General features: G+C 34.3%; 1 protein-coding gene across 1 annotated transcript; it reads right to left on the bottom strand.

Annotated features, from left to right (window-relative positions):
* Positions 1-31,076: 31,076 nt before the first annotated feature.
* Positions 31,077-57,385, bottom strand: LOC134853554 (alkaline ceramidase 1-like). Its single transcript, XM_063869557.1, has 6 exons — positions 56,567-57,385; positions 53,747-53,924; positions 38,434-38,545; positions 37,929-37,965; positions 34,217-34,324; positions 31,077-32,118 (listed from the first exon to the last, which is right to left on the bottom strand). The coding sequence occupies exons 2-6, from the start codon at positions 53,870-53,872 to the stop codon at positions 31,677-31,679; spliced, it is 825 nt and encodes a 274-aa protein (XP_063725627.1). The 5' UTR covers positions 53,873-53,924; positions 56,567-57,385; the 3' UTR covers positions 31,077-31,676.
* Between the last annotated feature and the right edge of the window lie 13,509 nt (positions 57,386-70,894).

Here is a 70,894-nt window from a genome sequence, read left to right on the forward strand (position 1 = left end):
ATTTTCAGTTAATTGTGGGTTTGCAAACTGATCGTCATCAAGAAATTGATCTTGATTAGATCTAATGATGTTATGATCATAATATTGAGTTGAATAGTCGTAAGCTTGGGGTGCAGTGAAAGTTTTTAGTAACTTTTTATATCCTACGTATGTAACTTGTCGGGATGTGAATGATGTGGTTAATCTGAAAAATTCGTTCTTGTTTTTAGTTTAGAGCAGTGGCCGAAGCAATTGGAGTGTTTTTATGGTTTTTAGTTCTTCGGTGTCTACTGCTTTGGCCACTGCTCCAAACTAAAAACAAGAACGAGTTAACAAGAACTAAAAACAAAAAACAAGAAATTGATCTTGATTAGATCCAATGATGTTATGATCATAATATTCAATTGAATAGTCGTAAGCTCCGGTTGCAGTGAAAGTTTTTAGTAATTTTTTATTTCCTACGTATGTAAATTGTCGGGGTGTGAGTGATGTGTTTAATCTGAATAATTCGTTCTTGTTTCTCTCAGTATCTTTTGTGGTGTTATAGAGTGGTAGCGTAAGGGGGTTAATAAAATTATAACAAGCAAAATGACGTGGTTCAGGGTTAGGGTCGGATTGTTTTAGTGTATATTAGGGGAATAAAAGTAGGGTTATTTGACGTGGTTCAGGATGACGTGGTTCAGGGTTAGGGTCGGATTGTTTTAGTGTATATTAGGGGAATAAAAGTAGGGTTATTTGAAGATAATTTGTAGTATTGGTGTGGTCTGGATGGCTTACGTATTCTCGGGCGGTTCCGGGTTTGGATGGGAACGGGTGATTTGGGAATTTACGTTTAAAGGTTCTATAAGCTCGGTTAGTACTGTTGGATGTTTCTGTTGATGTGGATGATTGAGCGAGTGATGGAAGTGGTAGATGTTGGAGGTGATCAGGGGTGGCATGGCAGACCCTACGTATTAAGATACGTTATAGACTTCGGGTCTGCCATTCTATGTATTAAGATTGGGTATAGAGTCTACAATAAATTAAGATAGGGAATATCGATGGTAAAGTTTCATTGTTTGTGTGATGGTAAAATAATGGTAAGAAAAATGTAATTTTTTTGGTTTTTGTGTAGAAATGTTCATTTTTTTCGCAAAATTTTTGGCGCGTGTTATCTAATTGGGAACAATTAATTGTTAATTACGTGTAGATTGTAGAATTAAGGTTTTTTTATTCAATTTTTTGGTGCATGGTTAGTCAATGGTAAGAGTTTTGTGCAAATTTGTATAAGATTTTGTATAATTTGATCTAATAAAAGTTTATTAGATACTTTTACTTTCTATCTATCTGAATATATTCTGAAAACTACTGAAGTTCAAAAAAACAAGTTTTTGAGAAAAAAAAATTAAATTACAATGAAAATATATAAATCACTGCATCGTATAGTAACCTTAGTGACATAATTTACACTTACAAACAAAAAAGTTACACATTTACTTAAAGTTACTTATAAAATTCAAAACATGCACATCATGATTATTATTCAAGTTTGTCTGATAGAATTTAAAAAGAAGAAATGCTGAATAAATTGCGTAAAATCCACACAAATTATCAGTTTTTTGTAGCTTTTGAAGAACCATTCGCCGATACTTTTTTGTTAGAAAGGAAAAAGCTGTTCTTTTTTGACCCAAAGATTCAGCAAAATAGTAAGTTTTGTCCAATCGAGCTATCATGATTCATTGCTCCTCTCTATCATTGCTCGGAGCTGAGTTAACAATTGCAAACGAGTATTTTGTTAGTCGAGGAACTTTATCAGAGGGGTAAGATCCCATGTACTTAAACCTGAGTTCAGGAATTCTTTCAATAATTTGCAGAAGTAAAAAATTATCCATCTTCGCAAATGTTAGCTGATTTATATCTAAAACAAAGAAAAAGATAGTTTGATATTGTAATTTGGGGTGGCAAAACCTAAAGTTATTGACTTACTCGCATTTAGGTACTGAATCAACAAAAATCCATACACAAAACTTGTGAACTAGACAAAGTTTGTTGAACACTGGTTCACAGTCTAGGTTGAAAAAATTTCTTGAGTTTTCAGTCAAACAGCATTCATTAGCTGCTTTTTCAGGAGATTTAAGTCTGAAGAAGAACGAAATGTATAGTACAGAGACAATGACATTGAAAAGTCCCAAAAAAGCTACAAAATTTTTAAAGGAACCTGAAAACTCAAAAAAACTAATCATTTTTAGCGACTGTTCCGAACTTGTCAATTTAAACGTTTGATAGTCTTTCTCCCAGGAGGACTATCACTTCCGTTACTTGCTCCAAGGGAAACTGGAAAAACATTTCTAATCTCAAGCTTTCTCCACTAAATTCTGGATAATGCAATTAATCAGCTGCATCCTGTAGTGAAGTCAAGTCAAAAACTAGAATATAGTAATTTTTCTAATCTTCCATAGGAAGAGCTGGGAAGTCTTCGTTAAACTGCATTGCTTTCACTGTTGTAACATAACGTCGACAAGGAGAAGTTGTATCTAATGAAACAAATGCTCTTCCACCCCGAATAATTCTAAGTTCTCTTAAATGAAATTGCTGATAGCTGAAAGGGTTTTCATGAAAAGATCCTGCAACAGCTGAATTTGTATTCATTGCAACATCTACTCTTCTTATTGGAGCTTTATTGAATATATTTTCTTGTATGAATTGGTTTTGACGAGATGTAATGATAACGGTTCTTGCTATAGTTTCCATGTAATTGTATTGAGCAGGTTCTCGTTTCAGCTTCCATTGCAAGTATTGATGATTAGGCTCAGCAACTAAAATTCTTCTAGTAAACAAAGAAAAATCAACAATTTTCAGACTGACATTTGGATTATCAGATAGCATGTAAAAATTAGTTCTTGCTCGAATAAGTTTAATTCGAACTTTGGTATTTGGTAACAACAATTTTTCGCAAGTAAACAAATCAATAGCCAGCCTCCCATAGAGTTTGCCTCCCAAGGAATTTGCTCTATCAGTGAATGGATGCATATCAAATGCATCAGGATATTCTTCAAAACTGTATCCATGACAAGCAAATATTCCTTTATTGCTCACTGCTGACGAGTTGAATTTGTTCGATATCTGTGCCTTATGAGGATATAATCCATTGGCATTGTAAACGATTGTTTTGTTAAAATAAACTTCACAGTTGGAGAATAGAGAATGTAGTAGATTGCTTACATAAGTTAAGTGAGTTTGTGGTTCATCATCTGAATCTTCCTCCGATTTTGCTTTATGTTCTGCTTTTTCTTTTTTAAAAGCTTCAAACAATCTTCCTTTGAATAATTGAAGCTTTAAACTGAGGTGGGTATCACGCATATCCAAGTAGAGATTACAATCCGTTTCAAATTCAAACTCAATACTGCTTTCAACCAGAGAAGTACTGGGGAATGATGATGACTGTGTAAGATGACATAATTGTCTCCAAAACTGGGACTTTATCAAAAATCTCCAATGAAGAATTTGTAAAAACCCCGTACCGAAAATGCCTTTGGTTTACACTCATTTTATATTGTCAAAAATGTCTCTGCGAGAGCGACTGTTTTTCGATCTACTTTTTCGAGAAATGGATCTGGTTTTAGCAGTTCTACGCTTAGATTTCTTTTTTCCACCTCCCAATTGTTTCCGAACTGTTTTTGTTACCACATCTTTTGCAAATGTTTTGAGTTTTTTAACTAACAACTTCCACAATCTCTGGAGCAGCGATTTCAAACAAATCTGCCCCAATTCTATATAATTTTTAATAAACGGGATTGCAGTTCTCCCAAGAGTTTGTGCAAGAGCTCCAAAACCTCTTCCACGTTGTCTTGCATGTCCTCAAAAAAAAAAGAAATCTGCTCAGTTTTGAGCAACCATTTCGTATGAAGTTTAAATCAAAAATGATCATTCGAAATCTTGCGAAACAAGAGAACAACTCGGGTAATTTCTACAGATACAAAAATAATTTTTTCGCCTGTACTATCTCTTAGTTCTATCTTGAGACTATGGAGAGAATTTTTCAACAGCTTTTTAAACTGTAAATTTGTAAAGGATTGATAATTCATGTACTGTCCTGTAGAAATTATATCTCCACTCTTCACTTTGGAGATAAAAGGAATACAACGCAATAATAATTCTATAATATCACTATATATCATTAGGGAATGTATTCTTATAATGTCGTAAGAATACTGAGGATAATGTGGGCCTTTTCCTTTCATTAAAACCCCTGTTTGATTTTGTTCTCAATCACAACCAAAAATGTGACTCAAATCAGCACTCTGAATTATAAACACTGATTGATTCTCAGGTAAATGAACGGCAACCTTTTGTGTAATTTTATCTACTGAAACATAGATTCCGTTATATTCAAACACTTGAGCACCTAGACGTTCTCGAATTTTGTTGTTCATGGCTACAACTATATCAACAATACTTGGATACAATCCTGTTTCAATGTTCATCGGTACAATCTTTCTTTTCTCCTCAGGACTTTCTCTACCATCTACGAATGTAAACTTTCTCTCTGTAACATTTTGGTACAGAGAAGGGTATGATATTTCTGAAATAGCAACCTCCTATTCTCCTTTCAAATGTATTTGTTCAGGTAGAAAGTTTGTAAAAGAACTAAGACTATTATTCGGATAACAATTAAAAGAAGCGTTGGAAACCAACTCAATAGTAAAAGAATCCATGACAACTGGTCGATAGCAATTTTGTTTAAAAAATGATTTACTTTTAATCAGAACATTTTCTCAGTTCTTTTTCATAAAATTTTCCAGAATTTCTTCTTTGTCGAGATCATTGATGATGTAGGTAGGAGGTTTTTAGTAGATATTGCCGAAATTTCAAAAATTTCTTCTGTAAATTGTGGTTTATATCCTTTTCGGAACGGAATATCATACTTTGAAATTCTGACTCTGTCTCCAACTTTGAATTTTAGTTTCCTATACTTTGTTAGAGGTTTATTGTACAGAATTGAGAGGAAATCAGTATTCTTGACATCTCTAGGTGATTTCCCAATAGATCTATTAATGCGACAATTCATTGTAGACACAAATTGCGGCAACTTGTTAATGAATTTTTCACCATGATCTTCTATGTAGCGGTAAATAATGTGTTTTAATGATTGAATGGCTCTCTCTGCAAATGCAGCTTTTGTTTCACTCATGGTCGAGTAAACTTCAATGCTTTTTTTCTTGCAAGTTTTTTTGAAAGTTCCTCCATATTCGGTTCTTTTATCGACCCAAAATTTTCAGGAAAGTTCTTTCGAGAAATCATTTTTTGAAAGCGTGCAAAGTGTCTTTGGCATAATTAGTTTTCATTATTTGAACTCTGACAAATCGCAAAAAAAACATCAACAGCAACCAATAAATATTTGACTCCATTGTTTTGACTCGCTAGTTTGTCCACAAATGCCAAATCCATAATCCAAATTTCATTTATACTTTGAAAATGCTTGACGCCTTCAGAAACGTTTGACTGGGGGGCCAAATTTTGTATACGATGTCTTGGTTTGTAAAAATTGTTCTACTTTCTTTTTTGACAATCCGCTTGTTTTACTCAAGTTTTGCACAGAACCGCACGCAGCTGTACCCCTAGAATACAATCTTTTCAGACTTACTTTTTCAGATTTTACTCTGTCTTTTGCTTTGGCATTCTTGTTGACAACAAGTTTAGGTGGAATTTGAGTTGCTTCCAAAATGTTAAAGTAAAAAACGGGAAAGTCGGTATTTTTTCGCTTTAGTGCACACACAAAGTCTACAATTGAATCTTTTGTGTCTCGATTATCTAATATGATAATTTCTGACTGTTTTAGTCTAATTCTAGGAGAATTCAAAATTAAATCAATAAGGTGCTTATTGTTACTCGTTTTCAATTTTGCATTTACGGCACTGTAAATCGAATCAAAATTTTTTGGTACAATCTCCTCTTTTTCTTACTTTTGTTCAAATTTTGGTTTTTTGGAAGTGTACTTTGTGATTGATAAATTGAGTAAGGAATTAGAACAAACTGATCCATACTATGTCAATCGTTTAATGACAAAAAGAGTGATAACAGATAATAATTGTAAGCCTTTTGGCGAGCTTAAAATAATTCGCCTATTATGCAGTGAAGTTCTTCTTCGTGTGAGTTCTGATATTTCTCTTCGATATTTTTATACGACTACTTTTCGAAGATCCTTTAGCTCGCCTCGTAGCAAGTTTACTAGACATTCGCTGAGGAATTGAATGAAAGTTTTTGGACAATGGAGGGTGAACTGTTTTTGAAGTTTTTGGGAAAATGTTTGAAATATTGGGAGTAAAGAGACGTATTGTATGCTCATCGTCAAAAAAGTTTGTTTCTTCTGTTCCTGCTGGTAGATAAAATTTTGTTGGAACTGAAACACTGTTTGTGCAATATCTTAGCGAATCAACTGTTTTTGGAGTTAAATCAACGATTAAATGACCATAAGGAATAGATGTTGCATCTTGATACCACTCTTTCTATTGTGATCCTAGACCTAGTTGTTGACTTAATGTATTGATTTGTAAAACATCTCTCGGTGACTTGAATAAGACTATATGTGTATTTTTTAACTCAACATCTCTTCCCAATTTGCTTTGATGAAACAAGTTTTGCTTAATATATATGGTATTCAGTCCCCTGTGTCTTCCAGCAGTAGCAATTTTTACAAACTGCTATGAGCTCGAAATTTTTTCACGAGAGTCATCAAATATTAACAAGTATTTTGTTCCATTATTGGAAAGGTTTTCAATCAGTTCAAAGTCAACTCCTTGGATAAACTTAAGGTTTTTTCTTTGCATTTGTCCAGAAAGAGGTTGATAATGTTGATAAAAATAAAAATTTTGTCAAACTTTGGTTGAAACGCACCAATTTTTAACCACTCAAAAATAAGATGCAATTTTTCAGATCCACTCGGTCCAACTAGCGAAATAAAAACTCGTTCTTTGGTAGATTTAATTTTATTCATAGCTTTGGAGAAGGTAAAATATAACCGACTGTACCTGATAAAATTGCTGCCCAAACTGTTGTTTCTTCACATGTAGTGGATAACATTATTTGAACGATTGCACATGCTAGTATTAAAACTATGACAAAAAATAGGCACATAAAAACTAAAAGAGATCTATTACACGTACGTCCAAAAAACTTCAATGATATTCGTTCATGATTCTCCTTATCAAAAACAAAATTTCCTAAATTTAATTGCTTGTCACATTCATCACCCATCTCGACCTTGGAATGAAAAAATTGATAATGATTAATATTTAAATTTCAAAAACACGATTATACAATATTATTTAGATTCTTTACAATTTATTAAAAAACATCGAGTCCATGTTCCATATGCAAATGCTTTTCTTTCTGCACAGTGAAGAGTACTTGCATGACGAAATGGGTATTTGCTACACCTCCAATCATATTCTTCATCTTTGAAAATCAGATTCTCAATTTTTGGACATGCGTAGTCATCCGAGTTTGTAACCTTTATTTCCAAAAACTCTGACAGAATTTTACATTTTTCATAACCTTTTGCAAAAAACTCCTTTTCTGGAGCTTTTAATTTGTTCAATATTTTTTCAAGCTCAGCATATTTTTCATGGCCACTGTTCCAATTGATTCCATGAAAATGCTTCGTACACCAAGCAGACTGAGATGTAGCTTTGAATTTTTTGGAAGGAAAAAAGGAATATCCCACAGTTTGTCATTTTGATAAACTCCTAACTCTTTAACTATTTTTTTTTTCAATACACTCAATATCCAAAACAATTAGACTCATGATGGTAACTGTTTTCGCTGAAATTTTTAGATAAATTAACTAACAGTCGAACAATGCATATACTGATGAAGCAAAAATTTTAACAGAAGAACAACCCAGGCACGTGACCAAGAAAACAAGAACTTGGAAATCTAGGTAAAACATAAGACTAACCAAGGTCCCCCTATAAGTAGTAGAATTCACAGATCCAGATGCATCATTTAAAATTGCATGAAGTCTGAAAATTTTTGAATTTGCAAAAAAGTCATCCATACAAGAATTTCCGTATCCAATTAGACCCCCAAAAGGAAATTTTTGGTCCCTTTCTTCCAAATTTATGTTTGGGTCCAAAACAAAACAGGTACAAAGAAAATAATGTTTTCTTTTTGTATTTGATGAAAATTCATACTTAATCAAAACAAAATTTCTGAGAGTTTCATTCAATTTCTGAACGTTTATTTTCTACAGTGCATTCGTCAATAATGATACAAGTTTTTTTGAATGTTTCTACATAAGACAAAACCGAGGGGATAAAATCAACCAGTTTATCATACTCTTCTTTTTCCAACTGAAATTTTTGATTGTTTTTCCAAGTGTTTCCTTTTCTACGAGACTCTATAAGATCTATTTTTTTAATATCTGAACGATAACTTAGAAAAACTTTTTGTCTTCCGTTATGCAAAGTCCACTCAAATTGAGAAATTTGTTATTCTGTATCCAAATTTTGCAATTTTGGTAAATTTTGAGATTCCAAAAGTATTAGTGAATTTTTCTGGGACTTTTTTTGTAAGACGATACGAAAAAGACCAATTTGTTCTGGAGCTTTAAAACAAGATTTCTGGAAAAACCAATGTTGCAACTCATACTGCTCAGCTCAAAGAAATTTTAAAAATTGATTCAAGAAGACGAATATTTGAATTACATTACTATAAAATCATCACTCAACAAAATTATTGAACATTACAGTTCTCAACAAACATAAAATTTCCCAAGACTTGGGCGTCACTGTTAGTATAAATACGCTTACTTTTTTGGGTTAAAACATTCATTTCGTTAGCCAATCAGAAACAGTCAATTAAATTTTACTTCAAGTTTTACGTTTCGTTACTTCACGAAAAGAAAACGTCAGTACCCAATTCTCAACTATCTCTCAAGCCACCTCAGCGGAATCGGTTGTCACTAAAGGAACTGCAATCGCATACATCGTGAATAGATCCGTCATTACCAGCACATGCTTCGCTCCGGTGCTCGTTGCCATTGTCACTGGTTCCCAATAGCCACTGCCACCGTAGTGAATCTGATTCCCGGATCAAATGGGGCTTGACTCGCCGCTCGCTTTTGCTTCTCTTCAGTACTCAAACAAAATTCAAACAACCATTGTATTCTTTCATTGACCGTAGTCCCAGGACCATCTGGTTTCTTAGCTCGGGAACCACTGAAGCTTCAATGTCGTCGTCAACATCTCCCAACCTCAGTTCTGTAGTGATGCGTCCCTAGACCTTCATTCTTCGTCCATCTGCTGTCTGTAACTGGCTCTCGTATGACCTCCTCTCTGGCTTGTCTTGAAGACCCCGAGCCACCTCACTGCGGATAAGGTGAGTTGTTGCTCCAGTATCCAGTAGTGTCTCTACACGCGTCCCGCCCACGAAAGCATCCGTAACTGCCCCGTAGGGTCCGCCATATGCCACATGACTGACACTGGCACACTCATTGTGTGTCTTCGTCTCCAGCTGCACATTCGTCGTCGACTTGCACTTGCGTACTGAGGCTGGTGGTAGCCGATTAAAAAGTTACATCACCTGCTCGTGTCCAATTATCGTCTCACTCTGTATCTCCTCCTCTGGGAGGTTGCGTTGGCCGCTCAGCTGCATAGGTTGATGAGCTGCGGTGGCATCTTGTCTGGCTTTGTGCTGTCTTTTGCAAATGACCGGGACAAATCCTCTTTCGAATTTTTCTACTGTCCTGGCACTCAGTAGCTCAAGTGATTCGACGTACCCGCGTCGCACTTGTCTTTGCGCCATGTCGAGCGCTCGCGTAAGAGTGCCAGTTTCCATCATTTCCAGCCTGATTGTGGTCGAATAACTGCCTAGGTTGCTGGGCTGTTTCTCGTCGGGGTACACTTGGTGGGTGGGGAGCGAGGATAACAGAGTTGACGAACCTACACATCATGGCCGTCATACTTTGCATCTGTGTCACTAGGTCATTCTGCACACTCACAAGCTCATTATGCCGCGAATTCTGCAACTGCATCTGAGTCACCAGCTCATCGTGACGCAAATTCTGCACCTCATTTTGCGACGGCAGTTCGTCCAGTCTCTGATCAGTACTCGCCTGTGTTTTTCTAAGCTCTGCTCCAGCTCGTCTAGCGCTACCCATTTCTCGATCATCGCTGGTTGATCCAGACATGAATTCGAATGCGCCATGCAGCTCTCGAACATAAATTGGCCGTTTCCCGCTTCTCGCTCTGGCAGTCTTTTTCGTCAGTTCAAAAGACTGAGCTCGTGTTATCGCCTGACTGAAACTTTAAACTTCCTCTCGTAGAAGTAGCTCCTGCACTTCTTCATCGTAGATGCCGTCTATGAACTGCTCACAGTTCATGTCGTCTCTCGCTTGCTCATCCATGTTTGTGTTTGCGACGTCACATAGCGACCTGATTCGCCTCGAAAACGCTCTCAAGCCTTCCTTCTTTCCTTGCATCAGGCTCTTGAACTCAGTTTTGACTGCCGCCCGACTCTGGAATGGCATCAGTCGTCGATTCAGTTCAGCAAGCATCCTCCCTAGCGTAGGCTCCGCGAAGCCATCGATTTCCTCTCTGAAATGTGCCAGCATACTCGTGAACTCATCAAGTGCCCAGCTTGTTAAGCTGGTGGGCAGCACCATCCTGGCTTGTTCATCTTCCCACCGGTTGGCATCTACAATCCAAGCAAAATGTTTCCTCCAGTCCACTCAACTCTGGTAGTTACGTGATGGGAACCGATCAGGCCGTATCGTTCCAAATTCGAACATCCATTGCTGCCTGTCAAGAGCGTTTACCGCTGCCACCGCAACCTCGGCCATCAATGCGCGTTCTTGGTTGTTAATTTTCTGTCAAAATTGTATCGTTCAACGCAGAACGTATTAGTAACCTCAATCCAGAATAAGGCCCACCCAGGAGCGCCAATGTATTTTTAGTGGATTTCTTCTCTAGGCTCGTTCTCTCTTTCCTAACGACACCGCAAACTGGTGCCTTGGGTAGTGAAATCAGCGTGGCAACCGAGATTCACTACTATCTACAATCCCGAAAGGGTTATTTTGGTGGCAACTATTCTGTTTTGTATTATGTTGCTTGCCCCCTTTTGTGTATTGCTCTTCAGGCTGTCTATCTCGTCTGCTCGATACAATTGCAAGAATTTCCAATGATAAAACAATTTAGATGATTATAGATCCAAATACAGAAGTCTCTGGGTGGCCAGAATATAATCTAATAATCACACCAAATGGAAGGGGTCCGCAATTTATCAGCACAATTGCCTACTTGCGATTTAACTTCCACTAATGTCACTAACACGAATCTTTTCTTTTTTCTCTCTCTCTAAAGAATCTCTGATGAGAACCAACTATCTATTTTTTCTGCTCTAAATGTTCTCTTACTCCGAGAACCAATTACCTGACTAACTAGCAATAATTGTTCTCACTAACTAACTGAGAACCAACTACTCTTATTAGTAGTTAACAACTGTTCTCTTCTCTGACTGAGAACCAACTACTCTTAATAGTAATCAACTACTCTTAATAGCCGCCAACAATTTTTCTCTTCTCTGACGTGAACCAACTACTCTTAATGGTAACTAACACTGTTCTGACTCCTAAAGGCCCTCCGGTATCCTCCAGTTCTTTATCTTTCTTTATATGTAGTTTTAGTTAAGTCACGCCATTCCCTATCAGTCCTGACATCCACTTAAATCACCCGTTCACAGATGTTTAAGACTCTATCCCTACCCCTGTTAACTCTGCCACGAGCCATTTCGGTTTCTTTTATCAATATTTTCACGCTTATTAGTTACCCGGTATGCGGTAGGTGTCACAAAATGACCGAGCAAACAAATGTCATACGATTCTAATCAGCAATTTCCTGAACTCAGTGACTTCAACCCTCGAGGGGAGACCCTTTTCATTAGTAGCGATTTCATTAAAAGCATCCAAAATTTGATTTTTACTCTATTTGAATCCCGACTTTCTAGCTATCAGGGGAACGCAGTGGCAGTTAGTCTGTTAGGGGTCAAATTAAACCAAAAAGTCACCTCCGGGAAGCCAAGTAAATTCCCCATCCGTTCATACTTTTTGGGAGACTTAATTCCCATGCTTCGGTCCAATTACTATCAGACTGTTCTGGGACTACTTTTCTTTAGTCTTGTTGAAATGCTTTTAATAGATTACTCGCCAAGCTAAACTGAACCCAATGTTTACCAAGTTCAGTTTAGCTTGTTTACCAATTAAATTAGTTTACCAATTAAATCCACTACTCAAAGGTTGCAATGTAAAATTGTTTTTTTTTCGGGGTTCGTATCTTATGCCGATTGTTCATCTTTTCGCGTAAACTGCCTTTTTCCGGTCTGAGGGGGTGTTTTTCCAAATGCTTATAGCTTCCGGCCCAACGGCCGGTTTTGGCTCAAAAGATAATACAAGATGTATCTTGCCACTACCTATCATCCCTCCAAGTTTCAGCTCCCTGCATTCATTGGAGGCGGATAAACGACTTCCTGAATTTAGGGTTGGGTTTGTGTGTTTTCGGGCATAAAACCGGAAGTGGGGGTCTTAGGGTCTGGGGTTCCAATCTTAAGCTTCCCTCAATTAGGCCTACAACATACTAGAATTTTAGCCCATTCCAACCGCTGGTTACCGAGTTCTGATAGGGCGATTTGCACTCCCGGGGACCGTTATCACTTGGGGCCGGGGGTTCGGAAGGCTCTGGAGTTTTGCGGGTCAAATCATCTCTAGTATCCGTCCTATGAGTTTCATAAAGCTAGCCCCGATAATTTCCATTCGGGGGGGTTGCAAAATCGGTACCGTTTTAAAATCCTGCTTAGTCTCTGTTTGTTTTGGTCGATTTTGCAACTTAACCAATTGTTTACTCTGCTACTTAGCTCTGTTGATTCGTCAATACCGATCTACGTACTACTCATTAACTTTCTCTACACTGCATGCATTTCTCAAGGTAAAACTCTCAGCCAAAGTCTGACTTTGGCAAAAATGAGTTGGGATCACCAATCCTACACTAGCTATCGAAAAAAAACCATGAATATTTCATTTGTCCTTGCTTGACTTGCTTGCTGGAAAAAAACTTCATCCTCGAACTGCATCTAAAATTTAAACTTTGCTTCACTTGAAATCAATGCTTTGAAAACTTTGGATGTTGCGTCAGGAAGCTCGGGATCTAAGCTAACACTGATTTTTTTTTCAAACCGTCCCATCAACTTAAAATGCTCCCCAAAGTTGCGTAACAAGACTTGCCTAGCTTACAAAACAATGTCTTATGTAAAATTAGTTAAAAACTTGATCGAATTCAAATTTTTGAAAATTACTTCGCTTTAACTTTTTTAAGTTTTTGCAGAATGAAGTCTGATCAGATCAAATCATTAGATCACATGAGGTCTTAAAACTAAATTGAGATTCTTTAAATTTGAATTACTGGCCTTCCTTCTTGTGAAAACGTATATTTTCTCATGAATCTAAATCACAATTTTACGTCAATTTGAAATTGCTTTGCCTAATTTTCTGGCTGAAAAAACTTGTCGGCTTGTTTAGAATCAAATCAAGGTAGAGCAACCAATTTGAAGTAATCCAAGCCTGTATTGAATGCTTGCTTTCACTTACAGAGGGATCGGATCAAGACTTGTTATTGAATTTAATTATACCCAAAGCAAAGCAGAGAAAAAATAGACCTCAAGGAAATACAGAAGGAGGAGGTGTTTCTTGAAAAAATAAGTGAACCTAGCACCCACAAATCCGAGCGTACAACTTTTTTAGCTTGTAAGAATTCAAACTAAACAAGAGTGGCTGATAAGCCTCAAATTATTCATATCAAAGAAACTCATATTAGAAGCTATTTCTCCCAGAAACAAAAAAAATATTGGCCGCCAGAAGTGCGGACAGCTGAACAGAAAACCAGATTCTAATCATCTGAGTACAATATGCATCTCAGATCACGATTTAAATAAGATTGATTTTGAGCTCGCTTCGGTTCATTTCAACAAAATTGACCTTGAAACTCCACAAATGATCATGAGCCCCTTAACTGACCATGAAACCCCGTATTTGACCATGAAACATCATAGCTTTGGTAGGATGAACTCAAATATTTGATGTAAACATCGAATGGAGAGTTTTAAGGAACATTTTGAAAACGAAAGAAATTATTTGAAAATTTCAATGCATTCATTATAACGCACAAAAGTTTCAGAGTCCTAAGTGCTGAACTCCCACCTTAAGGCTTTTTAGGTTTTGGCATGACCTTAATGAAATTTGAAGACGTAAATGGACGATTTTTCTTATTTCGTCTTGGTGATATGTATATGTGTATAAGTGAAGTTTGAGATGAAATAGTTAAAATAAAAATGTCATGTGCTTTGATTTAGCTTCAAACAATTAAGTTCAAAATTCTGAAATAAAGGCGAAACAGACTCCGTGTAATGACCAAAATTGAGGGTAGTAGTTTACTAATCGCGATGATCCCGCAATGATCCCACAAGGGAGTCCTACCATAAGGGTGGGTACCGTGGGAAAATAAAAACCATAGAGGTGGGTACCTTGGGAAAATTAGAACTAAATGGGTGGCACCGTGGGAAAATAAAAACTCAGGGTTGCTACCGTGGGAAAAATCGAAATCACAGGAGCTCCAAAACTTTGGAAAACCTGTTGGAGGGGGCATCGGTTCAGACTGAATATTACGTGCTTCTTCCTCTGAAAAGAAAAGATTAAAACCTGAAAAACTTTCTACTGATTAAAACAGCAGCACAAGGAGTAACTTTCCATCGCCTTTGTGAAGTTTGGACTATTGAGTTGATATGAGTGGCGGTGTTATGAATAATCTTGAATTTTGTGTAGCGTAGTTTAACTATAGCTACCAGTGGGCTGTTTCCTTAATTTGAGCTATGCTAAAAGCGTTGTAAACGTTTTGGCAAATCAATAGCAACCACGAGCAGTGTCCGCGTTGGGACTGAACGTATGGATGATTCGATTACATGGTAAATTGATTTTAGGTAGTAAAAAAGCTATAAAACTAGAAGATAAAAAATATTTTGAAAAATGAAAAAATGAAAACTTTTCAAAGTCTGTTAAACTTAAACACTGTGAAAAATGGGCTTCCGGGTCTGTAGGGGACCTGAAATTTTGCACCTAGAAGATATTACTAGCAAACAGGTCAAACAAATAAAGAAAGTGTTTTGTCTAAGAACTCGAGCAAAATTGAAACAAAAATCGATAAGTGTTTACAAAATTATTCAGTATTGGAAAACTGTAAGCCAGGAAAACTGGGGACTGAGAGTGGTGATCACGCTTAGACAAAAAAAATGAAGTATTCAAATAAACAATAAAACTATTTATGTTTTGAAATTGTACTTTAAAAAAACTTATTAAAGATACCTGCATGGTTATTTTCATTTCTACCGGCTGAAAGTTCAGCAGGTCGAACAAGTGTTGGAAAAAAATACAAAACGAAAATGGAGAAGCAAAGAGTTACTTCATTCGACTTGGAAATCATTAACAAGATTTATTCGACTGTGAAAAAAATCTAACCGGAAATTTCTGACCGCCGAATTCATTTTCTGGCTGCATGTTCTTTGTTTTTATTTTCCAATGAAAACGATAAAAATTATGACGTTGCTAATGTACTTCGGTCATCTGAAGTCTTATTGAAAGAAGCAATTCATCATTGGACAAATATTGTAACGAATCAAAATATTACGTCTGCATGCAATTTTACACGGTGCAGCGGGATTTTTTCACGAAGTTTGTAATACTGGTCCCACCTACTGTGATACGCTACTCTGGAAGTGTTACAACAGCTGGATTGGTCAATTGGGTGGTACTGTTTTCTGTTTATCTGTTAAACCGGCAAAATTAACTTTCTATCAATTGTTAGAATGTTGAAGGAAAGATCATTCGAGCTAGACTTGGAATGACTTCGCCATAGAAAAAGCACTTTTATAGTTAGCGAAATAGCCATTACAACATCGTATTATAACAATTTTCTTAATTTTCTGCATACACTCCTTTTCAACTCACTTCCAAAATTTTAAGAAGTAGCGCACATTTGATTAACAAACAGCTTGCACGGAGCGGCGATCAACAATGCAGCGATCAATTTTATTTGAACCAAAATCAAATTATTCAGTCGAAATTTCGTTTTGAGAAAACTGAATTTCTTGTAAAGTACCTGGATAGAAAAGCCGAGAATCTTGATAAATTGGGTTGCCCAATATTTGAAACTTACCTTTCAGAGTTTAATAAACATTTGGATCATTACAACTAGAGCAACCACTGCGCCCTGAAGAAAAGCAAAGTCTTTTATGACTGGCTGAAAAGTGAGCAGCAACGAAACACTGACAAAATTGGAGACATACCTACTTAAAATTTTAGTGTTATGTGCTTGAACGACTTCAAAGAAAGACATAAAAATGTCTTTGACCAGAAAAGAACGAATGAATAGCAGAGATCAAGTGGTTCAGTGGAAAAAACTAGTTATACATTCAGGAGAGGAATTGTCTACTTTACGAAGATTTTCCCAGTGAGTGATCAAATCATCTATTTTCAACGACACCAGTGTATCCAAAATGTTGGCCAGTAAACGAGGAGTTTATCTTCCCAGGCTAATCTTTTTACCCAAACGTCAACCGGGAATTCAAACGGACCTCAGCAGCACCGACCTACCTGAAGAAATAAGTTTAAAAAAGTCTAACTCCAAATAAAATTGTATTTCATTCAAAACCCAATAATGTCTCAGCAATTTTTGTAAAGGAATTGTATGACACAATATCAATGACACAAGTAAAGATTGCACAGGTAAAACTTGATACGAATTTTTTTTACTGCTCAGATGAAAAAATAATAAATTCTTAGTACCACACATTTTTTCTTCCTCAAGGAGAAACGATTGATATAGGTAGATCGTATGAGAGGCAGAGAGAGAGAGAGAAAGAGATAATGAGTGAAAGAGAAAATCAAATTGAAATCCTGAAATCCTGAATGTCTGAAATAGCAGATCATGCGCTTGATGCGACTATAGTTACTGTCTTTGTTTGTGATCAAAATAACACCATACAATAATGTTGTTTTGATGCCACAGTTCCCAGGTAAGAAATGGTTTTGTCTCAAAATATTTTTTTAATTTTTTTAAATTATGTTTTAGAATCTATAACTTTTTTTTACCCAACTAAGCAGTGAAGAACATCAGTTTGGTTTGCAAATATCTCTGGTTTAGCTGAGTACATACTATCTAATCCAAGGGCATGAATAATGTTATTGATACATCGACAAGGCTATTTATGCCAGTTGTAGGACCTGGAAAAACTGAATTAATTTTCAAATTATTGAAAAGGAATTTTTTCATCCCAAATTTAGAAAAATTTGATTTTTTTCCAAAGATATTCAACCTATAGCTCGGTAAAAATCAATATTCACAGTATTAAAATCGATCTCCTAAAATTTGGTAGACTTGGATGTTTGAGAAACATTGAAAACATTTTACTGCGTTTGATGATAAGGCGAAGAAAATTACAATGATACAAAAATTGGTAAACTAGCAAAGGCAGGAAGACACAAAGTGTTGCTTGTTATCTATGTCAAACATAACTTATTCCATCAAAAACGGGGTCATGAGCTCCTGTCACATCATTCTGTTTAAATCACTCCATGATTTTTAGCAACTTGATCATCTAGGCAAGCAACTTAATGAAACCAATTTTTTACGAAATTCGTACGAACAGGCTATAAAGGATACCTTCGGACTTCTACCTATAGATTAAGATTACCGAACATCAGAATGTCTTAGACACTCTTCAAACATATTACCTCCTGAGCTCAATTTTCTATTTGGCATTACATTAGACAGAGATGACACCCATCACAAATGAACGCGAAAAAATTATCTAACAATTGAATCCAAGTCAACTACGGAGCTTTATTAGAAAATCATCAAATACTCATTTATATCAGTCGTCTGCAGATGCTTCCTAATTTTAGTCAACGGTAATGTGCCTGTTAGTTTCCCAAATTTTAATAGTTTTGAAGAAACATACAAGATTTTAATCATCCCAAAAACTAGTCTGGAAAAAAAATAGCTGTTATACTGATTAAACAAGGATTTTATCAAATCAGACCTATACTTTTTTTGCTTCAAGAATTTGACACCATAATTATGACAGCCTTAGAGTTTGTTCTTGTTCTGAAGCATATTGCTATCAGAGAACAAACCCATGCATTGCAAATTTTGTTCGGCAACTCTATCAAACAGACAAAACCTTAATTATCATGCTTGAACCGTTCACGACCCAAAAATGCAACATCAGCAACAATTTTTTCCAGCAACACCCCAAATATTAGATATAGCAACCCGGAAGAACACACCAAATCAGGCCCTAAAAACACAGTAAAAACACAATCAAAAAGCAATTGGAAGTAGACGCAGCAAATCTTGATTGACAACAAAAGAAAATTGGATGTTCTTATTCCAAAGAAACGAACTCCAATAAGAAGGTGCTCCAATTTTTTCACCAACGTTCGAAATGATTTCTGATTTAATACTAACTTAAGCAACTCACAACTCATTAGATTTATTTGAAAAATCTCCTTTACTCGTTACATTTGAAAAAATGAATTTAATCAAAAAATTAGTCCATCATATTCACTTGATGGTCCCATACTCAAATTTGAGTTCTTAGAACACAGAAAAGTTTTTTATCGATCACAAGCGAACTCGATTGGTGATTGTAGCACACATCGTTCAAAATAATGATTATGTCAGGTGAACTCATACTACATAGGGAGCGCAACAAGACATGCCATTATTCGATAAAATCCAACTTGATATGTTCAATGTCCTTCGAAGGAAAATAATTTCAATATCTTATGCTAATTTTGCACATAGATTTTTCATTGAGACCGAACTCTATCCCGATAGTGATGCAAAACAAACCTAGCTTGCTTTTCAAGGATATTATTAAGAAGATAATCCGTCAGGTAATGGTGGTGGTTATGGGCGGGCTGACGATGTCGCGGAACCTAAGCTTATCGTAGCTGCATCTAACGAATTCCATGTATTTGGTAAAATTGCATGTGATTTCTTTTATATGACAAGCTTAAAACAAGTGATGTTACATTTTACAACTTTTGGTTAATTAGTGTTGTTACTCTCTGTGAGTAGATCTCCTAATGACTTTGTTATTATGTCAGTGCATCGAGATAAGCCTTATCAACTTCAAATTACCAAAGCTTACCTATATGTGCGCAAAATGGCAGTAACAAGTTTTGTACTATCATCGATAGGAAAAATTCTGTTGAAAACACCAGCAGTATACAATTGTACTGAAGTTTTATTGAAGCACTTTTTTTTAATAGCAACTGGTTTACAGAGCTGGCGACAGTTGACGTTTACGTGAAAGAGCCAGCTCGTAGAATGATTGGGGCAATGAGTTCCAATGAAGCATACTTGGGTACCAATCGGACAAATCCGTTTCGTTATAAAAAGACTCGGGTTGAATATGATCATTGTGTATCGAAATGGTCTACCTTTTGCAAGTGTTCCAATATACAACAGTTAACTAAAAAGTTGTACAACCCTGCTTTCAATTTAGTTTCAAATGCTTTCAAATTTGGCGATCAGTTGGCTATGAATAAGTTTGCCCGAATTAATAGAAACAACAACCTGGAAGAAGGCACCAAAACAAGCCTTAAAGCACAGTAAAAATCAAAAAGCAAGTTGGAGGTGGACGCAGCAAACCTTGATTGATTAGAAAAGTAAGACGACAACAACAACAAAAAGAAAAACAAAAGTTCGCACTGAGAAGTCGCTCCAATTTGTTATTAACCGTATGAAATGATTTCTACTTTAATACCAACTGAAGCAACTCACAGCCCATTAGATTTATTGAAAAAAACTCTTTTAGCCGTGACTTTTGAAAATGCATTAACTCATAAAATTGATCCATTTGAATAACCTGATAGTCTCATGCTCGAATTTGAAGTTATGAAAGATAGTAACCAATTCTTTTTATCTTAAACGAACTCGATTGGAGATTGTAGCACGCATCGTACAAAATAATAGTAAAATCCTGCGAACTCATTTAACAGAGGCAGCAAAACGAGACACGCTATATTTGTCAAAAAATCCTTTTCAAATTTTTTTCCGAATGTACAATGTCATTGAATGGCGAAAAGTTTCAACAACACGTCGAGTTTTTATTCACGTGAGAGCGAGCGTGCATCGACATTCCATGTCCGATCAAACAGAAAATTGCCAAGAACACACTATTGACTTAAATCTTTGCAAGGCAAATGCACAATCACCAGATTAAAGAGGTTATCAATTATTGCGAGCTTTTGAATTATAGATATAGAGGTTGTTTAGCTGCTTCTGCTTCTTCAAGATTTAATTTTGAAAAAAAAACAGCAATTTCATGATAATGAATGCATCTAATTCCGATCAGTTTGGAAAAGACAGGAATTTCACGAAGAAAATTATAAAAATATGAGACACTTTATCAAGGAAGAAAATACTTATGAAGAAAGCCAAATACTTATGAAAAAACCAATCGAACCTGAGAACTAGGTTTTATGTCGACTCTTTTCTGTTTATATTGCCAAGCTGGTAAATTCATCTAGATTTCCTATAGGTTTTAAGGTTCATGATCATGATATGATGCGTTTTTTTAAACAGACGTTGTTTTAACTTTGTGATGTAATTATTTTGTATTCTAATGGATAACTTTTTTTTGAAAAAATTTTTTGTTTAACTTCTAAATTTGAACAGTCTAAAAATTTCTTGCAAAAAGCATAATATTTTTGTCCCCGGATATAGTTTAATATCAAGTCCTTCATAAGACAAAACATGAGCATTCGGTTAAAGTTGCAAAAATTAACACGGCGTTTCTCGTCGCTATACTCTTCGGAAACGCCTTTCGCTGGTGTAGTCAAAAGTTTAATGAAAAACTTTAAAATCAAACTTTGAACTTATTTTACATAAAAAGTAAAAACGAAAGTCTTTGTTCTAACTCTAGAGGACCATACGCACTCATAATTAAACTATGAGGCAGTTTATCAAGGGAGGATTTCAAATGCTTATGAAAAAACCAATCCAATCTGAGAACTCGGTTTTATGTGGAATCTTTTTCATTTAGTTTGATCAAGTGGAAACTTCATCTAATTTCCCATAGTTTTGAAAATTAATTAGCATGATAAGATACGTTTTGTTAAACTTGCGTTTTAAAATTGCAATGTACTGGGTTTGTTCTCTAATTTATATCTTTTTTTCCAAAAAATGTATTTTACATTGATTTTGAACAGTCTGAAAAAAACGCATAAAATTTTTGTACCCGGAAAATTTTTCATATCAAATACTTCAAATTATGTTGCGTTTTGCTAACGATATGTTGTTTTAAATAGGTGATGTAATTAGTTTGTGTTTTAAGTTATATTGTTTTTCCAAACGTGTTTTTTTAACATCCAAGTTTGAACAGTCTAAAACGTTCAGAAAAATAAGCATAAAATTTTTGTCCCGAGAATTATTTTCAAATCAAATCCTTTAAACAATACAGGCATGGCCATTCTACTTAATGCGCAATAGATGCTCGTCGCCGGGAACGCCAAAGCTGGTGTAGTCATTTTTTTAATGAGAGTTTTTTAATATCAAAGCTTGAATTTCTTTTAATTGGTAACTTGAACAAACAAAGTACTTGTTCTATTTTTAGATGACCATACCCTCTCGTAATAATCTCAATAATTTTTGAAAACCCAGAAACCCTACACTATCCAATATATCATTAAAACGCTCAATGGTTACAGTAGTAATTAGGTCAGTTTGAGTTTGAATGGATCGAGTCTGTAAGGAAAAGCAAACTTGCGGCAATCTGTTTTGCATAGAAGCTCCATCATGGTCAAGGTTGTTAGCCGAGTTGTAGTTTCGTTCTTTCCATCAGTGATAGATGATAATTGCTGCAGCCCACGATAAAATTCTTAAACGAAGAAAGAAGGCAAGGCACAAATAAAGTTCTTAGGTACATGTTCATATCTGCTTTACCATAGTCTTTTGTCACTTCAGTGAGAAATTGCTTATGTAGCGAACCATTTTCAGAACATTGAGTACAAAAGTTGTTCTTAATAGAATGAACTGCAAATGTTTGTATTTGAATTGAGGATAGAAACATCGGGTTCATTGTTCAATTTTAAAAAAACTTGAATTTTCAATCAGAAATATTTTAACCTTTCTGAAAAATCTTCATACATTGCTTCAATCAGGTACATTAAAAATCAAATTGATATAATTAGATCAAATTACAAAGTTTTTTTACTTAACACAAACGACAATTTTTTATCAGTAATCTGACAATTCTTTTATCAGTAATCTTCTTCATCGTCACTGTTTTTACTGTTGCTGTCTTTTTTGAGCCAGACTGGTTGTTTTGAAATATATCGTCATTTCTGAAGCCTATCGTTTACTGTTGTGGACTTCTTGAACAGCCCATCAACAAGACTTCTCCCATTTGAACAGCCCATCATCAATACAATCAAACTCTCTCGTCAATAAAACAACTGATTAATGACATTTGAACAGCCCATCATCATTCTTTTTGAATAATTTAGTTGTTATGTATGTACCTGTTTTTTCAAAAATTTTGGTTCCTACCCCGACTATCCGTTTTTCTCCGGAAGAAAAATCACAAAATCTTCATAAAATCAGAATCACCTTCAAGCGTGTACATTGTTAAGTTGCGTTCAAATATTTAACTGTTTTATGTATATCACTGCTCAAATTTGGTTTAATTATCGCTAGTCTGGGTTTAATTATTTTTATGGGACGCCTTAAACTTGAGTGGGACATTTTATTTATTTTTTTTGGGTAGAATTTTATAATTTTTAGTTACAGATGTCATTAGTACCTGATATGCATATACTAGGTCATAAGTTTTAATTAATTTGCCTGTTGGCGTACATGTATTTCCTTTGAAGTGAAACATTTAATAACACTTAGTCCTGGGGACATCATAAAAAGGCGTCGTGTGGTTCCTTTGAAGTACGGATCTTTGAAGCTTTCTCTGTTAAGCTTTCACATAACAGAAGAAAAAACAGTTTAAATCTGAGACGCACTTTGCTATTTTAAACCTACCAGCCACACCCAAGCAATTGCTTGCTGATTTTTTTCTCTTGCTCATTTCCTCTTACGAAACTAGTTAAAACTCCTACATGAAGAAAAAAACATAACATATCTAAAACAAAATGACAAATACTATTCAATTTATTTCCTCGTCCGACAAAAAGAGAACACATAAGAAAATCATTTGCCATAGTACAACGACATAGAGAGAGGAAGCCATCACCAGTCAATGACCTAACTTGGCGACTATCTAACAAAGAGTAGCAGGTGTGAACGAGGAAAAATCATACAACGCTACCGAACTAAGTCTTGGACCAGATTGACTTTCTTTGTCAGGTAACGAAAACGAATGTACAAGCGCTCAACAGTCTCCGTTTGGTACCCTGCTCTTGACAAAACGGACGTCAATGATGCGGCTTCTCTCGAGCAATCACCACGAAAGATCCTGTTTCGGTAAGACTGTGATTCGATTCCTCTTTACGAGAACCAAGAGGGATGCAGTCGTGACTATGCGGAACGGAAGGCCTGTTGGGAGACTGAAGCAGCGATCTCTTCTCCAGCTGACTCAACTGTTCGGGTAGATGAAATGACTTCAGCGTTCGCCACAACTCCAGTTACCATGAGCAGAGGAAGCAGTTGGACAGAGAACTCGAATTCTGTTATCGACCTGTCAGTGACTCCAGACATCAATCAACGACACTCCAATTGCTGCATGCTATGCAAAAGAAAAGAAAATTCAGTTTCAGGAATCATAAAAAATTGAACTGTACTGTTTTTTTTTGCTTAGTTTGTGTTGAAAAGATTTTGAAAAAAATCAGTTCAAATGAATTTAAAGTTAAATAAAAAAGTTTTTTTTTTAGAAATTCAGCAGTCAGCAAAATGTAAATCAACTATATAGCTTACAAGTAGTCCTAGTGCGTCAATTGAATATAGTATCAAATCCTTATAAAAATTGACCAATTTTTTTTTTTGAAAAAAAAAACATCTTTTTTTTGAAACTAGAATAGTCACTATCAAATTTTTGCTAAAATTTACAAGTAGTAATTGTTCGAAACGAAAATTTATTGCTTCTGTAGGTTGCACGACTATAGGATAGCCATATTTTACACTTTATTGTTATGCTAAGATATTTTGTTTGAAAGTGAAGCCACTTAGAAAGCGTTATTACTCGGACATCAAAAATTCAAAATAAAAAAAAAAACATTTTTTTTGAAAACGAATTAGAAGATCATTTACAGTTGGTCAGTGCTTAGATGTACTTAGATCATTCAAGATTCTATGAAATACCTAGAACCAATTAAAATAAAATTATGATAATTGTGCTTTTTTGATTGATAAAAAAATTTCAAAAAATTTTTTGACCTCACTTGAGAAAAATGCAAAGAATATACGTTTTTTTGACAGTTCGGTATGAACATAAGTTTTACAAATAGTTATATGAGTATATACATATTTCTGTGTGTTAATTGACTAGCTAGCTTACTAGGCTGAAATGAGGAAATGAGGAAATCATGCAGTTATACATGTTCCAGAGCCTCTGTGTACCTCTTTAAATTTTATTGAAATGATATCAATCATTAAACATCAAATTTTTTATATTTTGTTTTTGCTTTTTTGCTTCAAAATTGGATTTATATAAATTATGAACTTTTTTCGTGATGTTTTGATGTCGCTATGAAAAAACCAGATGATTAGTTGAACGCTCAAAATGACTGCCTTACGACAGGGTAACAAAACTGTGCTCCAGGATCGGTGATTAAAAACTTTTTATCAATGAGTTAGAGACTATACGCTCGTTATAACTCCAACGAAAAACGTTTTTTAAGACTTTTCGCATCGTTTAAATAATTTTCATAACCATTTAGCCTCTGGTGCCTGATTCATTGTCGGGTTGGAATTCGCTTCTTGTTCAGGTTTTGGAAGTGATTTAAAGAAGACTGGGGGAAGAAAAAAAAAGAGAGTCGCTATAATAGGAAGTTGAAAAAGCTAATTCTCTAACTATAAAATTGTTTATTTTTCTGCAGCGAAATCATTCCAAGTCTAGCACGACTGATCTTTTCTTGAACGTTCTGACAATTAATGGAAACTTGTTCTTGCCAGTTTATTATATGAACAGAAAAAAGTACCACTCAAGTGACCAATCAGGTTGTTGTTACAGTTACGGGGTGTTATATAACAGTAGGTAGGATCAGTATTGCAAAGTTCGTGAACGAACCCCGCCGCTGCATCGTTTAAAATTGCATGCTTCTTAATATTTTTAAATTAATCAAATAATGAAGAACTCTCTTTGCCAATTAAACCTCCAATTATCTAGGTTTAAAAGCATCCTTATAGTTTATATCGCTTTTACTAGAAAAGTAAAACAGAGAACATGCAGCTATAAAAATTATTTTCGGCGGCTATAACTTTCGTGATAGAATTTTTCACAGTCAACTAAACCTCTTGAATGATTTCTAAAACCATTGAGGTAACACTATACTTTTCCAATTTCATTTTGTATATTTTTCCAACACTTCTTCGACGTGCTGAAACTCAAGCCAGTTGAAATAAAAGTAACCATGCAGAATTCAACTTCTGAGTTTTAATATAGAAAAATTCAAAACATCAATTTGATTTATCTTTTATGCAAATACATCAAACAGTTTCTCTAAGCGTGGTCAGCACACTCAGTCGTTAGTATTTTTTTATTTTGGCTTAATGTTTTTCAATACTGAACAATTTTGTAAACAATTTTCGAGTTTTGTTTAATTTTTTGCACGAATTGATAGTCAAAGCAGTTCCATTTTTTATCTGACCTGTTTGACAGAAGTATCTTCCGAGTGAGGTTATTGTGCAAGTTTTCAGGTCCCCTGCTTACCTAGGAGCTCAATTTTTCCATAATGTTTAGCTTTAACAGATTTTGAAAAATCGGTTCACTCTGTATTCGGATCATTCATACGTTCATCCAACAAAGGAAAAAGCCCACTGCTAGCTACACTTTAAGTACGCGTCATAAAACTCACCACTACTCGTAACACCACCACTCATACCCGTTAAACATCATTAAACTATTTACAAGGGCGATAGTCAGGTTTTTCTATTAATTTCTCGCTGTTTCAATCAGTAGAAAGCTTCTCCGCTTATAAATTAATCAATTCAGTATACAAAACAAGTAATTTTTGAATCAGTCACATAATTGTCCAATGAAGAATTGTTTATGCCAAAAGACCTCCAAAAGTTAAAAAGCATCATCAAATTTTATACTGTTTATACTGGAAAAGTAGAAGAGAGAACTGGTAGCTAGAAAATGATTTCGGCGGGCAGAATTTTCCGGATAGTTTTTTTACAGTCATCTAAATCTCTGGAGTGATTTCCAAGTCCGTTGAAGTAATTCTACTATTTTCAAAATTCATTTTGTACTTTTTTTCTTAATTTGAACAAACGTATGAATGATTCGATTAGAGAACAAATCGAATTTAGCCTTTCATTATTTCAATGTCCAAAATGTTTTCGATTTTCTTCGTTTTATAGCTTTTTCACCGGCTAAAATCGATTTACCCTGTATTCGAACCATTCATACGTTCATTCAAAATAAGGTAACAGCCCACGGCTAGCAATAATTTAAGGGCGCTGCCTAAAACTCACGATGATTCAGGACACCACCACTCATACACGCTCGATAGTCAAACATTTACAAGCGCGATAGAAACTTATTTCTATCAATCTCTTGCTGTTTCAATCAGTAGAAAGCTTTTCTGCTGATAAATTATTCACTGCCGAGGACGAAAAATGTGATTTTTGAATCAATCAGTTAATAGTCCAATGAAGAATTGTCTATGCCAATAAGGCCTTCAGTAGTCTAAGTTTAATAGACCCATCTTAGTTTATATAATATTTACTAGAAAAGTAGAAGAAAGAACATGCAATTAGAAAATAATTTCGGCGGATTTAGAAAATAATTTTCCGGATAGGTTTTTCCACAGTCAACTAAAGCTCTTGAAAGATTTCCAAGTCCGTTGAAGTAACCCTAGAACTTTCAAATTTCATTTTGTATTTTTTTCAACACTTCGACGTGCTGAGATTCAAGCCGGTTGAAATAAAAAGTAACCCTGAAGAATTCAGTTTTTGAGTTTTGTTATAGAACAAATTCAAAACATAAATTTGACTTATCTTTTATTCGAATAACTCATAAATTTTGTCTAAACGTGGTCAACTTACTCAGTCGTCAGTATTTCCCGGCTTAAAATTTGTCAATGCTGATGAATTTTGTGAACAGAAATCAATTTTTGTTCCAACTTTTCACGAATTTTTAGACAAAGCAATTTCACTATTTATTCAACCTGTTTGCAAGTAATATCCTCTGAGTGAGGTAATTGAACAAGTTTTCAGGTCCCCTACATACCTAGTAGCCCAATTTTTTCATAATGTTTAAGTTTAACCGATTTTGAAAAACTTTTATTTTTCAAATTTCAAAATATTTTTTATCTTCTTGTTTTATAGCTTTTTTTCCACCTAAAGTTGGTTTACCCTGTATTCGAAATTTTCTTACGTTCATTAAAAATAAGGAAATAGCCCGCTGCTAGCTATAAGTTAACTACGCTGCATATAACTCACGGTTATTCATAACACCCAGTTATTCATAACACGGTTATTCATAGATGAACTCAAAACGAAGATTTTCTACTGGCCTCCAGAAAAATGGCAGCGGAAATATTGTAAAACAAGTTTTATGGATTTTATCAATTTTTATGCTTTGATCAAACTAACGGACAGTTTTTGTAAAGAAGACTGAATCAATAGTAATCCTCGAAGTTTTAAGAAAATTTTTAACAGTCAGGTAGCGGGCTGAGTTGATCTGAAGAGACAACATCTTTTTTAAAATCCTGTTTTCAGACATTTGAGAATAACGTTACCATCAATCACGAATAATACTATAAATTTGTAAAAAGTTGTGCAAAAATTCAACAATATAGATAACTTATCATTGAATGAGCGCCAACGTGAGCAAGCGCAGAAGGAATTTCAACCTGTTGAAGCGCCGCTAAGAAGTTTCCATTCAATACCATCTTCTATGGACCGTATTGGTTAATCTATGTACCATCTATTCAGAAAAAATTTATAAACTGAAACAAAAACTGAAATTTCGAACTCTTAAAATTTACTTATCGTGCATCTCATTAACTTTATTTTTAAAGACTTAATACGAGCAAAAAAGAGAGAAAAAAATTCAGACTTGATAAACATTTCTTTTTTGATTGCTTTTTTCATTTGATTTGATGTCATTTTTTCGGGTGTACGCTTTCTGCAGCAGTGATTTGTCTAATTCTTGTTGTTCCGATTTTTGATACGAAAGTAACGGACTATTTGTGCTCGGGGTTGGTTTTTTTTCTTCAGACAAATTTCGACTTTCTAACTAGCCATTTTTGACGGAATTTTTTAATATCATTCGAAAGCTATTGTTGTCTTGAGCTAAAACTTGAAAAAACATTTCACCTGTGATCATTTTTCGTAAAGTTAAGGGGGTTTAACGATTGCCATTTTGGCCAATTTGGGACAATTAACGCGCGATATATTTCGCGCTATTAACGCAAAGCGTAAGCGGAGATTTAATCCGTCTTATAAGTCGTACCAAACTGGTTGAAAGGAGCTTATTTGTCATAATTGATTTGTTACAAGGAGCGAAATCTATCATTTTGTACTTTATATGGCGTGTGGGGGATGATTTTCATAAAAAATTTCAAATTTTAGAAAAACAATTTTTCATTTCGTTTTATTTCATTTATTTTTTTAATGTTATTACTGCTCCATACTCCTTAAAAGGCAGTCGGAAAATTCAGCAGTCTGATACGAGCAGTCTTGTTTTGATATAAAATTGTTCACTTTGCCGTTTTCATGTTCTCGTCTTAATACTTTAGAGAGTATTTTCAGTGTTAAATACTCTCTATAGAAGACACCGAGAAATAGTACACAAATCTAAGCCAGGAGATCGAAACTTCAGCGAAAAAACGCTCTTCCGGAAAATTTGAACCAGCCATTCTAATCATTATAGTCCGAATTCAAAATAACGAAACATTGGAAGGACATTGTAAGATATTTATTGCTATCTCAAATAGGAAGACAACTCGTAAACCAGAAATATCCCACGAGCAAAAAACGAGCGAAGCATCATAATACCAAACCATTACAAGTATGTCCACCAAAAAACTCATGTAGGTTCAATTTCAGCGTCATCAGCGGCAGAGGATTTGTCTCAACCAAGAATTGTGTTTCGAAATAGAAAACCAAAAGAAAAATAGAGGTGAAAAAAACATCACAAAATTAGTTTGCCAATTCCAAAATTGGAGAAGCATACTGATCCGTATCAGTTGGGCTAGAAAAGTTAACACCAGGGTTGAATTAGTTATTTCGATTTTTCAGAAAAAAAGCTGAAACGTAGAAAAGATAAATCATTAAATATTATACTCGTCATTTTTTGCGGGACCTCTGTTTAAATCTGAAGTGCGTTATTTTGATGTGGCTATAAGAAAAAGCAATAGAAGGAGATAATCGAATTGAGTGAGTAACACTAGAATAACCGTGTATGTGGTGATATTTTTGTTAAATGAAAAAAACTATCTTACTAGGACTACGATTGTCTTCATTAACTTCATCAGATTGATGTTTTGTTAGAATAAACTTTATTTTGATCGCTCGGTTTTATAAAATTTGTTTATTATAATTACCCTTACCAATGACCACACAGCCGATTATAATCTTTTCCTTCCATTATTTGAAGAAATTAAATCTATAATAATCCATTTAAATTCTTTTATAATGGATTATAATGGATAATAATCTCCATTATTTTTTCCAAATTTTCTGTAAAATATGCAGCTTTCTCTTCAATACCGGAATAGCCTATTTGATTTCTAAATTGTTTTATTTTTACAAAATCTTATCCCTCACACTTTAATTCCAACTCTTCTCAATTTTAACACCCAAGTTCAACACGCCCAAATTAATTTGCACCCATCCCCCCGCATTGATACGCACACCTACCACCCCACCCCCTCCCCCTCACATACCCCCTCCCCATTAGTTTTTTTTTTTTTGGGGGGGGGGGGGTGAGTAGGGCGTAAAGGTTTGCAGGAGGGGGAGGTTAAACGTGTGTGGGAGTCTTCACGTATTTTCAAGGTGTTTTCAGTTATTTTTACGGTAAGTGGTGGAAATAAAGGTTAATGACGAGAGAGGGGAGGTTGTGGTAAGTGAAGTAAGAATGGTAGGAGTTAATGTGAAGTGTTCAGGGGGGAAACAAAAAAAGAACAAACAATCTGGATTTCTACTGTAGCCAAACGTAAAACACGGGCGATTTTAAGGTTCGATTTACTTTCAAGGTTTTTTTGCAAAGTTCGTATTTTAATTCGTAATTATTCGTATTATTATTGCAAAGTTCTATTATAATTCATTACAATCCATTATAAGCGATTATATATAGAAGAAAGTGATCTCCATTTTAATTGCTTTATAATCATTAAATAATCCCTTTAATGGATTATTTTCGAGTTTCATGGAGACAGACCATGAAAAATTATGACAATCGATTAATATCTATGGGACCTCATTGCGAGATAGAGTTTCAGAGACTTCGGGCGCTTCCCCCTTCCTCGTGGATTTGAACCTTGCCTACTCAAAAGGGTCCCCCTTTGGTACTATTTTAAGACATCCATTTTAAGCTGACCAAATCTAAATTTTTCTAAGTGCGTCTTTGGCCAATATTTACTAATCAAGATGGGGGAGTGCGCGCCAAAAAAGACGCAATTTTGTTCAATTTTTTTTAAAATTTGCGTGCACAATTTTCCGTCAAAATAGGTCTTAAAGTAATTTGGGAGCGCTGGTAAAATCAATTTGGTCGTCTTAAAAAAATGTAGACAAATTGTAGGAAATGTTTTCCTTTTCTCGAGAAAATCCTAGTTTTTCCCTGATAACAGAAAAAAAACTCTTCAGAGCATGACTACGCAAACTTTGCTCCCCTCAGAGATTTTGACTTCATGGAACAGTTCAAATATAACTTTAAATTGAACAATTCTACTCTATAGTGACTAACAGGTGCAAACAGGTTAGAAAACAGTATAAGGCAATGATAACGACTATTTTGTTCAGGGCGGGCTCAAGAGTTTCTCAAGAGAACGGATTTTAGAAATTTTGTGCCTATTTTGGTAGTGAGAAGGGCGAATGCTTGAAGTAAGGGCATCTGATCCAACCCTACAAAAATTGGCATCTGATACCATTAGCTCGTCGTATCTATAGTCGAAAATCTTCGTGATCATCCGATGATATTATCAATCCGTATTTATATTTGGAATTTTTTTAGTTTTTGTCGTTTCACATTAGTTGCTGTCTCGTAACTGATCGAGGTAATAAATTAAGACCGTCAGAAGGGGATTCACTTTGATAAACCTCCTATGCGAAAACTTTATAATATTTTCATATTTTATCACAGTCAGCCGAACAAAACAAGAAGAAGTTTAAATAGAAATCAGTTGATGTGTCCCAAAAACTGAAAAGTTTTGGAGAAATTTTTGAACTACTGAGAATTTGTTGAGTTTACTACTCGATATAACTGGAGCACTAAAGCTAACTGATTGATAGGTACTGATACGAAAAGTATCCCAAATTTTGAGGGAATTTTCTCAATTTGATCGTCATTTGATTGAACTTTGAAGAACTCTCAAGGTCGAGATAGACACTCAAATTGAGAGAGTGACAACATCCTATGGAGGATAGGATGTGCCAGGTAGCATGGAGATATGGAATGTTCCAGGCGAGAAGGGTGGTGCAAATTGTCTGGTCTGCGATCCAGACGAGGAAAGCGAGTATCCACACCCCCATACAGCCGTAGTACATGTGTGTGAGCATTTGGGGAGGGGGTGATTTGCGAGTGAAGTATGCGATTGTCATGCCAGTGTATTGTGGGAGGGAGATGGCGCAGAGGGCGAAGTGGTTCACTACTGGGTAGGTGTGACACAGACAGGTGCTGATTAGAGCCAGACTGCAGAAAAACACAGCCAGGTGTGATCTAAAATGAGTCATCAACGCCTTATAGACTCTAGGTTCTCATTAATATTCAACAAATATTATAATAATTAAAGGTTATAACAAATAATAAATAATTCATTTGGGAAACCCTTGTTTAAAATCCTCTTGGTATCTATATGTAAATAGCTCTGCGAGATAGCATAACGTCATATTAATAACAAGAAGAGCTATAGGGCGGCGTGCAACAGTGCCGAAACTGCAAATGTGTTCAACAGTGCCAAAAATTGATATCATTTTGATAATATTAAGTTATGTTTGATAATCGTCGGCCGTTTTTTGTAAATATTGTTTTATTTTACGGCGAAACCGAGAAGAAAATCTAACAAACAATATGAGCTAGATGTTTGTTCAGAAAAACAAACATGAGTCAGCGCTTGTGGAGTTTTTGTTTATATTTCAGGTGGCATCAATTAAAAAGCCAATTTTGTCTTTTCAACATCCGTCCATTTCTATATAGTTAACTTGACAGTGATTTGGGGGGTGCATAAACAAAACAGTCCCGTACAAAACAGTCCAATACAAAATAGTCATGTAATGAAGGGAAAAAACAGTCCTAATACAAAACAATCCGGTTTAAGTTCGCCAGTGGTAACCGGCTCTAAATTTCGTATTAAGTCCTACCATCTGTAGGCAAGCTCGCAACACGTTGGCTCGACTGCGGTTGTCTTTATTTTGTTCTTTATGTTTGTTAAACAAAGGACCATTCTCGGCCTATCGGCTTGTTAAAACAATTATTACTTGAGACTGTTTTTCGGACTGTTTTATATCGGAATGTTTTGTATGGGACTGTTTTGTACAGACACGTGATTTGGGAAGTGTAAAAACAGGATTCAAAAAATTTTCAGCACTGTTAAACAAGATTTTGATATTCAGCAGTTGTACTTCTGCACTGCTGTACTGTCCCTACTATACTATTCATTGTATTACATATTAGCTGTTTAGTCATTTGTGGCCGAATACCTAGGTTAATACATCAAGTTACGCAGCTTAATTTTGGTTTCCTAATGAAAAATTTGAGATAATTCGATATCTAAATTTCGAAGTTTTCTGCAAGCTGATTGTTACAAAATTCGACTATCTTAATCTACATTACAATTACCTTCATTCTTTAGAAAAGAGTTAATTACTAAGTTGAACCGATTTGAAATCAAGAAATTTTTTTTTCAAAAAAAAAACATTTTTTGTTTCGAAAACAATAATCTCGTTTAAGTTTCGCAAAAAGCGAATAATGTTGCAATATTATTTATTATTTTCATCAATTTTTGTTGTCCTCTTTACATCACAACTTACTAATTGATCCACTGCTGATTTAAAAATTTTTTTGCAAAATTGACACCAAGATTTTGATCCAAAAATTACCATTTTTGTCATTTTTAGTCAATCAAAAATTACGTTAAAACCGTTCCCGATAAAAGTGAGTGAAAGCGAGCTTCTTGTGTAGCCCAACAAAATTTCAGAAGAATATAATCGCCTCAGTTGTGTATAACTAAATTTAATTTCGTTTGCTAACCGAAAACTGTCAAATTTTTTTATACTTCACCAACTTTTATATTTAAAAACCATCTTTGGACGTTTTGCGCTATGTTTCTGAGATTAAACCTTCTTAAACTTTGCCCTCCTAAATAAGATAATCACTTTGATTTACTTTTGTCAGCAATTGAACCAATAGTTATGGCATAACTTTTGATTGAATAAAAGACCTCAAAAATGCTCGTTTATGAGGTTAATTTTTGGGCAGAATTTTGCAATTTAAATTATACTACTTCTGCTGAAATTCTATTTTTGTTTGAATCATTTTTTGTCTCAAGTCAACTCAGTTTGGAAAAAATGCTGTTTAAATTCAATTATTTTTTCATATTGTCCGGATATCTTAAATCAGCGCTGTATGCTTTAGAAAGTTGTTTTCTTCCAGTGGCTTAACTGGCAGCAAGTTTAATGAATTAAAAAAAAAAGATTTGAGAAAAAAAATCAAAAAATTTACTAGTTTTTTCTCTTGGAATTTGATTCAAGTTTTCACAAAAATGACCATGTTCGGAGCAATCTTTGCTGCTGGTACACTAACTGGCTGCTCTTATTACCTTTTGACTTTTGCGTTGTCGGGCAAAATTGCAATAGGGAAATACCACGCTTGTCCGAGAGCTAGAAGCCACAGAATGAACAATTCATCGGCCAATTGACCGATCGTCCTAGAACACATCTGAACATTTAGCACTGCAAATGAACAAAACGTGAACTACTTGAACGACAATAAAATGGCAAATACTTACGACAAGGTCATGTGAAACCAAATGGATCCAAAGCCAACTAAAACAGAACATTCTAATCTGTCAAAATGGAGTTCCTTTTAGGTCATTTAGATTGGCATTGCTTTTGTGTATCGAAATTGCCGTTACAATTGGCGTCTTACGTCAAAACGAGCAAATTTAGGTCGTTTAACATCGTTCACATTTGTCGAGACAAAAAATATTACCAAAATTTAAGCATTAACTTAACCGTACGAATGTGATGAAAAAATATTTCGATTAAATTGAAATTGAACTTTTTCAATGTAGATGTAGACAAATATTTGAGATACTCATGATAGTAATTAAATTTATATAGTTAATTTTTTTGACATGTTTTTTAGTGCTAAAAAGAGTGAGAAATTGATTCACGACGTTGAAATGAGCCATTTTAAGCTAACAGACTTCGAGCAGATTCGTTAACCAACAAGAACATTGCCAACAGTTTGGCATTAACTACAAAACGGGACCCGAAGCTAGATCTACTAACCACAGATGACGAAGTAGGCGAGGATCCTCACTCGGAGGTCGAACTGTCTCGCGAACAGCTCATAACTTCCCACGTGCAGAGCTCCCGCAAGGCATATCGGAATGCTAGATATCTACACATGAACAAACTGATATTAGAAATGAACATTTAATGAACATTTGCTCGAGAAGCCCGTGTTGAGGTGGTCGCCCTAGATATTGACTGTATGTATTGATGAATTATCCGCTTTTTCATGTCAATTGTCAGACGAATAAGGACAGATGACCGATACATGAGTTAAGTAATCAAGCAATTTCAACTCTTTTTTAAAATTTATATAATTTTTCTCAGCACTAAAATGCCGACAAAGAAAAATTTTTATGCGAGATTTATTGTAACTTTTTTGTTCATCTGAACGCAAAATGTATCCACAAGTTATTCATAGATATTAATTCAAATTAATTGAAAGGTTCCAGTGGCATGTGGATTATAACCCATCGAAATAAATCATCATCGCAATTAAGTATACGTCTTAATTTGGTCGATGAAAAACTTTAGAAAAGTATATTTCAATTCGAACAATTTTTGAAAAGTCTGTCAGGTCTAATTGGTTCAGATACTAAAAAATTGTTTTCCGTAACATTTCACATTAGCCAATGATTAGGCAAACATTCGCGTAAATTTGGCGCAGAAACAACTGAGCCACAGACAATTCAGCCAATTTCAAAATCAGACAATTCAGTTGAAAAAAAATCAGAGAACTAAGATTAATTGGCTACATTATATAGAAAAGAACAGTTCATAAGAAAAATTTTAGTTTTGTGAGAATATTTTCAAGACTTAAAAAAAGAAATATGAGACAACAAAGAACAAACCTCAAAGATAATTCGCTATGCATATAGTTTTTTAGGAAATGTGCACAATAATTATACAATGTTTTAGATACTTTTGTACATGGTCTCGATTATTAACTTTCTCGTTGGCGATTGATTCTTTGGGTTCTGAAACTTTGATAATATCACGGGCTATCAGTCTCTCTTTATTGATTTTGGCAGTTTTTGCTCGTCTCTAAAATGTGTGATAAGTGTGGGCAGGGATAAGTGTTTTGTCGATACGGAATAAAAAAACTTGTTTGCAAACCTCGGATCCTAATTTTAGAGAGAAACAGCGTAATTTTCCTTGAATTAAAAAAAAAACAGGCGTTGAATTGAAAAGTTACCATCTAAAAAATCAATTACTTGGATACCATAAAAAATGTAGTCTGAAGTTTAAAACAGAAACTCAACCACATATTCGTCGATAATAAAATTGAATTGTAGAAATTTCATTTCGTGTTCAATTAGCCGCGGAATTGAAAAACTATAGTGAACTTAATTATAAATTTTGCGGTTCAGTTGACAGTCCTATTAAGAAACTCGAGGCTTTTTTTCAATTTTGCAGTTTCTAAAATCTGGAAAAAAAAGTGTCACATTATAGTGTAGTTTGGCTCTTGGCATATAGCGAAAAAATTGGCAGCAGTCATTCATTGATCCACTAAATAAAAAAGATAACTGTACTTTATAAAAAAATACTTAAAATTAAAGTTTTATAATTTAGAGTAGAATTTCATGCTGAATTTATCAAATTTGCGTCAGCCACCAACCAAATTAAAGGTAGCCGGTTACTTTACTTATAACAAAAAATCATAAGTTTTGAATTCAAGCCTTAAATAACGCATATTTTGTAGTTTCAAGAAAGAAAAAAGAAAGAACATTTGCACTTCGAAAAAGTTTTTCTGCTTAAATTTGTTTTGATTTTATAAAAAATTGTTTATTCTCAAGAAGGCGCCTAAAGTTTCAAATTTTTTAAATTGAATAAAACTTTTCACGGCCTATCAATTTTCACGGCGGATTATGAATCTATAATGATCCTGCGCGCTCGCTTTATTTGCTGAAATAAGAAATTGAGAAAATTTTTTGAAACTTTGTCAAGATTGTTCAAATTAGGATTGAAAAGGATTCAATAGGGATTATATGGTATATAAATCGACTCATTCAAATCATCACTTGTGATACTTTATTTTTTCCGGAAATTAACAAAAGAGAGAAATCAGTTTGTCCTATTAATCATTCAAACTCAAATTGAACAAAACTTCCAGATGCTGCGCTACAAGCAAAAAAACCTTCTGTTTATTTTTGCTAAAACTATATATGGCAAACTGTGTCGTTTTTTGTATGGCGTCAATAATTGTAAATTTTCAGGCAAAAGATCAGACAAATAAAAAAAAGTGATTATCAAAAGGTTCTAATTTTCAAAAACTGATATTTCTTATAGTTTTTTTAATGAAATGTGTCATTTAAATTCTAATTGAGACTTTTTGGGAAAAGTAAGTTTTGTGGAACCTGATCTAAACTACATTTTATGATTGGATAAATTAGATATTTTACCATTGTAAAGTATTTAATATTAACCAATCATGATCCATTTAACTAACAACCCACTTATTTGTAAGTGCTGAAATTACTTGTAATTTCAGCACCAGAGATTTGAATTTAACTTAGAAATTAGTTGACTCTCCAAGCGAACTTCAGCAGCCGCAATAAACCAGTATACCCTAGATCTATTGAGCCTAGCAGAGACTAGTTAAACAACCTGAGACTAGATAGTATAAGAGTAAGATTAGGATCGGTATTAGACTAAGAAGTTGCACGAATCTATCCGGCCGAAAATAAGATAGCGTGACGAGCAGACGGTGTACCCTATCCGAAATTACTCTATGAGTTAACCACATCGCTTATAACTCATCTGGTGCGACCATAAGTCTCGAACAAGACCTTAATAGCTTAGAATTAACCAAAAATAGATTAGAATTTAGACAAAACATTTTCAAAATGTTATACGACGATAATTTAATCGAAATGTCTCTACGACTCAATAGATCAGAGCCAATATTCCGAACGATAATAGAACTACCCGGAATTGGAACACATCTGAACATTTAGCACTGCAAATGAACAAAACGTGAACTACTTGAACGACAATAAAATGGCAAATACTTACGACAAGGTCATGTGAAACCAAATGGATCCAAGGCCAACTAAAACAGAACATTCTAATCTGTCAAAATGGAGTTCCTTTTAGGTCATTTAGATTGGCATTGCTTTTGTGTATCGAAATTGCCGTTACAATTGGCGTCTTACGTCAAAACGAGCAAATTTAGGTCGTTTAACATCGTTCACATTTGTCGAGACAAAAAATATTACCAAAATTTAAGCATTAACTTAACCGTACGAATGTGATGAAAAAATATTTCGATTAAATTGAAATTGAACTTTTTCAATGTAGATGTAGACAAATATTTGAGATACTCATGATAGTAATTAAATTTATATAGTTAATTTTTTTGACATGTTTTTTAGTGCTAAAAAGAGTGAGAAATTGATTCACGACGTTGAAATGAGCCATTTTAAGCTAACAGACTTCGAGCAGATTCGTTAACCAACAAGAACATTGCCAACAGTTTGGCATTAACTACAAAACGGGACCCGAAGCTAGATCTACTAACCACAGATGACGAAGTAGGCGAGGATCCTCACTCGGAGGTCGAACTGTCTCGCGAACAGCTCATAACTTCCCACGTGCAGAGCTCCCGCAAGGCATATCGGAATGCTAGATATCTACACATGAACAAACTGATATTAGAAATGAACATTTAATGAACATTTGCTCGAGAAGCCCGTGTTGAGGTGGTCGCCCTAGATATTGACTGTATGTATTGATGAATTATCCGCTTTTTCATGTCAATTGTCAGACGAATAAGGACAGATGACCGATACATGAGTTAAGTAATCAAGCAATTTCAACTCTTTTTTTAAATTTATATAATTTTTCTCAGCACTAAAATGCCGACAAAGAAAAATTTTTATGCGAGATTTATTGTAACTTTTTTGTTCATCTGAACGCAAAATGTATCCACAAGTTATTCATAGATATTAATTCAAATTAATTGAAAGGTTCCAGTGGCATGTGGATTATAACCCATCGAAATAAATCATCATCGCAATTAAGTATACGTCTTAATTTGGTCGATGAAAAACTTTAGAAAAGTATATTTCAATTCGAACAATTTTTGAAAAGTCTGTCAGGTCTAATTGGTTCAGATACTAAAAAATTGTTTTCCGTAACATTTCACATTAGCCAATGATTAGGCAAACATTCGCGTAAATTTGGCGCAGAAACAACTGAGCCACAGACAATTCAGCCAATTTCAAAATCAGACAATTCAGTTGAAAAAAAATCAGAGAACTAAGATTAATTGGCTAAATTATATAGAAAAGAACAGTTCATAAGAAAAATTTTAGTTTTGTGAGAATATTTTCAAGACTTAAAAAAAGAAATATGGGACAAAAAAGAACAAACCTCAAAGATAATTCGCTATGCATATAGTTTTTTAGGAAATGTGCACAATAATTATACAATGTTTTAGATACTTTTGTACATGGTCTCGATTATTAACTTTCTCGTTGGCGATTGATTCTTTGGGTTCTGAAACTTTGATAATATCACGGGCTATCAGTCTCTCTTTATTGATTTTGCCAGTTTTTGCTCGTCTCTAAAATGTGTGATAAGTGTGGGCAGGGATAAGTGTTTTGTCGATACGGAATAAAAAAACTTGTTTGCAAACCTCGGATCCTAATTTTAGAGAGAAACAGCGTAATTTTCCTTGAATTAAAAAAAAAAAACAGGCGTTGAATTGAAAAGTTACCATCTAAAAAATCAATTACTTGGATACCATAAAAAATGTAGTCTGAAGTTTGAAACAGAAACTCAACCACATATTCGTCGATAATAAAATTGAATTGTAGAAATTTCATTTCGTGTTCAATTAGCCGCGGAATTGAAAAACTATAGTGAACTTAATTATAAATTTTGCGGTTCAGTTGACAGTCCTATTAAGAAACTCGAGGCCTTTTTTTCAATTTTGCAGTTTCTAAAATCTGGAAAAAAAAGTGTCACATTATAGTGTAGTTTGGCTCTTGGCATATAGCGAAAAAATTGGCAGCAGTCATTCATTGATCCACTAAATAAAAAAGATAACTGTACTTTATAAAAAAATACTTAAAATTAAAGTTTTATAATTTAGAGTAGAATTTCATGCTGAATTTATCAAATTTGCGTCAGCCACCAACCAAATTAAAGGTAGCCGGTTACTTTACTTATAACAAAAAATCATAAGTTTTGAATTCAAGCCTTAAATAACGCATATTTTGTAGTTTCAAGAAAGAAAAAAGAAAGAACATTTGCACTTCGAAAAAGTTTTTCTGCTTAAATTTGTTTTGATTTTATAAAAAATTGTTTATTCTCAAGAAGGCGCCTAAAGTTTCAAATTTTTTAAATTGAATAAAACTTTTCACGGCCTATCAATTTTCACGGCGGATTATGAATCTATAATGATCCTGCGCGCTCGCTTTATTTGCTGAAATAAGAAATTGAGAAAATTTTTTGAAACTTTGTCAAGATTGTTCAAATTAGGATTGAAAAGGATTCAATAGGGATTATATGGTATATAAATCGACTCATTCAAATCATCACTTGTGATACTTTATTTTTTCCGGAAATTAACAAAAGAGAGAAATCAGTTTGTCCTATTAATCATTCAAACTCAAATTGAACAAAACTTCCAGATGCTGCGCTACAAGCAAAAAAACCTTCTGTTTATTTTTGCTAAAACTATATATGGCAAACTGTGTCGTTTTTTGTATGGCGTCAATAATTGTAAATTTTCAGGCAAAAGATCAGACAAATAAAAAAAAGTGATTATCAAAAGGTTCTAATTTTCAAAAACTGATATTTCTTATAGTTTTTTTAATGAAATGTGTCATTTAAATTCTAATTGAGACTTTTTGGGAAAAGTAAGTTTTGTGGAACCTGATCTAAACTACATTTTATGATTGGATAAATTAGATATTTTACCATTGTAAAGTATTTAATATTAACCAATCATGATCCATTTAACTAACAACCCACTTATTTGTAAGTGCTGAAATTACTTGTAATTTCAGCACCAGAGATTTGAATTTAACTTAGAAATTAGTTGACTCTCCAAGCGAACTTCAGCAGCCGCAATAAACCAGTATACCCTAGATCTATTGAGCCTAGCAGAGACTAGTTAAACAACCTGAGACTAGATAGTATAAGAGTAAGATTAGGATCGGTATTAGACTAAGAAGTTGCACGAATCTATCCGGCCGAAAATAAGATAGCGTGACGAGCAGACGGTGTACCCTATCCGAAATTACTCTATGAGTTAACCACATCGCTTATAACTCATCTGGTGCGACCATAAGTCTCGAACAAGACCTTAATAGCTTAGAATTAACCAAAAATAGATTAGAATTTAGACAAAACATTTTCAAAATGTTATACGACGATAATTTAATCGAAATGTCTCTACGACTCAATAGATCAGAGCCAATATTCCGAACGATAATAGAACTACCCGGAATTGGAAGAATACCTCGAACCAGAGACGAATTACGACAAAGTAGAAACTTACCAAATAGTTATATGATAGTACGGCAAAAGCCAACACAAGCTTTTATATTTAGAATTTTATTAGCAATGAATTTAGATTTTCATTTGCAAACATAAAATCTTGAAGCCAATCTTCATGAACATTACAGGCGCTAAACAAAATATTAATATACAATAACGATTGATAAAAATATCTCAGATCGTTTTCCTAAAATTCTGCAGTATTATATAAAACATGTTTGGAAAATATTTATTAAAAATCAAAATAAAAATTAGTAGCATGACAATAAACTGTTAGTAATCATAAAATCATCAGTTGTCTCAGCTTCATCACCTAAAACATAACAGCAATCATAAGCTCACTAATATCATTCAAACACTAAATCTTTTCTTAAACAAATTTAAACCATTTTAAACTTAAATTCACTTAATTTTAAAAAATCTGATCATCAAGGCTTATCCTTGGATCTTAATTCACTTTCTATTTATTTAAATTTTAAAACTTGATCATCAAGGCCTCTCCTTGGATCAAAAAGAACAATTTTGTTCTCCCCCACCAATTTAGCCAGTGTCTAACGACCTCAAACGTCGATTCACTATCCAACCCTTTCTCAAAACCCAAAACTAATAGAAATTTTTCAACAAAACTAACCATTCAAATTAGGATAAACAGTGAAGATCTTCGGTTATTCATCCTTCACTTGAACCCTCCTCTTACCAGACCCAGGATAAATCATAGACTTAGTAAGTTTAAAATAGTATCTAACGAACTACTCGCGTTCTAATTATACCTGAACCTTGTGGATCAATTTACTATTCTCCAACCCTTGAACACAATCACAACCCTTAAGTAAGATTAAGTAAGTTAACACCTTAGCTTATACTAACCACGAGAAAGTATAAAATCATTCTTTGGAATCGATATACTTTTCTCTCCAACCCTGAACAAATAGACTCAGGTTAAGCTAACCAAAAAATCGTAAGGACTAACAATTTAAGAAAATAGAAATCATCTAACAACTTTTTGCATCCGTCATCCTAAACCTTATGTCATTTAAAAATCTAGGAAACAAACAAACAATCGTTTTGCACAACTGTGAAATAGATAACAAAAAATACGACCTTGTAATCACACCTCACACACAAACAGTTGGATATATTAGAACAAAACGACAATCACTAAAAAGAAAAATAATAACTAAACAAAGACAAATAACACGAAAAAGATTTTCCAAAAATAGAAACGCATTCTCAGAATCAGAAGTCAGCAATTTAGACGAACTTTATAAATTAAAAGAATCTATAGATAAAAATTGCCCCATTCACGATCAATTATATTTTTCCGACTCAGAAGCAACTTCGAATTCATCAAAAAGAGGAAAAAGAAGAATAAAAAAGCAATATAAACACAAACCAGGACATTTATATAATTGGAATCAACCAATTAGACACATCGATAATTACCTATTAACAGTCATTAAACGAAAAAATGAGCCAAACACACACTCCAAGTGAAGATAGTCCAGATGATGACGATATCTTCCCCTTCCTCGTAGATGCACCCACTGATAGAGGACAGCATATACTTTGCAAGAATTTACTACTAAATTTATTTGAACCCGGAATTAGCCCATGTAAAGCAGAGTTCCCAGATGTAAAAATCAAAAGACAAATTATTGATCACTATCTGAAAGATATATGTAATTTGACACAACACTACGGAATCTACACCATAGAATTTACCTCACCAAACCCGAATCACCGCAAATATGTAATTCAAACAGACGACCTTGATTTAGAATTTTCAAAAGTATTCTCAGAATACATAAAAAGCATACAATATCATAACTCACAAAGAGCAAACTCCATATTCACTAATGAAGTTTTTGCCATAATATATAGTTATATCTCAATATTAGAGAACGAAATTCCAATCCCAAGTGTCTCACCGACAGAGACATCCAAACATATAAAGGTACGACATGAAATCACACTAATTTCAACTTTTCTACATATAATTAAAGAAAATTTTACTAAAGATGATGTTTCACAACATACAAAACATGACTTACAAAAAATTTTGGCATGGTTTATAATAGATTATTTTACACATAATATAGATTTAATTTCACAAGCAAGAAAAAATTTCAGACCTCAAAATTCAAACGATGATACCGCCATCACAGAACAGTCAGACTACGTTTGGGACCCCGAATGGTCTCATTATGCATTTATAAATATCCCACAATCAATTGCAAGTCAAGCAATAAGTACAATATCTTATACCAGAGATTATGTAAGAGTAGTACCATTAACAATTGATGCAACACCATTAAACTACAATACATTTTTACCCGATACGCGAAATAACAACTTAAACTCGACCGTCATACACAATGAAAACCTTAATGGAACTAGGAACCTCACTCAACAAGATATTCAGACACCATCACACTTCATAAATGAAGAAATTGTCCAAACAACAACAACTACACAACAAAGTATTTCACCAATACGTCCAAATTTAACAACACCAAGAAATACAAACACTTCACTAGCACAGGTAACATTACAGTCAACCGTTAAACCTTCGGTTGCTCCAAAATATTCACAAATGGATTATCAAACATATAGACCCATGACAATACCGTCAAAAACACGCAGAACGTTCACAAGAAACACTTTTGCGGAACACAATTATAATTACGCACATTCATCAAAAACAAACTATCCCCCCCCCCCGAAAAAATAATAAAAATCAGATAAGATCTCGATATTGGGATAACCCAATGGCAACAACCAATTCAGTAAATTTTCAAACTAATTCACATCCTCCACAGGATCGTAGTGAAAATTACCCATTCTTTCAACAGAATAAAAATAAAAAACAAGCACCTCATCAAACGGATTACCTATCCTCTGATGATGATTATTTACAACCAGATATATTTGCACCATACACTCAAGAATATCGTGGACAAGGAGTACAAAAACCGTATACATATCATAGAATTTTTTCTCCACACCCAACAGATACACAAAATCAACAACCAATGCAAATGCAAAACCCAATTAATGCACAATCTTTTCAACCAATTCAGCCACAAAACCGAATGATTACACACTCGTATCAACCAACACAAATGCAAAATGAAATACCACTTCCATATTACCTTCAACAACACGAAATAACAAAAAATCAACTTTCGAATTTTTCACAAATGCCAAATGCAGCAGAATCATTACAAATGGCAATGAATCCATACCTTATGGGTGGATAATCAATAACATCAAACAAACCATTAAAGGTATTCACAGGAACAGACCCTGAATATTCTGTAGAAGATTATTTAAATGCAGTAACAGCAAATTTAATTTTAAATATAGGACCTGAACCAATTAATACGCCACTACATCAAAATTGGATACATCGACGCACAGCGTTGATACAGACAACCTTAGACGGCGCAGCCCAAAAATGGTTTTCAGTATTGCCTATAGAAATAAAATCAAATTGGAAAAGATTTACACAAGAATTTTCAAAAATGTTTGACTCCGAAAGAAACAAACAACAACAAAGAGTTTTATGAAATGAAATTCGCAGATTACCAAATGAAACCATCAAACAATTAGCAGTACGTATCGAAACACTAGTTCGAAAAGCATACTCACTAAATACACACGACTACAAAAACACAAAAATGACAGAAATCTTAATGATGACCTTAACACCTCAATTAAGGAAAATAGCAATAAAAAAGAGAGCATCCCATCCCTCCTCAATTCGAGAGCCCGATTTAGATTTTCGAAAACTAGTAGACAAACTAGAGCAAGCGGAAATCACAATGAAACTTGAAGAAACAGAAAATCTGAAACTACAATATGTTAACCGTATTGAAACAAATACCACAAATATCAACAATATACAGGAATCAGATACAGACCTCGTTGAAAAAATCACTGAAATACTCAATATTTATGAAAAACACCCAAACTTTAAAGGCAAACCATCTTTCAAAAAATGGTGTAATTATTGCCGACGATACGGACATAGCATTTCTGAATGTAGACAAAAACAACAAGATAATCAAAACAAACCTCAAAAATATAAAGAACCGAATAAATCATTCTATCAATACATGAAAAAAGATCAAAATCTACCGAACAAAAATGTATATAGCAACAACAGTTCAGGAAAACCACTTCCGAACAATACCAATTACACGAGAACTCAATCACCATATAACTCAAGTTATAGAGGAAGATCACCAGAACGAAGAAATACACAAAATTCGTCACAAAATCATTACAATAGACCAAATAGTCGAAATAACTACTCCAGATCAAATTCAAATACAACACAATTTGTTTCTAGATCTAATTCCCAATCAAGAAATAATTACTATCCAAACAATCAATCACGAAACTCATCATACAATAGAAATAGAAACTACTCCAATAATCGAAATAGAAGTTATTCAAACAACCGAAACCAGAATTACCCGAACAGTCGATCAAGGAATAACTCATATAATAGATCAAACTATAACCGACCAAACAATAATTATCAAAACAAATCACGAAATAATTCACAAAATCGACATTCAAGTTATAATAATCGTTATAGAAATTATTGCCAATCACCACACAGGAATAATAACCATTATAATAATTCTAACAATCGCCACAGAAGTAGTACACCTAAACATCAAAGAAATATTAATCAAGTACAATCAAACCCAGAAACAACATCAGACCCCCCAGGTATTGATGACACAGGAAATAACGAACTACAACTAAATCAAATAAACTGTGAATCATCAGATTCAGAAAGTGATACAGGAAACACTATTTCCATCAATATGATAGCAGTCGAAAATGACTACGAACCTATTATATATGAACAACCTTTTTCAGCACATATATATGAAAATCAATTAGAATTCCTTCATAATTATTATATTGAACCCATCCATTCTACACAAACGGCACAAGAAACTAACGAAATCAACACTACAAATCAATCCAATGAAAACGACTAAACAAAATGCTTGAATACAAATCACATATATCAAAATATACAAAAAGAACACCCCAAAGAAAAAATTTGGACAATACCATTTCTTTTAGAAAGTCCAAGAAACAAAGAATTTCAACCACCAGATCTTGAAATTGATTTTTTAATTGATTCAGGAGCAGAATCAAACATAATAAACATTCCCACATGGAATGAGATAAAATCAATACACCCAAAACTAACGCCTCTTGAAACCTCCAGTAAACTAGCAACAGCACAAGGATCAACATTAGTAAACTATGGAAAAATTCAATTATTCCTTCTCCCCACAAGAACAATAGAGCAAAATAAAATTTTAAATAAACCATTTAAACAAATATTTCATATCACTGATATTAAACACAATATCATTGGAATACCATTTATCTCTAAATATATACCAACAATAAACATTTTGAATAGTAAAATACTAATCAAAGATAAATACACAAAACCAAAAGACACATCCTTAACATTTTTTCAAAGATTAAATAAACAACCACCATTCTTTTCAAAATTTTATCCGATATATAATCAACAAAGAAAACGCCTGAAACCACTATCAGGAAACATATATAATTTTTCAATAAAACAAGTTCACCAATATGATAAAAAACAAAACAAACAACAACTCTATATGTCAGATTTTGAATTCAAACTTATCCATAAGTTTTTCAAAATCACAATTTCATCCATAAAATATTTGAAAAACTCGAATTCAGATATTTTTTCTCTACATGTATACAACAATACAACCTATCAAGTAACATTACCTTTAGGACTTTTAGGCTATTGCGAAACCAACGCTACGATATCACCAATACATGAAAAAGCATACCGCGTAAATAATATACTCCAATTATTAGATATTTGTCAATCCACAATTCTTAATGAAGAATTATCCATAAATAATATAATAGGTAATGAAAAAAGAAATACAGATTATTTCACAAAAACTCCATATTTCAAACCTACATTCAACATAAGTAACAACACAGAGACTCAACAGAAGTTTTTAACAATGTTTAACTTTCAACATTCACAAATAACACAAGACGAATTTGATAAATTAGCCAAACAACTAATAAAATATTCATCAGTCTATGCAACATCTAAATTTGATGTTGGCAAAATCAGTTCATCACTACACCTTCGGTTAAAACCTGACGCAGTTTTCAAAAAACAAAGAGCAAGTAAAGTACCAATTCATTTACACGATAAAGTGAACAGATTACTCGATATTTTAGAACAATACAATATAATTTCACCGGTAAACAAAGAAGAACAACCAAAAGGTAACACATTTATCAACCCTGTTATCATCCTAGCAAAAGGAGAACCATTAAAAATAGTTCTAGACGCTAGATATCTTAATTCACTAATAGACGAAGCAAAATGCAATTGGCCTATTGAACCAATACAAGTTATTTTAACAAAAATAAACGGAAAATACTTTACAACCGCAGATATGAATAGTGCATATAATCAAATGCCACTAGATGAACAATCGCGACGCTTAACACAATTTGTTATTGGAAATCAGCAATATGAATTCAACCGCCTATTCTATGGAATATCCATAGGACCAGCAGCATTTCCAGCTTTTATGAGCAAAATTTTTCGACCACTAATACTTAAGAAAAACGCAATCACCTACTTAGACGATGTTTTTATGCAATCACAGACAAAAGAAGAAATATTTAATGTTTTAGAACACTATCACAAAATACTTCAGAACGAAAATCTGAAGGCCGCTCCCGACAAGTCACACTTTTTTTTAACACGAGTTAAATTCTTAGGACATAATATAGAAAGAAAAACAATCACTCCATTAAAATCACGCATTGATGCTATTCAAAAGCTCCAACCACCAACAAACAAAAAGAAAATCCAAGAATTCCTTGGAATGTTAAATTTTTTAAGCAAATATGTCTATAAAATGCAATTATACCTAAGACCTTTCTATAATATACTTAGACAACAAAATACTTACACAACACTCTACGAACACTGGATAGCTAAATTCGGACTACCAGAAATTTTAGTTACAGACAACGGTACAGAATTCATAAATAACGAAATCATCACATTATGTCATTTATATAACATCAAACACAAACCACGTACATCTCATGCACCTTGGACAAACGGCTTAGTCGAAGGTATGAACCGTTCACTACAAGAATATCTTAGATGTATCATCAATGGAAATGACACAAAATACACTGAATGGTCAGCAGATGTAAAACTATTTCCCTTAGCATACAATTCACAAATCACGACAACTTTAGGAATGTCACCATATGAAATGGTTTTTAATCAAAAGCCACGCAAACCAATTATGTTTACAGCAAACTCTCATAAAAATGCACAAAGTTATTGTCAACCCAATAAGAACCAATTTGTTACAACTTACCTTTACATACACACGATGAAGATCATTTTCATCACCCACAAATTCTTAAATTAGCCTCCGGTACACACACCGAATGGATTTTAAACAGAGATAAAAAACACAATGAAATTTACCAAAAAGTAACAAAAAAGTTGTTACAAAGACAAAACATAAATGAACAAATAAATTCACGCTTTACACCAGCCTCCGATTTAAAAATTGGAACATTTGTTTTAATACCCAATTTTAACACTGAAAAAGGAATCTCTAAAAAATTACAACCACTTCGAAAAGGACCATACCAAATAATTGCCAAACCCACTGATGTCACATATAAAATTACCGACTCAAACAAAAAAGAAATTGTTCAACACCGAAACAACCTATTACCTTATTACCCAAAAGAATACGCACTACGCGAACTAACTCAATTATATTCTTTCACAGGTTTAAAGGTTATTCAAAATAACCCACATACGGAGAATGAAACAAAGGAACAACATGACATTCATCTCGAGAACCAAAATAAAAAATCAACCACAACAAAAAACAATACAAAAAAGCTAGATCAAAATATACCTCAAGAAGAAAGAAAAAATAGAAAATTGACAGAAAAAATAATACCCCAAGAACAAATCGACAAATCAGAACATAGAGAGTCATCACGACTTAGAAATCAACCACGTAAAAACTATAAAACATTCATCCCACAATCTAAAATATTAAAGAAAGTCGAATTTCAAAAACAGCTTTAATTTTATATTTCATAATCTTTGCACCTCTGAAATATTTCGAACTTTCATTTTTCTGAATAACATGCTGACAAACACTCAACGATTCTAGTTCATAATTAGCCAATAGGATTCATCCAATCCGTCACTATCTCTAACTCTAACACAGATGAACTAGACGAACGATATTAAACTCCAGGCATATCTATAACTATAACTTTGCGACCTCCAGGTCAAAAATAAGCAAACCACTCCAACTTGACAACTAAAATAAATACCACCATAATATCATAACCCTCCCTTATCTAATAACTCAAAGATCAACAATATTTCCCCAACTCCGATCTCAAATACCCCCCAAACAAATATGTTAAATTAGCCTAAAGTAAAAGAACGACCAATTTAATTAGCCTAAAGTATAAAAATCTCAAAAATACCCCAGATCACTTGACAAATAAAAATAAAGACAAAGAAGAGCTCCCGATCACCATAAAATTCGCCCCCAACAATTTTTCACAAAACTCAACCCACTTGTCAAAAAACCAATAAATAATCCGACCACACTTGAAAATTGCCTCAAACAACAAAAAATATTCGATCGAGAAGCCATTTCTTAAATGCTCTTCTCTCGACCAGTCAACTTAATACTCAACATTTTCATAAACTTTTTAACGATATTTAAACTTTTAATCATATTTCTTTTTGATACCTTTGAATCTTTTGTAATAATCTTAATTATTTTTTGCAATATTTTTTTAATTTTCTATTCCATATTTGAACTATACCTCCAGCTTTCAAAAGCTATTGACTATATCCACAGGTACGATTCACAAAACTTATCTAAATGATACGAACCATTTTTAGTAGAACAGATATTTTTTTACTATTTGTAATTTTTATAACATTTCTATCATCCCTCATCTTGACAATATGCAAATGTATAAAGAAAGCAATCATCACATTCGCCCTAGCAACAATCCTCCTAATTCTTTTTCTAGAAGAATACTATAATAAACATAAATTTTTCCACTAAAAGAATAAATAAAAAGCCATCAAAAATTGCTAACCAACAATCACTCAGTCAGTCTTCACCGACATCATCCCAAAATAACCCAACACCATCTTCAAATACCCAAAACCCCCAAACATCCACACGAATTTCTTTTCAAGATAACCCATATACCTTTGAAGAACGACACGCTCGCTTATCTGAACCACTAGAACCAGTTCAACGACAAGCACCTTTAAGCACTAACCGACACACAAGCTTACGAAAGTTTTAAAGAAAAATTTCAATTATTTTCACTAACCTTTCATTTCCTTGCACCACATGAAAGAGATTTGCACTGCTCACACGACATTATGTTACGCACTAAACAAACCCACACATATACATATTATCGCTTCATACAAAATCACTTTGATCTACACACTCCATCAAGACAACCACACCACCGATTTCAATTTATTAACTCTAAGTACACTTCATCATTTTTTCTTAACTTCACATATTGCATCAAAGATACTAACCTTCACGGTATTCTTCGCAATTATGATCCCATAACCCAAATGTATATTTTTTGTCCCATCACAAAGACCTTCAACGCAGAAGAATCCAGACCCTTCCTTATCCCACATGAATTTGTTCAACCTATAGAAATCCCCATATTAGAATTCATCCACAACACTAAATATAACCACAAATTATATAATCTCATCCAAAACACACCTTATGATTTTGCAGTTGGCACTGAAGAACTAAAAACCATTAAAGCACTTCAATTGCTTTGGCCACTGCTTCAAACTAAAAACATCATTCGCATACTAGCAAAGTTACTAACAAATTCCGACATAATCCACGACATCTTCCCCCACGATTTTTTCCCCGACGACTAACAGGTAAGTATAAATTCTCATATTCTTAACTAATAAATTAAAATAAAACACTAACCATTCTTTATCCGTGTTTTATTTAGATTTTTAGTCTTCATCTCACGATCATCTGCAAAATACACAAAAGAAAAATAAAAAATAGAAAACTTCTTCAAATTTTCCAAAACTCTAATAATCTTTTGCATCAGCTAAATTAAATAAAGTTCATACCAATGTAGTAATTTAATTTATAAATTATTTCCCTAAAAGCAGTAATTCTAATAATAATAAAAATTTGTAACTTAATTTTTCCCCAAAACTAGCAGTAAAATTGAAATTCTATGTAGTAAATTGATAAGACGAAAATGCAGTACTAACTTTTTGATATTTCCATTCACTCGCACAAAAATTCTATCCAAACTCGCACAGCTCGCCCACGAAGAATTGTTTAAATAATGAATTTCAGTTTCAAGCTTTCACACTCAACAACTCTAACACACGATAACAAGTTTCAAACTTTCCTTTAACCCGGTTGGAAAGGAATTATATACTAAACAAAACTAACCAACGCAGCTTACTAAACACCACAACACATAGAATAACAGCATGACTGAGAAAAGGAAACCAACGGTACCCAAACCGGATTAACCCAGTTTAAAACTGGATAATTTATTCTTTTGAAGACTATTATAAAGTCTAAGAAAGAAATAACAAAACACAAAAAAGTCGAAAGACAAACCCATACCAAAAACAATTTGATTTTTGAAAAAAGGACACAACCAACGAAACATAAGAAAAACCACAATAAACCCAACATAAAACGTTATCACACAACAGGACCCCTCACAGAAACCGCACGAAATCATACTCCCACTCCTGGCCTAACCCACCAGAGAGGACGTCCGGAGCATGCTCTATAGCCGGCCTAACCCACCGCGCTACATCCACGCTTTGTGACCACACTTCTATTTTTAATAAGAGGTACTCAAGGGTGAGTAACTCTTCAAAATAACCGAACTAAAACAAAAAGCTTTTGTGAAAACAACTAACCAAAATCATAATTAAAACACCAAACTAATAAAAATTTTATAAAATGTAAATTATACCTTGCAGTATATAGATCAGCATACAACACCAAAGACGAACATCCAAAGACAAAATGACCCCACTACACTCGAAAAAGAATGGCCAACCACAATCAATATGCCGCCCACAATCACAACTCAAAGGATTTAGAGTACGACTTGACTTCGCAGAAAAGGACTTCATTGAACTAGAACAATGACCACCTCGATGTTCAAGTATACGTACAGATCCGAGTAACCAGGCATCCCCTCCACGCACAATCTCCACGCCATTCCCAGACAAGGTCAACCCAAAAGAAGTTCTCTACATGGAACAGAAAAACCTGACATAGCCAACCATTCTGAAATCAGATTTGAGTTTGTTGCGAAAACCCAGTCGTTGTCATGAGAAGACACAGCGATTGAATCTGGAACTTCTCTGACAAGAGAACCCAGAAGAATTATGATGTTCGCCAAAAACCAACGTCCATCATCTATCCTTTGAATTGCAGAAAGACTATTCTAAAAAACTCTGTAAAACCCGGATGGGTGGAACCTGATCTAAACTACATTTTATGATTGGATAAATTAGATATTTTACCATTGTAAAGTGTTTAATATTAACCAATCATGATCCATTTAACTAACAACCCACTTATTTGTAAGTGCTGAAATTACTTGTAATTTCAGCACCAGAGAGATTTGAATTTAACTTAGAAATTAGTTGACTCTCCAAGCGAACTTCAGCAGCCGCAATAAACCAGTATACCCTAGATCTATTGAGCCTAGCAGAGACTAGTTAAACAACCTGAGACTAGATAGTATAAGAGTAAGATTAGGATCGGTATTAGACTAAGAAGTTGCACGAATCTATCCGGCCGAAAATAAGATAGCGTGACGAGCAGACGGTGTACCCTATCCGAAATTACTCTATGAGTTAACCACATCGGTTATAACTCATTTGGGGGCCTTAATAGCTTTTTGCTATACTCGCTGGATTTGTTTGCAATACATTGGACAAAAATTTAGCAAAACCGTTTTTCTTGATAATAAGCAAAAAATTTGCTTCAAAAATAGGTACATCACAATTGAAAAAAATTCCCTAACGGTATTTACTGAGCGCCAACTGATTTTTATTTTTGTTACCTATATTTCTATGAAAAAAAAACGAAAGAAAATTGAAAAAACTCGAAATAAAATTTCACTTGTCCGATCTGAGAACTTACGGTGTTGAAGAATTCTGCAACATAGGGCGAATGCACATAGTTCGGCTCACACCAGTCAACCTGGGAGCTCTGGTAGGCGAACGGAGCCAGCAGCCCAGTCCAGTCTCCCAAGTTCGAAGGAGCCATATATGGCCAGTCCAAGTCCACCACGAAAAGTAAGAGCTGCTTAACAAGGCCGCTAAATCAAACTTGGGTTTATTCAAGAAACTATGTGAACAAAACGTAAGCTTGGCGCTAATTAAGGTGGAACGATAGCCTGTTTACTAATCGCTAAACACACAAAAATGACATTCTCTCAGCAGATATGGTGCAATCATGGCTATGGCACAACGAAAGCTCATTTTGAGTTCGTTTAACTGTCCAGTGTATCATTTGGGGGTGCATATACAAAACAGTCCCATACAAAACAGTCCAATACAAATTGATCCGAAAAATCATGTAACGAAGAAAAAACAGTCCGATACGAAACAGTCCAATTTAGGGCCGCCGATTCAAGGACTACCCTCTTTTGACAAGCTCGCAACACCTTGGTGCGACTCCGGCGGTCGCTAATTTGTTGCTTATGTTTGATGATCAAAGGACAATTCTCGGCCTACCGGCTTGTTAGATCATTTTTTACTTGGGACTGTTTTTCGGACTATTTTGTATCGGACTGTTTTTTTGTTCATTTTCATATTTTTTCGGACTGTTTTGTATTGGTCTGTTTTCTATGGGACTGTTTTGTACAGACAAACATTTGGCAACTAAATATAGGTGGAAATAAAAGGAGAGTCACTAAAAAACTATCAAAAAGTACCAACTAGGGATTGGTATGGCTACAAATGTGTAGAGAATAATTAGGCCATATGATTCAGCAAAACTATTATACAATAACAACAGGACTGCTCGTATCAGGGCGAAGCCTTGAATGTTCCGACTGCCTCTTAAGGTCTATGGAGTAGTAATAACATGAATTAAATGTAATAGAATAAATGAAAAATATTTATCATTGTCATACAATTCCTTGCATCAAGTGTATGGAGAAAATGCTGACCATACAATTTCCATATATGGAAATTGTATGACTGGCCTTTTGTTGATCGCGACACAAAAATTTTGCTGAATTAAACTTTTCCAAGTAATTTTGTAATTTTTTTCAACCGCAAATCGAATTTTGTACGCAAACGAGCATTTTCGGAAAAGAAATTTTTGCATGCAAAATTAAATTTTTCGTGTTATAACGTAGTCCTAGATACGATAATATTGGCTTTTTTCTTTTCAATTAACATTTTTTCAAAAACACTGAAAATTTCTATTTCTTTTGTATGGCGTGTTTATGTATGCCTTGATCAATGTCTGATAAACTGAAAATTCAAAAATTTAAAACAATCTTCATTGAAAACTAAAAGTTTGTTCCTTTTGTTGTATCATTTGTGAAAGACAGCTCGCAGACAATTCAGGTCGTTTTCTATGCATTGTAAATGCAAGACCTTCCAGCCTTTGGTGTTTTGAGTAACCAAGGTCTTTGTCACTTGTTTTCGATTGCAAACAGAACCCAAAATTTTTCAGAAAATAAAATTAGGAACAAAAAACAATTTTTTGGTTTATGGAAAAAACACCTAACATACAGTTTCCATTTATGGAAAAATTTTATTTTAGAGATTTCATACAGTTTACTGTGCGCATGAAATTTTTTGAAAAGAAATTTCCCATTTATTAGAATTGTATGATGAGCAATTTTGGTCAACCCGGGCATTCCAACACGCCATGTAAAGTACCAAGTGTTAGATTTCGCTTTAGTAACAAATCAATTATGGCATATAAGCTTCCTTCAATGAATTTGGAACGATTTCTAAGACTGATTAAATCTCCGCTCACGCGTTAATAGGGCAAAATATTTATGGCGCGTTAATGGTCCCAAAAAGGCCGCAATGGCAATCTTTAAACATTTTGAAAAATTTTAATTTCAAGCTTGCCGTAACTTTTAACTTTTTATTCAATCTTACCCATATCTTTACAAAAATGAATTATTTTTTCAAATTTAAGCTCAGGACAAAATTTTTTTTGAATGATTTAAAAATTTTCCGTCAAAAATGGTTGTTAAGAAGTCAAAAAATAAAAAGTCGAAATTTGTCTGAAAAAAAACGGCTCAATTTTTTTGTTCCGACGAAGTGTGTTTTTGTTTGGACCATTTTGACCACCTCAGAGGAGAAAATTAATACTATATTAAAGCCCGCTAAGTCTTCATTTGGACTCTAAAAAATTCGAAAATATTTTTTTACGGTTTTCAGACTAAATTAAACGATTTGAAAGAGACGACATCTAAACTTATTTACAACACAATTTTCACGTTACTTTAGCTATTATTACCACTCAGTTTGTGTTTTCACTTAATTCAATAGCTCTTTCTAGAAAAATTCTCAAAAATTGAACCAAGTCAACATCCTCTCCCCAAAGCAGTTCAGGAGGGAGGGTGCTAACTTGGCAATAAGTTGCAATTTTTAGCCAATCAGAACCGAGCGTTTTACAAACATCGGTTATCAAATCTAATCCAAATTAGATGCTGGGGTGGTGGAAGATGTTTACCTGGTCTATTTGCGGGGTTGTAGGGGGAGGATGTTAAAGGTTAACTTGATCCAACCCAGTTTTTTTGAATAATGATACAAATATAAGAAAAGTTTTAAAATAGTATATAATTTTTTAAATTTTTTTTTTCATTCATTGCAATCATAAGTCTAGTGGGAACATTCTGAGCAAATTGTTTCCATTTATAGTTTTTAACAGAATTCTTAACTTATCATATTTTGTTTGAATAACTTTGTAAGATGATTAAATTCTCACCTTCTGTTCAATAGAGGTTGATGGTACAAATTGTTCAACTGCGAACTCGAAAACAATTGTGACGTGACGCGCTGTTGACTTGCTTTACGCTTTTGGAGCGGAATGATAATGAAAATGTGAGTAATAGAATTGTAATTGCAAACCAAACTCAATCGATCTTATCGTTTATTAATTTTGTTGTGTTAAGCAGATACCATCATGTATACATACAATCAACAAAATTACAAACCCCAGTATAAACAACTTGAGCTATTATAAATAGTTGGTTAGTAATGCATATCAAAAAAATTTGTCACATTGTGAAAAGCAGTTTTTTTTCAAATGAAAGTAGTTTTCAATAAAGTTTTGTAACCGATATTTTATTTGACGTTTTTCGTTAAAACACAAGCCGAAAAACAAAAAACCAGTCCTAAGTTTGTCAGTGATGAAAATGGCTGGAGACAAAAATATGTATTCCAATTTTTCAGTCCCAATAAAAAACACTAGTGCATACTAACCATTAAAAGAAACCTGTTGTAGCTACGCTATTTGTAATATAGTGAAAAAAAAAACAGAAGAACCGGAGAAAAAAAACAGAAGAAAAAAACAGACAAAAAACAAAGGAAGCATTAAACAAAAAAATGAGCGCGTGAATATACATAGTGAAGCATCTGATTGTTGCGAACAACAAAACAATAAAGATAGCCTCTCTTGGTTTATTCATATAGAAACAGTGGCTATTTAAGATACTCAGTTTTTTTTTAATTTAACCATGCATCGCTTTTTTAACCTTCTCGTCAATTTCTTCAAGGATTGAAAATGGTGTAATAAAAGACCTGCTGTTTATTGCAATTTATCTCGACCAAAAAATTGAACTCATTTTTATCATTTTGTTCACCAGAACCACAGATGGCCGGAAATCGTCAGATAAACAAAAACAAAAGCAAACAGTAGGCGGCACCGCCTGCCTCAAAGAGATATGATAAAGTAAAAATTGGAGGTGGTGCAATAAGCAGAATGGTCTAAGAGCAGAAATGGTCCAAAAGCAGAAAAACTTAAAAAAATCAACTTTTATAATTTAATCTGTAAAATCGGCATTTGAACTGGCAATATTACCGAAGAAACAAATATATAATTAAGCATATATAAAAAAAATGTATATATTTTTTTCAAATCAATGAAAAACTTGGTGATATTGCACAGTTAAGGTATAATTTATTCAATTCACTGGCAGTATTGACGATTATAAGAATTGGTTTACGATCCAGTACTTGTCTGTTTTTGTGTTCTGTGACCTTTCTGATCTTAGATCTATCTGCTCATTCCCGCAATGGAGTTTCATGAACACAGAGGTGAAGCAGTTATATCTTCAAACTCTCCAAAAAATATACGGTCAAAAAATACGGTAAATGTTTAAAATAAAACTAGGTGAACAAAATAAAGGACACCTAGGGCCCACCTAAAGCTGGAGGTATGTGTTTGATATTTTTTGAACTTGTAAAGCTAATGCGAGTCGAATTGCGTAATTTCAAAATTTAGACTTCGTACAAAACCTTAATTATTCCTCTAATGAATAAGTAAAAAAAGTGGACATTTTTGAAATTTTGAAACTTTCCCGAAGACAACAGTTCTCCTACAAAAAATTAAGGAGAAGACCAGAAAACAATTGGACGTAGCAATTTGTAAGAGTAGGCTTCCAAAAACCTCGATTGAGCTTTCAAAGTCGATTAAGCTTATAATATCAGATTTGGCAGGTTATTTATCGATACGAGTCCATTAGTTATCGAGGAAAAGTACAAAATGGTCAAAACAAGAGAAAGCTGACCTTTCCGAAAATCATATCGTTTTATTTTGACAAAACTGAGCGGAGTCGTCTATACAGAAGAGATTCAACCAAACTATAATTTCGATATTCGAAGGAGCATCCCACAAGCCGTTCATTGGATTGAATCAAAAATCTCGGATAAGGAAGGGTGTTTCTCGTTAAAATTCAACAAATTTAGAAAAAAAAACGCTTAAAAATCAAAAAATGAAATTTCCAAGGACAATAAAATTTTGTGTACAAAAAATTGAGAGCGAACGCTAATGAGTGAAAATTTCCCACCACCTGTTATATCAATTGAATTCAAAATCTCAGGTTGGGAGTTTAATTTTCGAGAGACATCAAAGATTTAAAAACGGTTTAAAAAAACGAAAAAAGTTTACTATTCCGAAGGCCCTAAATTTATTCTAATAAAAAGGTTGAGCGTAACCGCTGATGGAAGAGATCTTTCCAATCTTTTAAACCAAAACCTTCAGATTTGATGAGTTAGTTTTTGAGAAAACGAAAACAAAAACTTAACAAAATCGGTCAAATGTTCTCCCACAGATTTTTTCGAAGATTGCAGACAAAGAAGTAAACCAAAAATAGATCAAGGGAGTATAGCGGCACGCAAGAAACTAGGCGGTTTTTCTTTGTACTTATTATTGTTTTTGAAATTTGATAAAACGGTTTTTTGTATTGATAAACTAAACTTTTTGCAAAAAAAAATTTAAAAAATTGAAAGCGTTTCACAAAAATAAATTGAAAAGCCAAACCCACACAATTCCATATCAGCTGTAATTATCAAACGAGAACTCTTGAAAAACAAGCCAAGCAAGACAATCGAAAGGAAAGTTAGCAACTGAACAAAATTTACGAAGCGGAAACAAGGCCGACAATCTGTGAACAGAACAGTTGCGCCAAAAAAAATGATTTTGTGAAAAACTTTAATAAGTTTCAAGTCGCCTGAAAATACCTTAAAGTAACTAGTAACCACCCAGTAGTTAAATTTGAATTTTAATTAAACTGAGCATGTCAGCTGCATAGTGATTCATAAGTGCTGCATAGCTGCATAGGCATAAGTGATTCAACTGGTTTTGTTTAACTAGTTGCTAACCTGAATAAAAGTGTTCGTTCCGAATTGATAACTCGAAAAAGTAATAAAGAGTAATAAAAATCGATGATTTTGGATTTTCGTTGTCAATCTCTGTAGTTCTCAAATAAAATCGATTATAATCGAATAAAATTGGAGTTATAATCGAGTTTAATGAGGAATTTTGCTTTTTTTGAACTTATCTCATTTCTTCATGTTTATTGCAGTTGCTACAATTTACGTTTAATAAATTTGTTCTTTTCACATATTTTTTAATATTTTTTTTAAACATCGACACGGTATAATGTCGCTATTCATTCGCCTACTTCTACTATCGTCATATCCCCATTACCTTAAGTAAGGGGGTCCAAGGGTTGAAAGGGGGGTATTTGGTGGTTAAAGGGGGATTGGTTGAACGGGTTTGATGAGCTGACCCACCCCTAGTTCCCCTTCCCCCAATTTACCACCCCCCTCCCCTCTCCCCATTTACCTCCTCCCAGTTTACCCAGAGTGGTGAAGCGAGGGGCGAGGGTTGAAAACAGAAGTGCAACATTAAAAAATTGTCAAAAAACATGATTTTGTGAATGGGTTTTGGTTTTTTGTTTTTTTTTGTTTCCAAAATTGATATGTGGTTCCTCATAGGTTTGCTGAAAAAGTGTAACATGCTGAATGAACCATTTTGCGGCAGAAAACAATCGATTATTTTGAATTGTTGAGGAGAAAAAATCGAAATTCATCGATTTATGTTGAGAAGAAAATCGATTGAAATTTTAAAAAGATCTATTTTGATTATTTATTTTTTTAATGAAAACAATTGATTATAATCTATCAAAAATGGTTTTCAGTTTTAAGACATATATCTTCAAACTCTCCAAATATTGTCCACTTTAATCAATTCTTATCCATTAAAATCCAGTGCGGGTTGACTGGCCACCGTTCAAATCCATATAAAATAATGATTAGCGGTCCAAAAACAGAACAAATAAAGTTGGATTGATCGTTACGAAAAGATATCACAACAAGGTAACTGAAACACAAACAGTTCTTGCAAATCGTCAGCACAGAAACCTGTTTATTTTGTGGAGTTAGAATAATCATCTCGAGGTAGAAAAAGAGTTGATCAATGTTCTTCATATGTTATGCATTAGCAACCAAACAATCATGCATTTGTGAGTGTGGGATAAAAAAGTTCACAGCCTTAGTTTCTACGGCAAACAATTATTAGCGGGGTAAAAAAGTCTGCTAATTGTAGCTTCGCTTAAATCATTCGTTTCACACTTTAAAACAATCTGCTTTTGGATCTTTCTGCTCAGGAAACCCTTGCTCAGTGCTCTTTATTGTTCCGACCATTTGAAAAGTGGGAAGAGACTTTGTATTTGGTTGTCTTTTAGTTTTTTTTACTCTATTTTTGTTTTCAACATAAAATCAGCTACCACAAATAACCATCGGAAAAAACAGAATGATATATCATGCACAGCTTTACGGTCATGAGTAGAAAAACATTAAAAATTTTCCCAGTGTCGCAAAAAACTGCTAACACTAGCATATCTTAATGGCCTGCAAGCGTGCAATATTTTTTAAAATGTAAAAACTTAGTTATACTCGATAACTGTTAGCTTAGCGCCTTTTTGGAATGAGAAAACTTTGAACAATTCAAAGACTTTTTTGAATTTTTTTTCTGCATTTTTTTCGTTTCTTCTACAAAAATATTTTTCAATTTGCTAATTTTACTGTGGCTGTCGAATATGCCTAATCTCCAGTTTTTCGTTGAGCTTCTACAATTACACGGCCACGAAAAAACTGCACAAATTTGAAAAAAAATTCAAACAAAGGAAGGAAATTTTTGTGCTACCTGCACAGTAACCGGCTATCAATGTTTTAAATTGATTACAATAAGTTTTTTGGGTTGTTTTGTTCTAAGTTTAGCTTAATTCATTCTTAACAATCAAACTGACGACATCAAAATCGACCCCTATTCGAATCGAACATTTTAAGATGTCTTTAAACGGATACAAAGCGGTGACTGGAGACAAAGTCCAGAAGTTGAAACGCACTTCAAGAAGGAAGCAAAATATTCAAAATACAAGAAGGGGTCATCTACAGAGCGCTGTTCCTTTCAAGCCGCCGAGATACAGAAGAAAAGTTATACGAAATGCCCACAAGACGCATCCAGGCACACAGACACCAGAAACGGCTCCGAGATTTGCTGTTTGGTGGCCTGGCATCCCAAAAGACGTGGAACAACTTGTCTCAAGATGCGAGATCTGTCAAAAGAACAGACCACTGCCAAAAACAATAGTTTCAAAATGGCCAGAAGCAGACGTATGGGAACGAATTCATATGGACTGAGCCCACATCAAAGAGCAAGGAATTTTGATGACGCATAGAATCACTTCCAAAGCGCTAGGACAAACACCAGCAGAATTTGTTCTTGGACACAAAATCAGACAACATACCATCATAGATTTTAACGTTTGTGAAAAAATTCTCTTCAGGCCGAACAAGTACTCGAACGCACAGCCAGCAACTTTCATCATTCGACGTGGAACCAACACATCGTGGATCCAACCCAAACAATCAGAACGGATGTACTTGTAAGCGATTCCCAGATTGCGAGATGAAGTCAAGAGACCAATACCACAGATAGAACGAAAGCCAACGTCGATGACGAAACTCCAGTGCATCTTGAAACGAAGAACAACCTCAACAACTCCAGAAGATAACCTGAACGCTTCTCTGACGAATCCAAACAATCTTCAAGATTCCGGAAACCAATGAAAGATTGCGGAGAACCTATACCGACAGATCTTCTTTAAAAAGGATGGCGGATGTGATGATCTGAGAAACCATCGAGTTTGAAACTCTTAGCGTGGAACGAGAACAATTACATGAACTTACTTGAATTGTTGAAGCGTATTAAATTGGTTCAGAAACGATTCTATAAATATAACTGTTTCTTTTTAGCAGTTGAGTTTAAGCAATTAACACCTTGTGTCGATCGTGATAGATTCTCATGATATTCATCCATTCTATCCATGAATGTGATGCTATATAAATCGAATGTATTTTTGGTAAATTTTCATGGCATATTTTGTTTTTATGAAAATTTTTCCGACTGATAACAACTATAAATAGACGCAAAATTATAAGTAAACTATCGTTAAGATCAACATCAATAAAATCTTCAATACAATTCTCCGGCCTTGTACCAATCCAGATCAAAAGTGATGAGGAAACAAATCAGATGAATTATCGAATAAAAAGAGCCATTTACCTGCAGTAGAAAAAATGTTTCAACCGCAGTAATATTACGAGGCCAAACTGTGCACTGGATAGGCGCACATTTTTTGTCTGTTTGTTCCTGGATTCCATAGACAAATCTTTGAACATGTTCCAAAATGTCAGCGGATACCACTTACAAAATTTCCGTGGATTCCGCGTACAAATACCTGTAACGTAAATTTTTTCGGGACAATTTTTTTGCCGCAAATTCCGGAACAAGCGAGTATAGCTAGTTGATCTGGATTCTGCAACTGTAAGTGGATTCCACAAAATGTAAGTGGAATCCGCAAATGTAAGTGGAATCGGCAAAATTTGTAAGTGGAATTTACAAATGTAAGCGGAGTCCGCAAACTGTAAGTCGATTCAGAGTTTAGTTTATTACTGAACTTGCATATGAACAATTAAAAGCTAGAGCCAGAGTTGTTATCTTTAACATGGCGGAATTTAAAGGCAAAGACTTGTCCATTGTCAGCGGAATCCTCGAATAAATCTCAAAACAGTTGTTAACTAAATCGGTGGATGTCACCTTTTAGTATTTTGGAAACACAACACCGAATAAATACAACATTTGTAGTCAATGGATTGAAAGTGTATGGAAACACAACACACAGCATATCGCCAAGTTAGGTCAGTATTTGGGATTGCGTCAATCCCAAATACTGATTTTGGAAGCTTAAGGCCGAATGAATTCAGTATTTCTAGTAATTGGCTTGAGAGTGTTTGGAAACACAACGCACAGCATATCTCCAAATTAGGTCGGTATTTGGGATTGCATCAGTATTTGGGGTCGAAGTTCAGATCGAAGTAGGTCAGTATTTTGGGTCGAAGATCAGATAGAAGTAGGTCATTATTTGGGACCGAAGTTCAGTAGGTCAGGTCAGTATTCGGGATCGAAGTTGAGATCGAAGTTGACAGGATTTGAGATCGAAGTTGGGTGACAGGAATTGAGACCAAACGTTTGGTGTTTCAGGTAGTAGTTGATCAATGTAGTAAATGAGATTGATTTTTCTGGTGACAAGTAATTAAAAGATATAATTTCAAACGCTATACTACACATATACTATATGTAAACGGAATCCACAAACAAAATGCGGATTCCACTCACAATTTGCGGATTCCACTTACAATTTGCGGATTCCGCTTGCAGTAGCGGAATTCAAAACAGCTCAGTTTAACTATACAAATGTCTTATTATTTGTTTGTGGGTTCCAAAAACTGTTCTGGATTCCGCAAATACGGTTGCGGATTCTGTAAAATCGCCTATTTTCGGAGCGATTTTGAGCGGTACAGTGTTTTAGGTATTTGTTTTTGGAATCCAAAACAGCGAAGAAGGTCAAAGAAAAGTAGCAAAGTTGCGGATTCCGTGACAAATATGATTTTGGCCTGTTACGGAATCCGCTTACAATATTCAGAATGCTGCACAGTTTGGCCTCGTAATGAACCATTTGCAAAAAAAAAACAATTAAACAAAAATTAAAAATCTGTCCAACTTTTTCAGTTATTTTTTTCATGAGATTTCACTTTATTGTTCTTGCAAGTGTTTTTATGATTCTAGAAACAAAAACAAAAACGTAAGTAACAATCAAAGAGGAATTGAAACTTTAGAAAGCGATCAGAACATGATTCAACTTCTTGCCCCATGACACAAAATGGCTGGATTATTTCAAACTTTGCTATTCCGGGTTGAACACACGTCGAGTTTTTTTGTTGGAGTATATCCGTTTTTTTAATTGGCTCTAAGTTTTTCACCAAAAAATTTTTCTATTAAAAAAATGTAAGATAGGAATTTTCTTATAAAAGCTGTCAGATGGAACTTGTCTTCGAAACTTAAATAGTTGAAAGTTGTAAGATAGAGCAATTTAAACAAATCATATAAGAAATTCTCAGAGGGAAGTTTTTTCTAAAACAGTCAATCAGGGATGATTTCGAGAGCCCAGGAAAGGGTTTAATGGCTGGCTATACTTGGGCTGTGCGTACTCTCAATTGAAGTAGAAAGTATTGAAAAAAATAAGTGTGATTGGGTATTTAAATTGGATTGTTTGCTTCAATTACCGAGATTGAACTGATGTGAAATGGTAACTGAGCAAACTTTACACAGGCTTTGTTCTCAAAAAATAACAAGTGGGAGGCGAAATGCATTTTAACTATTTATAAAGTATGACAAGGATAGCCGGTTGCTGTGCAAGTAGCACAGAATGCTCCGACCATTTCCCTTTTTTGTACTTCCCATTTTTATGTCGTTTTTAGTGGGTGGCATGATTCGAGAACTTTACTAACGCGTAGAGAAATAGTGAATAAAGCATGATTGACAAAAAAAATTCGAAAAATGTATTCCAATCAAAAATTAAGAAAAAAGTTAATTTTTTTTAATTTCTTCTAATTTTTTGTACAGTACTTTCACTTCTTTTGAAAATTTTTATAGTCAAATAGGCTCCGAAAAAATATATTCATAACAAGTTTCATTAAAAAAAAATAAATTATTTCCATATAACGAACGTTACTCGATCGCGTTTTTTGCTCAAAATTGAATTACAAAATAAAAATTTTAAAACAGTCGTTTTTGACACTGGAAAAAAACTTCAAAATTTTTTTTAGTGTTCTTCGAATCACAAATGTAAGGACTTCAATTTGCGTGGAAACTTTCAAAAAAAAGAAAAAAAAACTAAAACACTCGAAGGCAAGGTTTTTCCTGCATTTCAATGGTCGGAACATAAATATTAATAAAGGATAAGATTTAAGCTGGTATGAAATGCAAGCCTGTTTTCTTGATCTTATCTAACATACTTTTGAAAAGCAGAGGCGATCAAAATGAAAAATGAGCAAAAAACAGGAAGTATCACAACAGGAAAAGGAAGCCATTTCTTCGCAGCAACACGATTTTTTCTAGGCGATCAGATATAACAGATTTTTACTCAATTAGCGTAGTTTTTGAAAACACCATAAGAGCAGAAATGGCTGTATTTGAGTTCAAATAAAATATCTCAAAAATTTCAAAAGTAACAGAGTTTGTTAGGGCTCAAAGTTTGGAGAACAGTAGTTTTCCAACGTTTTTGTTTCTAAGTTCTGTTTTTTTAGCTCTCAGTTTTTTTAACTTCTGCCGGTCTGCTCACTTCTGTGAATAAACACTGCTAATCTATTTCAGTAACTCTCAGTAACCTTTTTTAAATTTTTTTTGATTGCCACCAAAGTCATTAAATGTGACAGAGAAAGTGACACAATCTAAAAAGTGAGTACAACTTTCGACTTTAACTCTGACAGTTTTTGATTGATTTTTTTCTATGCCATCTAAAAAAGTTTCCTACTTTCCAATTAATTATACTGACAAAATGAAAAGACGCAGTAATGATTATACTAACAAATTTAGGGGACTTCAAGCTAGAGATATCGATAAGAAATTAGAACCCCATGTTAATCTAGCACAAGGCAAAAATGAAAAAAAAAATGCTTTTCTCGGAAAAACCCGGGAAAGAACGTTATCAAAGAAAGTGTTAAATTTTTCAAGGACGCGAAAAGGACAATGAAAAACTAGAAAAAAAACTAGAAACAGATATTCAATTGCTACAAAATTGCAATTTGTGAGGCCTGTAAGCAGAATTGGTGGGGGAAATTTCATCAACAAGATGAGAAATGGAAAGATGCAAAACAAACTCTATGTGAAATTTTAAAAAATATATTCAATACCATCAATCCTCAAAATCTCAGAGAAACAAAAGTTTCGTAACTGCGTACAGATATTTAAGGACGGCCATCTCTTAGTATTCTCTGCTAGAGAAAAATCATGTGACAACTGTGGACGAGAAGAAATTTAGCAAAACACTGTAGGAGTAGAGGAAGACCACAAGTACTAATAAAAAAATTGTTGAACAGGTCAACCCAATGAACAAGATCAACCATCAACTACAAAAACCTAACCCAGATTTGAAATTGGTTATCAATCTAAATGATTTCAAATACTAGCAATCGACGAGGAAACAGAAATCAATAAAATACGAGACACGGTGGAAGATGGTATCAAGACTGTATTCTCCCAAGAGGGTCAAGAAATTTTTGAAATTGCTCACGATATCCCGGGCGATAATAACTCGTTTGAAGCAGAAAATCAAATTGAACTAGCTAGTCCCGTATCAATAATGAAAAAACATCTTTTACACGAACTGAGATTTCGAGATGAATTTCTAAAGACAGCACCGGTAGATCAAATTACTGAAAAAGTAGATCAAGGATTCGCAAGCACCATCAACGTCATTCAAAGAGTCGTCATCACGATACGATTGCACGGATGGAACGCGATCGACCATAATTATTTTTTAACCGACGGCACAGAAATGAACTTTTTTGGAGACGATATCTTACCCAGCCTGGGTATCAAAGTATTACAATTTTCTGCCCCTACTGCACGGCAGAACAGCAACTTCTGTGAAATTTAAGAAAGCAGCACTTGAGAACAGTACCCACAAAATTTACTTCTGATGAACCATACAGCTCAAACAACAGAAACCCAAAACAAAGTGAGTTCAGAAAACTTTTACGGTAATCGTTCCCGTTAATTTTAACAAGAATAGGTAGATCAAATAGTTTTATATTTAACACTTTTTTTTATCGACCCATTATGACCACTACAAGTTGAAAGAAATCGAATCCCCCTATATCTACTTCAGTAGGTAAAATCATTTGTGGACTAAATGCCAAAATATGAGCGTATAACAAACTATCAAAATGCTCGTAACACTTTTTCTTAAACTGATTGTCACAGCCGGAAAGAATATGAATTAGTAGTCAAAAAAATTTCGAAAACACTAAAAAAACAGATCTACAGAAATCAATACCAAAAGCCCAACTTAGTCGAACTAATAGATAATGAAGCTCTTACAATCAGTGAAAACGCAGCAAATTCAGTGTGGTTTTCATCAAAAGATCTTTAAAACGCTTAGAAGCCGGATCCCGGTTGCTTAAAAGACCAGCAGTCGATGCAATTTTAATATAGTGGATGGGACGTTACCAGATCGTATTGTTTGAAAAACGGAATTTAAGAATTGGGAGAAATGCCCCAGGAATTCCAATGCTGTTTGGGTATGTTAGAAAAGAAAACCCTAGAATACCCACTGCTATCTAGACGATAGTTTAATAGCAACTGTCGGTACAGCCGGTGAACACAGCAAAACTGTTTTAAAGCTGTCAAATAAATCAGGCGGTGAAGTTTTATTTATCAAATGGGAAAACCCCTAATTCACAAAACCGATGCAATCGAAAATTCATAATAATCAAAATCTCTAACAGATTTAAGATCACTAATTGGATCAATAAACCAGTTCAACAACCTTATTCCGAATCTGGCTACACTATGCTTGCCCTGTTGATACTTGATGCAGAACATTAAACCTTTTTGTGGACCAAGAATCAAAAAGAAGCGTTCAAAAAAATCAAATCGGAATTCTTCAAAACGGTGATGAATCTAAATAAAAAACTAGGGTGGAAATCAATTCTTCATATATGGGATTTGAAGCCTAAATTGAACAAAACTGCAAAAACGTGTGGAAAACTATCGCATTTGCATCACGATTTTTGAATATAGCAAAAATGAAATTTGGCGACTATGATTTAGAGCTTTTAGGACTGGTTGGGTCACTAGATCAATTTGAAAATTACCAAAAAATATCAAAAAACAAGATTTCAACTGATCAAAAAGCATTACTTGGAACACTACGAGACATTCGTTATGCGAAAACTACCCAATAAAGACTAACAAAAAGAGCATATAAAACTGCATTTCTGCCTTTTTTTGGCAGAGCATATGCCCGGGAAGGATGTGGGTTTCGTAGACAGCCCTACAAGTAAACCGACCTTGGTTTCAGAAAACAATGAGAAATTTGCGATAGCGTCAATGGAAATTAAAGCAGTCTTACTAGGCTTTGACAAAGCTAGGAGAAAATTTGAACCAATAATCACAAAAAAAAACGAAATTTTTCGGAACAACTCCTATAGCGTGAATTAATGCTGCAATGCGATTCGCCAAAAAAAATGAGCGAGAAAAAATAATCAGATACGCTGCCAAACAATTTATGACAGTGCAAAACTTTAAGTCTGCCAATCTCAATCGTTAAAACCTTAAAAACAATGACAGAGGCAAAGTTTCAGAAACAAAAAAAGCTCAAACACAGACAAAACAACTCATCTTTCAACTCCATTGAAAGTTTTCCGAGTACTCCACCAACACAAAAAAGCCGAAGTTCAGCTCTAACTAATATCTTTCCCATTCAAATGGCCTGAAATATTCGACACCAGATTTATGGCCATGGTGAGTAACAAATATCTTAAATTGAGAAAGATTAAGAAAGTCAATACAGAAAATAAATATTTGACATTGCTCAACTAGAGAACTGTTTTTAAAGCTATATTGACAATTTACGCGAGAAGGACGGTTGTCTTTACTTCGATGGACGTCTAGTGATTAGAACACCAATGTTAGCCGGACTTCACTAGGATCACCCTGGCCTGTTTACCTTGAAAATTTTAGCCCTCCAGAATGTGTGGTGGCCCAAGATAAAATGTGAAATCCAGGTTCACAAAGAGAAGCGACTCAAAAGTGTGAAGGACGGTAAGAATTTAAAAACGCTAATGGCTGCCTCAGAGTTTGTAAAACTTACAACAGTAGTAGAATCTAATGAGGGCATAGAACTTGACTTTGCACTTCCGTTATCAATTATTTGGGAACAAAAAATAACTACTCGTGTTTATCGATCGCTTCTTAAAACTTTCATTAGTCCAAATTACCTCTATCATCTCGGCAAAAACAAAAATCAAATTCGCTGCACGGAATATATGGAAAATTTTGAGCGGATCAAGGGTCACGATTTATAGCTGTCGGAAGCGATCAGCAGCAATCTTCAAACTGCACCCGCTTTGAAGCTCATTTCGGCAGGATTGCAAATATCGTTTGGCATAACCTAGTAAAACCTCCATCTAAGCAAAACTTGAACTGGGATCAGATTAGGCTATACTCAGATAAAGGGAAGAGGTTGATGGGCCCGGCCAGATGGATGACTGAGATTCCCCAAATCACAACGTTAAATACCTAGCTTGACCAGTCAGAAACTTCATCAGATGAACACACAAATGCCACATGAAATATCCCAACCAGTGACGGCTCACCAGTGAAAATACTCGAGAAATCGAAAACAACTCGCAGCACTGGGAGTTGTTAAAACACCAAAATCACTGCCGGGGATGACAATCATCTTAAGAAAAGTACAAGATCGAAAGAAGAGGAACCTTTCCTCAAAAATTTTAAGATCAAAATCGTTAGAGAATCAGATCATACCGTAAGTTTTGAAAATGGGAAAAATAATTGTAAATCTGATTTAACTGTAAGCACAGACATCAAGGACACAGCGACAAAAAACACCAGTCATCCCGAGAAAAAGGACAGTTACTGACTTATTATGCCATCAAAGGCCCTACTTGATGCCAAAGCATCAAGAAAGAAGCATCCAAAAATTCTCGACCACGACAAGCTGCTCGAAATAGACATTAGGCAGAGTTTGAAGAACTTGGCATAGTGAGACGCAACGTTGCCGTGACCACTTTGAGAGAAAACTACTCAGGAAAGAGAAAAAAGCGCAAAAGGCGAGGCAGTGAATACCACATGAACCAGACAACACAGAAAAGAAACCGAAATCAGTAGTTGTTAGCATCCCTGATTCTCCGATAACAACAATGGCAACAAAACCCAGATCGCAGGTTTCATCGGACGAAAACTCAAGCGACCTACAAAAACAGCACGAGATACAGTAATACCTTCGAACATCGACTCCTCAAAAGTCAAGTGAAAGAAATGAGGAAGATCCTAAACTGGAGGAACCAAGTCCCGCAATTATCACACACAGCAATACAAACACTATATAATTCCATTTTTTTCCTTCTTGTTGTTGTAGATTTTTCTATAAACCCAAGACATGCTATCGAAAGAGCAATCCTGGCTTGAGTCAGTGCTGCATTGGAGACAGTGAAAACATGGCAAAGCATGAACCTTAAATTTCAAAACGAGCCAAAGTAGAAAAAACATCGATGAAGAGAGCTAATTTTTAACCCGAGTTCAGCGCGGTTGGTGATTTCAACTGACTAAATTTTTCAGAGCTCGTTATCCAAGCTGGTGTTGGGAGTTGACTAAGCGTTG

The sequence above is a fragment of the Symsagittifera roscoffensis genome, chromosome 1, assembly GCF_963678635.1.
Source record: "Symsagittifera roscoffensis chromosome 1, txSymRosc1.1, whole genome shotgun sequence".
Classification (NCBI taxonomy): domain Eukaryota; kingdom Metazoa; phylum Xenacoelomorpha; order Acoela; family Convolutidae; genus Symsagittifera; species Symsagittifera roscoffensis.

What these genes read in the sequence shown, in the direction of transcription:
- LOC134853554 (XM_063869557.1), bottom strand. Translation starts at nt 53,872, where the DNA reads ATGGCTCCTTCGAACTTGGGAGACTGGACTGGGCTGCTGGCTCCGTTC. An exon ending in CGCCTACTTCGTCATCTGTG is followed by an intron (nt 37,966 to 38,433) that starts GTTAGTAGATCT and finishes GTTCTGTTTTAG; the next exon opens with TTGGCCTTGGATCCATTTGG. An exon ending in GACAACGCAAAAGTCAAAAG is followed by an intron (nt 32,119 to 34,216) that starts GTAATAAGAGCA and finishes GACTCATTTTAG; the next exon opens with ATCACACCTGGCTGTGTTTT.